At 43.6% G+C, this 72,089-nt stretch overlaps 2 long non-coding RNA genes across 3 annotated transcripts; one reads left to right on the top strand and one right to left on the bottom strand.

Moving 5' to 3' along the window:
- Positions 1 to 25,023: 25,023 nt before the first annotated feature.
- On the bottom strand, positions 25,024 to 47,031 carry LOC129147120 (uncharacterized). 2 transcript variants are annotated; one of them, XR_008554450.1, is made up of 3 exons: positions 46,954 to 47,031; positions 26,381 to 26,674; positions 25,024 to 25,320 (listed from the first exon to the last, which is right to left on the bottom strand). It is a non-coding gene; the product is annotated as an uncharacterized LOC129147120 (long non-coding RNA). The 2 variants fall into 2 exon arrangements; XR_008554449.1 differs by lacking the exon at positions 46,954 to 47,031 and adding an exon at positions 35,466 to 35,583.
- A 92-nt stretch (positions 47,032 to 47,123) lies between these two features.
- On the top strand, positions 47,124 to 70,236 carry LOC114233320 (uncharacterized). Its single transcript, XR_003619473.2, has 3 exons — positions 47,124 to 47,455; positions 47,833 to 47,939; positions 70,094 to 70,236. It is a non-coding gene; the product is annotated as an uncharacterized LOC114233320 (long non-coding RNA).
- The last annotated feature ends 1,853 nt before the right edge of the window (positions 70,237 to 72,089 follow it).

Here is a 72,089-nt window from a genome sequence, read left to right as displayed (position 1 = left end):
TGCTCTGATATAGTTCAATTTCTTCCTTACTCCTATGTATTATTGTTGTATTACAAATTACATCTTTATACATAAGCTTATAAACATAGTTTTATAGTTATTACTTTATTCAGTTGGCTTTTAAATTGACAGAAGAAGAGTGTTACAAAAAAAATCATCATGCCATCTTTTACATTTACTACGTAGTTACCTTTTCTGGTTCGATGTCTTCAGTGCTTTCATGCTTTTGTCTGGCATCCTTTTATTTCAGCCTGCAGCCTTCCCTTTAGTACTTATTGTGGGTCAGGCCTGCTAGCAAGGAATTTTGACATTAAAAAAATCTGGCCCTGGCCAGGTAGCTCAGTTGATATGCCAAGGATGCGGGTTTGATCCCTGGTCAAGGCACATGCAAGAAACAACCAATGAATACATAAATAAGTGGAACAACAAAATCAATGTTTCTCTCTCAAATCAATAAATATTTTTAAAAGAAAAAATATGAAAATGTTTTAAATTCTTCTTTGTTTTTGACAGATAATTTTATTAGATATTTAATTATTGGTTCATAGTCTTTTTCTTTCAGTCGTTGAGTATGTCATCTGCTGTCTTCTGGCCTCCATGGTTTCTTATTTAAAAAATCAGCTATTAATTTTATTGAGGATCCACTGTACATGATGAATCACTTTTCTCTTATTACTTTCATGATTCTTTCTTTGTCCCTGGCATTTGACAGTTTGATTATGATGTTCCAAGTGTGTATCTCTTTGAGTTTATCTTTCTGAGAATTTATTGAGCTTTTAGAATGTATAGATTAATATTCTTTATCAAACTTGGGAAGTTTTCAACCATTATTTTTCAAATATTCTTCCTGCCCTTTTCTTTATCTTCTCTCTTTCAGGGATTCCCGTTATGCATATATTGATACATGTGGCAGTGTTCTACAGGTCTCTGAGACTACTAAATTTTTTCTACATTCTTTTTTACTTCTTTTCCTTGACTGGATAATCTCAATGATCAATTTTTAAAATTGCTAATTCTTTTTTTAATTTTATTTGTTAATTTTTTTTTGAGAGAGAGAGAGATAAAAGGAGGGAGAGAGAGAGAGAGCAAGGCATTGATGTATTGTTCCACTTATTTATCTACTAGAGGCCTGGTGCACAAAATTCATGCACGGGGGTGTGTGTCCCTCAGCCCAGCCTGCACCCTCTCCAATCTGGGACATCCCTCTCACAATCCAGGACTGCTGGCTCCCAACTGCTCACCTGCCTGCCTTCCTGATTGCCCCTAACCGCTTCTGCCTTCCAGCTTGATCACCCCCTAACCACTCCGCTGCCAGCCTGATTGATGCCTAACTGCTCCCCTGCCAGCTTGTTTGACCCTAACTGCCCTCCCCTACTGGCCTGATCACCCACAACTGTCCTCTCTTGCAGGCCTGGTCCCTCCCAACTGCCCTCCCCTTCTGGCCATCTTGTGGCAGCCATCTTGTGTCCACATGGGGGCAGCCATCTTTGACCACATAGGGGCAGCCATCTTGTGTGTTGGAGTGATGGTCAATTTGCATATTACTCTTTTATTAGATAGGATAGAGGCCTGGTGCATGGATGGGGGCTGGCTGGTTTGCCCTGAAGGGTGTCTCGAATCAGGGTGGGGGTTCCCTTGGGGCATGGGGCAGCCTGGGCGAGGGGCCTGTGGTGGTTTGCAGGCTGGCCACACCCCCCGGCGACCCAAGCAGAGGCCCTAGTATCTGGGATTTATTTATCTTCTATAATTGAAACTTTGTAGACTTGAACGGAGCCAAGCCTCCTGCTTGCTCTGTGGCTGTAGCCATTTTTGTTGGGATTTATTTATCTTCTATAATTGAAACTTTGTAGCCTTAAGCAGAGGCCAAGGCAGGCCAGGGCTGTGGAAACTTGGCTTCCTCCATTGCCGGGGGTAACTCAAACCTCCTGCTCTCTCCAGCTCCGTGGTTGCAGCCATTCTTGTTGGGATTTATTTATCTTCTGTAATTGAAACTTTGTAGCCTTAAGTGAAGGCCAAGGCAGGCCAGGGAAGGTGGAAAGCTTGGCTTCCTCCATTGCTGGGGAAACCCAAGCCTCCTGCTTTCTCCGTGGCCACAGCCATCTTGTTTGAGTTAATTTGCATACCCACTCCTGATTGGCTGGTGGGCGTGGCTTGTGACAGAGGTATGGTCAATTTGCATATTACTCTTTTATTAAATAGGATGCATTGCTAATTCTTGCATATGCCCTGAATGGTGATCAAACCTGCAACCTTGGTGTATTGTGATGATACTCCAACCAATTGAGCTACCTAGCCAGAGCAAGTTTGCTAATTCTTTATTCTACTAACTCATATATGCTGTTGAACCCCTCTAGTAGACAGTATTTTATTTTAGTATAGTTATGCAACTGTCCCAATTTTATAGTCTCAAGCCCAACAAAAGAAGTGACTCATGAAGACCCAGGCTCTTGTTAGAGAGAATAGGACCACTTATTGTTGTATTGGAAAAAGGACTCAGCTGTGAGTAGAAAGATTGGTGACATTTAGTGATTTTACAGGAGGGGAAGGTGCTAAATGCTTCCTACTGTCCCACCTGCCTGCCCTGATGAGTGAATGTATTAATCAGCAAATCTAACTCCACGTGGCAAAATTTTCAACACCTAAATGTTCAAATATTGGCACATGATGAGTTTCTGTGCCTGGGGTTCTAATGAGCAAATCTTTAATCATCAAGAATCTAGGAGAAAAGGTATATCTAGTAACTCTTAGGAAATTTGTCATCCTTTTATATATATAATCCTCTGAGGAACTATTAATTTGAATTCTTTTATGGATATGTCTAAAGAAAATAAAGTAAAAATGTGAATACTGAGATCCTATTTATGGATTAACTTTAAAGTTCATCCAATAATTAACATTTGGGAGACTTAGGTTTTCTCTAAGGGAAAAATACATTTCATGCATTCATAAGCAACCACAAGTTTCTCAAAGAATAGTCAGCATTTTTTTCTTTTTTAAGTGGGGCAGAAAGTAAATGACCTGAATGACTTTGAAGGGACAGAAGGAGTAAGAAACAAAGTGGTAGCATTCACAACACAAGAAAAGTAAAACAGATCTATTGAAATGTGTGACAAATAATTGAATAGCCAAAAAAGGGTTATAAATCACTGTAGACAGGTCACTGAAGAATTCCATTGATTGTAGAAATATGAATATATCTGAAATAACAACCTAAATATGTTCCCAAATTGGGAGACTTTGTACCAGCTTCCAAGAGAGGAAAGCATTAAAAAAAAAATAGAGCACCATCTATGCCTTTTTTAAAAATAGAAAGTAGCAAGGAAGGAATAGATTTGATTCAGCCAATGGTGGGACATTAACAGGGAATGAAGAGGTGCCCTCAGTGGTGTGGAATGCCCAAAGCATGAGGAACTAAGTGGCTATGACACCTAGTTCTCCTTTTCTGACTTCTGTTTATGGCTCTATAATGATGCTCTAATTATAGAACTCATTGCTAATGGTTAAAGAAATACAGCTGTTTGAGTTATTTGGAATAAGAGTATCAGTATTTAAGTTCAATGCCATTTACTAAAAGGTGTATTGTGTTTCCTAATACATTGAAACTAAAGCAGGGCTGTTGAGAAAGAGGGATACATTTTTAAAAGCCCAGGTGGCTTTTCCCTCTCCTTCCACCCACAAATCTCTTCAGATTGCTTGGAACTTGCTCTCTTATCTTTAACTGAGCTACTTTACACATATTCTTTTTTATTATTATTATTGATTTCAGAGAGGAAGGGAGAGGGAGAGAGAAATAGAAACATCAAACGATGAGAAAGAATCATGGATTGGCTGCCTCCGGCACACCCCCACTGGGGATCGAGCCCACAACCCGGGCATGTGCCCTTGATCGAAATCAAACCTGGTACCCTTCAGTCCTCAGACTGACGCTCTATCCACTGCACCAAACCAGCTAGGGATACACATATTCTTATTGTTTATTTGTGTAATTCCTTTTTATTTCTACTTGTTTTATCACTTTATCCATTTTAGTTAGATTTGATTTACTATCACTATTATAGATTTATCAAAAGTCTTTATTATGCTAATTATTCCTTTTTTTCTGTTGTTTTTGTTTATTTGCTGAGTTTTGCTCATGGTGGGTCAGTTTCTCCTATGTTTTTTTTTTTTTTTAATTGATTTAGAGAGAGGGAGAGAGAGAGGAAAAAAATGTTGATCGGCTGCCTCCCATCCTGGGATCAAACCCACAACCTGGGTATATGCCCTGTCCAGGAATCGAACTGGTGACCTTTCGGTGCACAGGACAACGTTCAACCCAGCCACACTGGCCAGGGCTCTCCTGTTTTGTTATGGGTGGTTGTGTATTACTCTTCAATAGGGCGTGTTTTTGTGTATGTTTATATAAATCCCATGTGGTCTGGGCAAGTGAAGTGCCCCTTGAGAGTGGGCTTTATGGTGCCTTCTCAGATAATCCAGGGGTACCCCTGGGCCATACAAGTTTCTACTACTTTCTCAGTGGGGGTAGTACCTGTTGCACTTGAGTAGCAAACAGTTTCACTCTAAACCCACAAGGGGTGTAAATTCAGAATTGTGGGGTTTTTTCCCAGTTTTTTTGAGATAGAATAAAACACTGTAAGTTTGACATGTGTATATATTGACATGTGTACTATATTGTCATTGCTGTTATGGTGAAAGCTCTACTCTCAGAACAACTTTCAAGCATATGCTACAGTTTTGAAAACTAGAATCACCATGCTGTCCATTAGATACTGGACAAGTGCAGAGTTTTATTTTCCCAGGAAATTTTACTTTTTTTTCACTCAAAGGCAGGACCCAGAAATCATCTCCCTATTAATTGTCCTCTTAGCACTGGAGTCTCACTCTTTCAGGGCCTGCCTCGTGCAGGGATTTGGCGCTCTCTCCCCAGCTTATGGGGCCTTATCAAGTTTAGGACTTGTTTTCTGTTCTCATGGCATTAAGAGCCAAACTGAGAGCTACTACCAGGTCAGAAATCTCTGTTAGTGCAGAGTCAACTCACGTGCCTGGGGCTTTAGTTCTCAAAACTCTGTGTTGTTGTTTATTCTGTACTCAGGGATCTGCCTTTCTTTTTTACCATCTCAACCATATACAAACAAATACTCAGCGTCAGCTGGGGATGTGGTAACAAAACACAATAGGCTGGATGGTGTAAGTAATAGACACTTATTTATCACTAGAGGCCCAGTGCACAAAATTCATGCACGGAGGAGGGGGGTGTCCCTCAGCCCAGCCTGTACCCTCTCCAATCTGGGACCCCTCGAGGGATGTCCGACTGCCCGTTTGTCCGACATCACTCTCACAATCCAGGACTGCTGGCTCCCAACTGCTTGCCTGCCTGCCTTCCTGATTGTCCCTAACCACTCCACTGCCAGCCTGATTGATGCCTACCTGCTCCCCTGCCAGCCTGTTTGCCCCCAACTTCCCTCCTCTGCTGGCCTGGCCACCCCTAACTGCCCTCCCCTGCAGGGTTGATCGCCACCAACTGCCCTCCCTTGCAGGCCTGGTCCCTCTCAACTGCCCTCCCTTGCAGGCCACGTGCCTCCCAACTGCCCTCCCCTGCTGGCCATCTTGTGGTGGCCATCTTGTGTCCAAATGGGGCCTGGATCTTTGACCACATGGGGGCAGCCATATTGTGTGTTGGAGTGATGGTCAATCTGCATATTACTCTTTTATTAGATAGGGTAGAGGCCTGGTGCAGGGGTGGGGGCCAGCTGGTTTGCCCTGAAGGGTGTCCCAGATCAGGATGGGGGTTCCCTTGGGGTGTGGGGCGGCCTGAGCAAGGGGCCTGTGGTGGTTTGCAGGCCAGCCATGCCCCCTGGTGACCCAAGCGGAGGCCCTGGTATCTGGAATTTATTTACCTTCTACAATTGAAACTTTGTAGCCTGGAGCAGAGCCAAGCTTCCTGCTGGTTCTGTGGCTGGCAGCCATTTTTGTTGGGGTTAATTCACCTTCTATAATTGAAACTTTGTAGCCTTGAGCGGAGGCCTGGGCCGGCCAGGGTGTGCAGAAAGCTTTGCTTCCTCTGTTGCTGGGGGCAACCCTGGCCTGCTCTCTCCAGCTCCGTGACTGCCGCCATTTCTGTTTGGATTTGTTTACCTTCTATAATTGAAACTTTGAAGCTTGAGTGGAGGCTTAGGCCTGCAAGGGCAGGGGGAAAGCTTGGCTTCCTCCGTTGCCTGGGAAACCTTGCTCTCTGTGGCTGTAGCCATCTTGGTTGGGTTTATTTGCTTATTTGCTCCTGATTGGCTGGTGGGTGTGGCTTGTGGGCATGGCTTGTGGGTGTGGCGGAGTTAGGGTCAATTTGCATACTACTCTTTTATTAGGTAGGATAGTGCTAGAGGCTAGCAAGCCCAAGATCAAGGTGTTGCCAGAGTTGATGTCTGGTAAGCGTCCTCTTCCTGGTTAGCAGACAGCTACTTTCCCACTCTGTCCTTGCATGGTGGAGAGAGAGAAATTTGGTCTCTTCTTATAAGGACATTAACTCCATCATCGGAGCTCTACTCTTATGACCTCATTAAACCTAATTGTCTACTAAAGGTCCATGTGCAAATACTAGTACTACCACATTTGAGATTAGGGTGTCAACATACAGATGGGGGGTAGGGGGGACACAAACATAGCACAAGATTATATCAGATTTTATCTACTTCCTTTAAACACACCAGCTGAGTGCACCATCTTGCCAGGACCTTAAGCTAGATGAATGTCTTCAGGCCTAACTGGAGATTCCCAGAGTATCCGCATCCTTTAGATCAGTGGTTCTCAACCTTTCTAATGCTGCGACCCTTTAATACAGTTCCTCATGTTGTGGTGACCCCCAACCATAAAATTATTTTCGTTGCTAATTCATAACTGTAATTTTGCTACTGTTATGAATAGTAATGTAAATATCTGTGTTTTCCGATGGTCTTAGGCTCTACAGCAGCGGTTCTGTAGGCTCAATCCCTGACCCTGGTCGGAGCATGTGCAGGGAGGGGAGGCTAGAAGGGTTCACCACAATGTGAGGAACTGTATTAAAGGGTCGAGAAGGGGTCACCACAACATGAGGAACTGTATTAAAGGGTTGAGAACCGCTTGGGGGCACCACAACATGAGGAACTGTATTAAAGGGTCGAGGCATTAGGAAGGTTGAGAACCACTGCTTTAGATGGTTCATTCAAGATTACAGAATACAAAGTCAAATTATCTATATTTTTATTTATTACCAATGAGCAATCCAAAAATGAAATTATGAAAACAATTCCATTTACAATACCATAAAAAATAATGAAATGCCTAGGAATATGTTTAACCAAAAGGAGTATAAAACTTAAACACTGGAAGGTATAAAACATCAAAGAAATTAAAGATCTAAAGAAATTCCAGGTTCACAGACCAAAATACTTAGTATTGTTAAAATGGTAATACTTCCCCAAACTGTGTCCTGACTCAAAATATAGCTGCCATTTTTTGCAAAGCCACATTCTAAAATTTATCTAAAATGCAAGAACTCTAAGTAGCCAAAGCAATCTTTAAAAAAATCAAAGCTAGACAATTTACATTTTCCAATTTCAGGACTTACTATAAAGCTGCAATATTCAAGACTATTTCATAAGGATTGAAATAAGGATGAATAAAATAGAATCAAAAGTTCAGAAATAGCCCTTGTCAGTTTGGCTCAGTGGATAGAGTGTCGGCCTGTGGTGGACTGAAGGGTTCCGGGTTGGATTCCAGTCAAGGGCATATACCTCAGTTGCAGGCTCAATCCCTAACCCTGGTTGGGGCATGTGCGGGAGGGGAGGCAATCAATCGATATGTCTTTCACACATCGATGTTTCTCTCTGTATCTCCCTCTCCCTTCCACTCGCTCTAAAAATCAATGGAAAAATATCCTTAGGTGAGGATTAACAATAACAAAAAAAATCCAGAAATATGCTCTTTTACTTATGGTCAGTTGATTTTTTACAAGGGTGCCAAGAAAATTCAATGGGCAAAGGCTAATCTTTTTAAAAAATTGTCCTGGGAAAATTAGATATTCACTTACAAAAGAATGAACTCCTTCCTCATACCATACACAAAATTAAATAAAAATATATGATATACCTACATTTAAGAGCTCAAATTATAAAAATTAGAAAAAAAAACATAACAGAAAATCTTCATGATCTTGAATCAGGCAATGGTTACTTATTTATTACATCAAAAACACAAGTAACAAAAGAAAAAGTAAATTGAACTTTATCAACATTAAAAATATTTGGGCCCTGGCTGGTTTGACTCAGTGGTTAGAGCATCAATCCTCAGACCAAAGGGTCTCAGGTTTGATCCCCAGGGGTGTGTTCAGGAGGCAACCAATCAATATGTCTCTCGTACATCAAAGTTTCTCTCTCTCTGTCTCTCTCTCTCTCTCTCTTCCCCCCTCCTCCCTTTCTTTCACTCTCTAAAAATCAATGGGAAAAATGTCCTTGGGTGAGGATTAAAAAATACATATATTTGGGCTTCAAAGGACACCATCCATATAACCAATCAAATGGAAAAATATTTGCAAATCATATATCTGATAAGGGACTTGTATCAACAATATATGAAGATCTCTTACAACTCAATAATAAAATTATAAATAAACCAAAGGGTAAAGGATTTGAATAAACATTTATCCAAAGAAGACATACAAATGAACTATAAGCACATGAAAAAATGCTCAGCATTATTGATCATTAGGGAAATGCAAACCAACACCACGAGATAACACTTCACACACAGACAGATGTCTAAAAAACACAAACAAACAATAAGAGTTGGTAAGGATGTGGAGAAACCGGAATACCTCACACACAGGTGTGTAAACTGCTGCCACCACTTTGGAAAAGAATTTGGTAGATCATCAAAAGTGAAGCGTAAAGTTTGGTTGAGATGGTGGAGGAGGTGAACACTGTGCTCGCCTCTCCCATGACCACATCTCAATTGCAACTACGTCAAAGAACAATCAACCTGGAGAGCCATCTGAAGACTGAGCAGAAGTCCCATGACTCAGGAGGTAAAGGAGAAACCGCGTCAAGACTGGTCGTAGAGGTGGAGACACAAAACGGGTAGGCCCCAAAGCCATGTGTGACAGTAAAGAAATAGAATTGCTGGGTCATGGAAACTATTATTGACTTTTTTCAAAAATTAAAAAAAATTTTCAGTTACAGTTAAATTCAATTACATTTTATATGAGATTCAAGTGTATATGATAGTGTTTAGACATTTATATAATTTACAAAGTGACCCTCCAATAGGTCTAGTACCCACCTGTCACCCTACACTTAGGTAATCAATGTTTTTATTGATTTTAGAGAGAGAGGAAGGGAGAGGGATAGAGAGATAGAAACATCAATGAAAGAGAAATATCAATTGGCTACCTCCTGCACTCCCCCTATGGGGGATCGAGCCTGCAATCTGGGCAGATGATCTTGGTTCATAGATCTATGCTCAACACCAGCCGGACCCAGTTTAAACTTCTTAATCTCTTCACCTTTTTCACCCATTCCCCCCAACTCCCCTTCCCTCTGGCAACCAATAGTATGTTTCCTCTATCTGTGAATCTGTTTATGTTTTGTTTGTTTATATTTTTCTTTATATTCTACCTAAAAGTGAAGTATTACATGTGGATATCCTGCCTGTAGGAGTGCTACAAAGTGATCCGTGGTTGGTAGCTACCTCTGCTGGGCTCGAAACATGTCAGGGAGGCCATACTGCAAACCAGTGCCGGGCCTGGGGTGCCTCAGCTAAAGGGCACCCTGAGGCTAGCTGCCACCGTCCAGCTTCCTGAGAGGCTCAGCCTGGAAGAGCATCCTAATTGCTCTTCCTGGCTGAGATAACTATCATGGATGAAAACCACTCATTTCCACAATGCGATAGACCAGCTTTTACTTAACAGTTCCTCTATTTGCAATTTGATGTGTTTCTGTTTCTTTGCTGTTATAAAAATGCAGCAATAAATATATGTATGTATATAGTTTTTCTCAGTATATTGATTATTTCCTTAAAGTCGTTTTTTTAAAAGCAAAGTGTAACTGCTGTGTCAAAGGCTGTGAACTTCCTGATGCTGGTAAATATCACCAAATTTCCTTCCAAAGGAGTGTCTCTGGCACCCCGTTAAGTATTGTGCAGCCAAGTAGCTGTTTGTTGCCACTGACGTGATGCCCAGAGGATTTGCACTGCCCCCATGTGCAGCGTTCCCCCAGGCCCTCAGAAGTTGGCCAGGTGCCACTAAGAGGGGAGAGCAAGCCTGGAATCGGTTACGAGCAGATGCATCGCACAACAGATGATCCAAACCTCGTCTCTTCTGTCAGGAGTCACAGGCTCTTTGCAGAGCCATGTTGCAGAGAGCCCACCACCTGCAGAGCCAGGAAGGCACGGGGTGCCGGGATTGAGGAAGGACGGAGGTTAAGGATGGCGGAGGTGGAGAAAACAGGTCAGAATGTCATTCCAGAGCCAGTCTCTTCCTGTGTGCCTGGGACTTCACATCGTGGGGACTCCTGAACTGCTTCCTGTCTAAATGTTAAGCCATCCAGTGCAAGCCTGTCCCTTTAAGGGGCTCTGTAGTACCTGTGGGATCCAGGTTGCTTTGCGCCAGGTCCCTGTGGACTTTGGAGTCACCTTTGGAAAACACCCAGCCAGCCCTGGCCAAGAGTTTTCCACAAGCTACTTCCATAGAGTTGGACTATGGACCTAAGTTTTCCTGGCATAGCACCTGGTGGCCCACAGGCTTCTTCAAGGCTAATAAATAAGCCATTTTCCTACCTCTCTCAGTGTAGAACTGAGACCCAGTCCTAGGTGGTCCACCGAAAACAAATGGCTGTGTCAAACTGAACAACTGGCATCTTCAGCAACATGAGCTTTCAGGGAGAGAAGCTTAAGGAAATCACCAACTGGCATGGCATTCTAATTTCTGACAGATGTGTTAATCACCATTTTCCACTTCCACATACCCACACCCTCACTTCACTCTTGCATACATAATTTATGTGCTCAGTTTATGGTTAACACTGGTTAAATCTCTAGGGTGGATTCAGTTAGAGTTTTGATTGACTGATATCCAAACTACTTATATTCTCATGCATCTTTAAGACTCAGTCTAAGAGAAGTTTATGCTTCTACCATAAGTGAGGTGTTTTGCCTGTTCCTGCTTCCTTTTACTTACAGTCTGAGAGGACTGTAGTTCGTATTTTCTTACCATCACAGCTCTTTGGGAAGGTATTATAATTCATCCATTAATTCCCTTTGTTTATAATGTACTTGTCTGGCATTCTTCGTGTTTTTCGAATCCACATTGAATCCATATCTCATTCACTTCAAACATTTTCATATTTACCTGCTAACAAAAATAACTTTCAAACTCTAACATAATAATAGTAATAACCATAGTAATGTTATTTTTATTCATTTATTCAACAATATTTTGATTAGCTGCCTACTGTGTTCCCTGCGCTTTGCTGAGCACGGGGAACCAGTGGTAAACAAAACAAAATCGTCTGCTACTTTCATGGAACTTAGAGTCTAGTAGAGGCGCCAGAGGAGTAAATAAGAATAAGATCTTTAAAAATTGTGACTGCCACCAATACCATGAAGAGGCGTTTATGGTGCAAGGAGGTATATGAGAGGAGGATATGACCTGATTAGGGAGTCAGGGAAGTGACTTTCTTTTTTTTTTTTTTTTTTTTTTTTTTTTGAGGAAAAATAGGGGTTATGCATGTGAATGGGGGAAGAATTAGAAGGTTCCAGGCAGAAGGAACAGTAGGTGCAAACTTTATCATAGGAGCAGAAAGTGTTCAAGACTCTGAACAAAGGCCAGTGTGGCCAAGTCCATTGCGGCGAAGGAAGGTGCTGGGGCATGAGGTTATGCCATATTAATATTGGTCTTCATCCTAGGAGCAGTGATATTAATTTTAATTACCACTGTCTTAGAGTGGCAATATTAATAATAAATAACTGTTAGAATCGTTATCTCAGCTATTGATTTTGCAATATCCAACAGCAAGTATGAATTAAAAAACTCATATGGCTTAAAGTAGTTGCTGGTGTCATTCTTGCTGTTTGCATATGATGTTTCTTGCATTTGATGTTGAAAGTATTATTTTAAAATATTCTGTTATCTCCACCTAATCTTCTGTGCTACTGGTGCCTCTCACAGTGCTTCACGCTTAGCTGATGTTCAATAAATGTTTGCAGAACAGTGAGTGAGAAAAAGAGTGAGTCTGAGGTTGCCAGTGACATGATCAAGTCCACATTTTAGAGGAAACATGAAAAAGAGGGGTCTGGACCCAGATGGGAGTGAGCGCACCAACCAAGCAAGAGGAGGTGAGGGCAGGGCTAGCCTAGGAATATCAATGTTGCTGCCCATCCTTTTTTTTTTTTTTTTTTTAAATATATTTTATTGATTTTTTACAGAGCAGAAGGGAGAGGGATAGAGAGCTAGAAACATCGCTGAGAGAGAAACATCGATGAGCTGCCTCCTGCACACCCCCTACTGGGGATGTGCCCGAAACCAAGGTACATGCCCTTGACTGGAATCGAACCTGGGACCCTTCAGTCTGCAGGCTGACGCTCTATCCATTGAGCCAAACCGGTTAGGGCTGCCCATTTTTTTTACTGCCCAGGGCAAGCATAAAAAGGAAGGTTTTATTGTTTTTGTTTTTCTAAACTGATTGTCATAATATACACAAATAAAATGTAGCATGTGTTAGATTCCACGGGGATTTGTAGTTAAATTGGAGCGAGTTCATTCTCTAAGGAAACCAGGATCAAATCATGAACACTGACAGGCTTTTACTTCCTGTCTGCGAAATGGGGGTAATGACAGTTTCTTTCTCATAGGGCTGCTCTGATGGCTAAATGACATCATGTCTGCCAAGCATTTGCCACTGCACTGGCCCACAGCAGACATATATGGTGTTAGTTATCTTTATTGGTTCAATAGATAGTTAATAAGCATCTAGTCTGAAACATCAAACGCTAAGCCAGACAATAAAGTAATGAAGAGAACAGAGACCTGCTCTCCTTCGCCTCATAGTCCTTTGGCCGAAAGCAATGTAGACAGAAATGGTATAAGAATGGGACCAGTGGAAATAGACGGTTCGAGGAGAGTGCTGGAGGTTATAGGGAAAGGGATCAGGGCAAGAATTTTCAGGGAAAGGGCCATTTGCACCTAATCTCAAAGTAAGTGAAGGGCATTCCAAGCAGGTCCTAGAGCCAGTCCTGCTGGGTTCTCTGAGCCAGCAGGGAGCGTGTCAGCAATGTAGACTTGGGGCTGACACTAGAACTACAGAATCTGTGTTTTGGGAAAGTCCCCACATGACTTGTACTCAGGGAAAACTTGAGGACCAGTACAAAGATGCAGTCGTGAAAATGTACGTGATAATTACAGAATGTGTTTATTTGCTGAATCCAAATGACAAATTTCTAAAAATCAAAATAAAACAGGTGATAAATTGGTATTTTTCCCTTCCATAATTAATGTAATGAACCAAATTACACTTCAAAATGAACCTATATGTATAATTAACTAATGGATCAAAGAAGTTGCAAATGAAATTTAAAAATACTTTGAGATGATTAAAAATGAAACATACATATCAAAGTTATAAGCTACAGCTAAAGGAGTTCTCAGAGGAAATTTTATAGCTGTAAATGCCTCTATAAAAAGAGAAGAAAGGTCTCAAGTAAATAACCTAACTTTCCATATTAAGACACTGTGAAAAGCAGAACTAATAAATCTAAAGCAAACAAAAAGAAGAAAATAAATATCAAAGCAGAAATTAATAAAATTTTAAAAACACCCCAAATTAATAAAACTAAAAGTTGTTTCTTTGAAAAGATCAGTAAAATTGACAAGCATTTAGCAAGAATGATGAGGGGAAAAAATAGAAGACAAATTACTAAAACTAGAATGCTCAGAAAAGTGCAGGGAACATAGTAGCCACAAAAATTATTGACTAAATCAATAAAAACTAATTTGAGTTATCATAAAAATATTATTTTAATGATTACTATTATATTAAAGTTTGTAAATGATTCTATGTTAGCAGATGAATATGAACATTTTGAAGTAAATGAAAGAAAAATACTGTGAAACAGGATTGTTGGAGAAGAATGTCAAATAAATATATTCAGTAATTCAGATCCTTATTTATGGGCAGAAGACATAATATTGTTAGTCTATATGGTAGTACTCCCCAAATTGATCTTCAGATTCAATAGTATTTCTGTCAAAGTTTTGACTGTTTTTTTGTTTTTTTTGTTTTTGTTTTTACAGAAATTGGCTGACTCATTCTAAAATTCCTATGGAAATGAAAGGGACTCAGAATAGTCACAACAATCTTGAAAAAGAACAAAGCTGTAGAAGTCCTACTTTCCAATTTCAAAGCTCACTACAAAGCTACAGTAGGACGATGTTGGCCGAAGGATAGACATAGATTAATACAATAGAACTGAGAGTCTAGAAAAAAAACCTTTATATATATGGCATATTGATTTTTGACAAAGGTGCCAAGATAATTAATTCAACAGGAAAAATACAGTCTTTTCAAGAAAGGATTCTGAGACAATCGGATATGCACATGCAAAAGAATAAGGTCGGATCCCTTCCTGACACCAGACATAAAAATAAACTCAAAGTGGATCCTGGGCAAAATGTAAGAGCTATATCTATAAAATTGATGTAAGAAAATATCAGAGTAAGTCTTCATAACCTTTGGATCAGACAATAATTTATTTGATATGACATCAAAATCACAATTGACAAAATAAAAGAAAATCTAAACTTCATTAAAATTAAAATATGCTTCAAATGGCACCATAAAAATGTAAAAAAAAAAATCTAGAGAATGAGAGAATCTATTTACAAATAATATATGTAGCCCTAGCTGGTTTGGCTCAGTGGATAGAGCGTCAGACTGCAGACCAAAGGGTCCGGGTTTGATTCCAGTCAAGGAAACGTACCTGGGTTGCAGGCTCCTCTTTGGCCCGGGCCCTGGTCCGGGCACGTGCAGGAGGCAACCAATGTGTTTCTCTCACATCAATATTTCTCTCTGTCTTTCCCTCTCTCTTCCACTCTCTCTAAAAATCAATGGAAAAATATACTCGGGTGAGGAATAATAATAATAATAATAATAATAATAATAATAATAATAATAATAGATGTATATGATCAGAGGCTTGTCCAGAATATATAAAGAACTCTTTCAACTCAATAGTAAAAATTCAGCCCAAATTAAAAATAAACAAAGGATTAGAAGCGTATTTTTCCAATGAAAATATACAGATGGCCAATGAGCACATGAAAAGATACTCAACCGCATTAACTACCTAGGACATACAAACCAAAACTATAATAAGATACTATTTTACCCCCACTAGGATGGCTAAAATAAAAAAGGTAGATAATGAAAAGTGTTGGCAAGGATGTGGAGAAATTGAAGCCTTCATACTTTACTTATGGGAAAATAAAACAGGATAGCCACTAAGAAAAACAGTTCAACAGTTTCTCAAAATGTGATATGTAAATGGAGTTACCATGTAACCCAGCACTTCTACTCCGAGGTACATACCCATGAGAATGAAAATATGCATGAACACAAATACTTGCACATGAATGTTCATGCAGCACTATCTTTTAAGAGCCAAGAAGTGCAAACAATTAAAATGTTGATCGGTTGATGAATGGATAAGCAAAATGTAGTCCATCCATACAATGGAAAGTTATTCAACAATATGAAGGAATCAAGTACTGATACATCATGATCACTAATACATCTCGATCAGTTTCAATGATACTGCATCCTGAATGAAGCTTAAAAACCATTCTAGAGAATGATGTAAAGAACCAGTCACAAAGGAACACAAACTGTATGATTCAATGTCCAGAACAAACAAATCTGTGGAGGAAAAAAAAAAGTAAATTAGTGCTTACCCAGCATTAGGGGAGATGGAGACTGGGGGAAATGAGGAATGGCTGCTTCAGAGTTTTGGGTTTCTTGAGGGATGACAAAATGTTCTAATATGAGTTGTAGTGACGGTTGCATAACCGTGAGTATACTAAATACCATTGAATTAAATACTTTACATGAACTAATTATATTGTATATAAATTATATCTCAATAAAGCTGCTTTTATAAAACAAATCTCTATGAAACGGGTTCTTAAATTGATGTCTGTGAACCTTTAGACTAGAGCTAATTACCGTGAGCCACATGTGACTCTTTAAATTAAATAAATTAAATTAAAAATTCAGTTCCTCATTGCACCTGTCATACTGCAGCTGCTGGATGGCCATCTGTGGGCCGCAGCTACCGCATTGACAGTGCAGATACAGAACTTGTCCATCACAGAAAGTCCTCCTGGGCAGCACGCCCGAGCAGCCCCTGTAAAGCTTTCGCTGGATCCATGGAAACCTGAAAGGGTTTGCAAAACTTGGAGCATGGTTGCATCTTTTGTGCGTGGCTTTCATAAGAGTCTCAAAGAGGTTAAGCATTTTCTCAAACCACAAAGCTGAATTATTAAGTATCAGAGTCATGTTCTGCTAGTCCCGAACTGAACTGAACTGAATCTTCGTTGGATTTGACGGCTTGATTTTACCACCTATCAAAAAATATGTAGCACTGATTTCTGTTGGCTCTGCACTGCTCTCACCTAAGAAACAAAAGCTTCTGTAGAAATCTCTTTGAATTATTATTCCTCTCTTAGTTAGAACATAGAAATGATGCTGACCCAAAGCAGTCGTCATTCTGCCACAGCCGGCACTTGGGAGGCTCAGGACATTGACCCCAACGGACAGGGAAAGCAAATGTCACATGGACTCTGCATTGACCCAAAGGTGGGCAGGGTGCTGAAGGAGGCTGCTGAGAACAGGCACAGTGGCAAAGAGCCTCCCACAGGAAAAGCTGGGGTCACCAGCAGCATGCCGGGGTGCCGTCACTTTCTGGCGCTCCTGCCTCAGAACGAAGGCGAATCCCATGGGGAATCCCTCAGAGAAAGGTCGTCACAAACGGTGGAGATGAAAGACTTCTCATGTGAACCTGATTTCATCCGCCTGCTCTGCTGTTGCCAGAGTGGCTGAAAAACTGAAACCTGTCACCACAGCCGTCGCTTCCGCTGTTTCTAACATATCCACACCTGGCGTCCCACAGCTGCTGTCACAACGAGGAATTATTACTTTGACTGAGAGGTAAAGTGTGGCAACAGCAAGCACGTGTGACTGTGGCTGACAAATGGCTGTGCCAAATTCTCTGGAGATAAACAAGTGCCCTCCCCCCTCCCCCCCAGGGGACAGCACAGGTGGGTCCCCTGGAAAAATGCCGTCTCCAGTCAAAGCCACAGTCACAACACCTCCAGCTTCTCCCTCTCAATGACAAGGAGCCAACATTATGGATGCAACCTCCCTTCCCTCTAAACCAGGAAGATTCCAGACTATTGGGTCAACTGCAAAACCAGGAGGTATGCCGGGGCTCTTGGCAAGACATCAGGTGTCATATCCTAGTATACATACACAGTAGCATCGGTAATTGCTAACAATGCCATTTAAAAAGGGAAAATGCCTTTTCCCCCTTTTGTTAGAATATTCAGTTAATTTTTCACGAATCCAAAATCTGCTTCTTTTTAGATTCTCCTTGAATGTGTTAACATGGCAGACTAACTGAAACAATGAACCGGAATAGGCTTAGATGTGAACGCTAGCGCTACCACTCCCTCGCTGTGTGACCTTGGGCATGTTCTCTTCTACTCTGAAGCTCACTTTCCTTATCAGGAAAGGCAATAGTATAGCATTTGATTTAAAGGGCAGTAAGATTGCCTGGCCGGCGTGGCTCAGTGGTCAAGAGTAGACCTAGAAACCAGGAAGTCACAATTCTATTCCCAGTCAGGGAACACACCCAGGTTGCAAGCTTGATCCCCACTGGGAGGGTGTGCAGGAGGCTGATTCTCTCTCATCAATGATTCTCTCTCATCATTGATGTTCTCTCTCTCTCTCTCTCTCCATCTCCCTTCCTCTCTGGAATCAATAAAAATATATTTTTAAAAAATAAGGGCAGTAAGATCAAATGATGGGATTTCAGTACAATTCATGACAGTGCCTGGTTCAATGTCAGAGCTCAAGATTTGACAGCTATTGTAAAGCCTCAAAGTTGTGCTAATGGATTTCCACATATCATATTTAATCTTAATCTTGATGCCAACAGATGAAATCAGAAAAAAAGAACAACAGGGAAAGTGTGTCTTCTGAAATTATTTTTGAAAGAAAAACTATATTGGTATAAGAATATATGTCAGTAGTTTTTATGTTTTATAAGTTTGTGTGTGTAAGTTTTCATGATACTTGGAAGAAGTAAACTTTCCCATCAATTAGGTTCTGTCATCTGTCTGGTGTATTTAGGTCTAGTTGGAATTGATCTAAAGTCTTTGATATTTGGCCTTTCACCATATGAACTGACCATTTTGCTCAGCTCAAGGCCACTGACCACAGGGCTGGGGAATGATGTCATTAAATTACAAAAGGAGAGAACTCTAAAACAAACAGAAATGGGTCAAGAGTAGCTTTAAGAAATATGTGGTTTGGGTAGCTTTTGGAGGTCAGAGGTGTGAGTATAGGATAAAGAAATATGATGAAAAGATAAATATAATTTCAGGACTCAACCTGTTTATTTCAAATGAGAGATGTAATTTTTGTTCCTCTAATAATATGCTTGAACCTTGAGACTATAAAATTTGAATAGCTGCCAACAAAATAATCCAATAAGCTGCATGATAAATTTTGCTTCAACAATGTTCCTTAGAAGATGTAAGTGAATGTAAAACTCATTTATTAATAGCTAAGAATTAAATTACATTTTTTGCTGACCTCCTTGGGGTTGGTCTATAACTAGATTTCAGTTAAATAGCAGAAGAGCTATTTAATAATCCTGACTGTTGGAGTGCTTCTACTGAATAGTGACATCCTTACAGGCACAGAAAGGTCCTGGCTGCTCTATAGCATGCATGCCACAGATTTCCACTTCAGGAGTCATGTTGGAACTCAACTCCATCTTACCGATTCATTTGAGAAAAATGTCTGTTTTCAGACAATAAAGAGGTCTTAAGGCGCATCTATTCAATTCCTCAGTAATTTCTGAAACATATCTTTCTCATTTAGAACCTTAGAAACTCTGACATGAATAAAATACTCAAGGACCCTCCCTGCCTTGATTTTATAGATATGACATAAGGTCAGAAAGAGAAAGAAATTGCCCAAGGACACATGGTTGTTTTGTGGTTGAGCTGGATCTAGCTGCAAGGCCTCTTGGTTCTTAATTCAGTGCTCAGTTCAGTTAATTAAATGACTAAATAGAGAGTTTGAGGGACTTGTATGTTATGTGTCTTTTAAGAATATGGCCACATTGATTTTCATCAGCAAGTTTATTTGCATCCTACCCCTTTGTGACCCACAAAGTGATGTGAGATATGCGGAGGTCAACATTGACTTGTGGGCAGGATAACTGAACATGTAATTTTGGTGCACCAGTTATGGTTATATGGTTACAAGCAGAAGAAACTGGGCAACTTAGGCCCAAAGTGAATTTGTGAGGCACAGGGGTGTTCACACAGAATCTAAGCAGCAGTGAAGATCAAGACCCAGAAGGGGACATGCCAGGTTAGCTCTAGGATCTGAAAGTCCGCTAACAATCAAATCAACACCTTCTCCAAGTGATATACAATTTGTGTAGATGTTAATATTTTGGGGATTTTGTTCTTTTCTTTTTTTTTTTTTTTTGTCCTTGTATTACTCTGCTCAGATTTGAATTCCCAAGAGGATGACTCCAAGTGACATAGTTCCAGTCACTTGTCTGCCCCATGGCATCAAAACAAAAAGGTGCATCTTGGGAGAAAGGGAGATCAGGAGCTTCAAAAGAAATTTGAGGTGCTGTTAACAGCAGAAGGGCTAAAGGGCTCTGGTCCCCTCGGCTTTCCTTCCTGGTGGCCAGACATCCCCTAGTGAGTCCTCTCAAGGTTCAAGCATCCTTAAAGTTCAAACACATCTTTTAGAAGATATGGCATGAAGGCAGAAGGTATGGCATGGGTGTCTTTTATGTCCTTTCCCATTGCCCTCTGTCCTCTCTGGTGCCACAACAAGGACTTACTAGACACTCATTATTTGATTGACTTGGACTGAACAACTTCAACTAAACTCATCTGCCTGTTGAAGCAATGGTTAGCTCAGACTCTTATGAAATAGTAGAGCCCAAAGAGCTACTTCGTAGATGGTTGGCATCTTCATTATCAATGCTAAGAGGAATTAAAAGCACATGCCCATTGAAGCATTATCCACAACAGCCAAGATATGGAGGCAACACAAGAGTCAGTCAATGGATGAAGGGGTAAAGAAGATATGATATATATGTTTGCACACACACACACACACAATGGAATATTATGCAGTCGTGAGAAAAAAGAAAATCCTGCATTTGCAACAACATGGATGGACCTAAAGTGTATTATTCTAGACAGAGAAAGACAAATACTGTATGATCTCACTTATACGTGGACTCTTAAAAAGCCAAACTGGTATAAGCAGAGAGTGAATGATGATTTCCAGGAGCTTATGAGTAGGGAGAATGGGGAGATGTTGGTTAAAAAGAACAAACTCCCACGTAGAAATGAAAAAGCTCTAGAGATGCTGTGCACAGTGTGGTGATTATAGTTGACGCTGTATTCTATGCTTGAAAGTTACTGAGAGTAGATTTCACCACAAAAAAATGACATGTTATTATGTGATGTGATGGAGGCGTTAGCTAATACCATGGTGGTGACTGGATTGCAAAATATAAATGTATCAAGTCAATACATTTTACAGCTTAAATGTACACACTGTTTGATGTCAATTATATCTCAGTGAAGCTGGGGGAGGGGGGGTAGAACCAGATGTCCTCGAGCCACATTCCCCAAGTTTGGGTAAATTGCTTCACTAACCAGCTGTGTAACTTTAGGCAAGTTATCTAAACCCAGATTCCTCATCTGCAAAAATGAGGTTAAATAATCACCCATTTTACTTTGTCATGAGGAGTGAACAATTTAATATATGAAGGACACAGGAAAAAAGAGGGTACTTGGCTGTTATCATCACCATTGCCACCGTCACAGGAACTTGCAGACAGACAGACCACACTGACGCTGTGAAGACCGGCTGCTTCTTTCCAGCTGCTGTGGCCCTGGTGGGGGCGCTGGCCACCGGTGGACTGGGACAGTGGAGACCACGTGCAGTAAGGCGACCGCATTCCGAACTCGTGCTAAAGGCTTGCTTTTCCCCTGCTGTCTCTTAAGCGCTTCTTCAAATACTGTCTTTGCAATTTTTACTTTCTTTCAAAGTCTGAAACTTACAGGCAGACTCAGCCAAACTCAAGAAGGGCCTGCCTTTCTTTCTTTCGAAGGGTTTGGGTCTGCCTGGACAATGGCTACACACTTCATCGGGGAATTGTCTTGGGATTATTCACTGCCCATTCATCAGTTTGCCCCTTAAAAAGTGACACGTGGTGTTTCCTTTTAAGTTTCAAAGAGGCCAGCTTCATCTGGGCCTTCTGTTGCTGTGTTGGGGAAGCCAACGCCCCGAATTGTTCCCCGGCCGCCCCTTGTTGCTCCGAGGTCATGGGAAAGTAGCTGTGGGGGCTCCGGGGTGATCCATCACTGCCGGGTGAATGGCGTGACATCCAGGCACAGCACTCCCACTGACGGCACTCGAATTCTCTGTCTGTGACAGGATCTGCTCGCAAGTAAATGCAGCGGTGACGGGGCAGGAAAGGTAATGCGCGGTCGTACCTGGGGTCACAGCTGTCTCCAGCTGGTGTGATCAAGTGACAGAAGTTTGTGGGCTTTGCAATCCTATTTTGTACCTGTTTGTGAGGCACCTTCCTTCTTCCTCCATCTCGCCTTCTCCTGCTTTAGTGGTGAAGGCCACGGTGACTCCCGAGGTAACCCTGTACCCGTGCCGAGAGCAGCCTGCTCCAAAACGAGGTGTGCAGAGGGCTTTGGGCGGGTCTGTCCTGTAGACTTTTATGCCGACAGCAGAGTCTGCCTGATGAATTTCATCACACAGTAAATGTTCTTATTCTCTCAGAACTGGTGTTTGACAAGTTCAAGTGTCTTTATTAGTGGTCGGCGTGTAGCTTCCATCCCCTCCCCTTTTTCTGGCTCAGGAGAGAGAGCCTTCCAGGAGCCCCAGGGAGGAAGGACTTTTTCATCTTTCGAGGCAGACAAGTGTCTGAGAAAGTTCCCTGAGAAAGTTCCCTGGGAAAACACCTTCACACCTTCAGATTAAAGGCCCTTGCTCTCCTAGTGTGCGCCTTCCTCCCTTTCTCTCTCTTCTCCTCCCTCCCTCCCTCTCTTTCTTCCCCCTCCCTCCCTTTCTTCCTTTTTTCCTTTCATTCACTTAAGAACCATTTACTTTCAACTTCTGTGTTCTCTCTGTACAAAGCCCCTGCCCCTGCCCCTGCCCCTGCCCCTGCCCCTGCCCCTGCCTTCCGTTTGTCCAGAGACAGGAGGTACATAATAATCACATCCCCGAGTGATTTCCGAGACATCAAAATGCTGTTTGAGGCACGTGCGATGTGCCGTGTGAAGCTAGGCCTCCGAGGGGCATGTGGGCAGAGGAAGGCAGAGCCTCGGACTCTGCGAGCCCCTGGCCTGGCTGTCACGCTCCCACAGCGACCCTGCTGGCCCGGACGCCCAGCGTGCAGTTACGTTGTGCTAAGAGCGTGGGAAAAGTCAGCACCGTTATGCAGACTGCAGGGCACAGCTGTAGGGAAGGTGGATTGTGCCACCGCAGGCTCAGCACCGTGGCCCTGGGACAAAGAACAAGCATCTGCTCTTCTACAGAGGGGAGGGGAAACTGAGCCAGGGGTCTTGGGCCTCTGGGACCAGGCGCCGCAAGCTGGAGCCAATCGTACCTGTTTCTCTGATTCGTTTTCTGGGTTAGCCCTGCACTTCTAACTTTGAGAACTGGCTGAAAACCGGGTACCAGGTCCCAAACCCTCACACAAGGGAGACACACGAACCTGCACATCACGTAGACTCGCAGCTCCCCGCAAGCCCAATTCATGGCCTACACTCCCCAGATCCAGGATCTCTGACTCACAGGAATGCTAGATAAAATTATATCCCGTTTCTATACATGGTGAAAGGTTTTATCCTATGGTAGACCTTATGCTGAGCAGTTTACCTACATCCTATTGCTTACTCATTGCAGCAGCAATGTCTGGTAGCTCTTTATCATCACCATTTTAAAGTCAAGGAAGCTGAAATACAGAGAGGTTATTCAATTGTTCAAGGTCACACACTGGTAGCGGAAATCAAATGCCAACCTGTCTGACTTCAGCACCCAGGCCTTAACCACTGTAATGCCCAGTGTTCAGAATCCCCAAAAACCCCCCAGGAAGGAGCCAAGACCCGCTGTAACTGCAAGAGAACCTTTATTCGTGCTAGCACGAGCTCTCATCTCCAGCGCTCACCGGGGAAAAAGAGACCCTCTCTCGCCACAACAAAGGCTTTAAAGGGCGTCTCAAGCAGTGGGCAGGGAGAGTGTTTATGATTGGTCAGGGGTAGGGTGAGGGGTCCAGTTACACAAAGGCACACTGGGCAGCTTGCCTAAAGTGGACTGAGTCCACCTCTCTACATTCCTATTGGCAGGTTCATGCAATTGTTACATTCTCGCGGTTTTCTAAGAAAAAGGAGTCATATACATAGTTACACAGGGTGGAGGGTACAGTACATTTTGTGCTGTCCTGCTCTGCCCTTTAACCACAACGCATGCTGTCTCCCCAGAATGAAATACTAACCTTGAAAGTAAGGCCAGAGAGCCCTGGCTGGGGTGGCTCAGCTGCTTGGGGGTCGTCCTGTGCACCGAGAGGTTGCCGGTTTGATTCCCGGTCAGGGCACATGCCCAAGGTTTCTCTCTCTCTCCCTCCCCCTTTCTCTCTCTCTAAAAATTAATCAAAAATATTTAAAACAATAAAGCAACAGATGTATTTAATGTCACTAAATTGTATGGTTAAAATGTTATGTATATTTTACCAAAGTAAAATAAAACAACCAAGAATGTTTACCTCACCCAAAACAAGATATTTGGAAATGTTCAGTGTTTCCAAGTCCCTCTAGACTCTGATTCATCATCCCTTTATCTAAAAAAGTAATAAAATAATCAAACCAAATGCAGGCAATTCTGCCCCTTGTTCGCCACTCTTGGAGACCCTAGCTGCGTGCTGCTCACACCCAGACTTATCCATGTCCCTGAGTACGGTTGTCAAGACAGACCCCAGCTGGTGGTGACACTCCAGTATGTCCCACTCAACAGATTCATGCCCTTGCTAGTCCTATAATCCAGGGCAAGTTTTGCCTTTGTCATGGCTTTGTTTCCCCATGTCTGTAAAATGGGAATGATAGTAAAATAAACCTTTTGTGGTGGAAGCATTAAACAAGATAATACAAGAAAACTTTTTTGTAGAATTCCTGCTCTATGCAGAGTAAACACTTAAATGATGATGTTAGGAAGAAGGTCATGATGATATTCAGACGTTATTCAGAACCTGAAGGTTCTCCTGAATCATTTTGGCATGACGTCTTATGATGCCATGGCACCCCATGACCGTGACCTCTGTAGTATCTTCATTACTGAAGGGAGAAGTCCCTTTTCAGTGTTTAGAGGTATAACTGAAGTACACTAAAATGTATATATTTAAGGTGAATAATTTGATGAGTTTTGAAATATGTATATACCCATGAAACTCTCACCACAGTCAAGATAATAAGCATATCCACCACCCCTAAAAGTTCCCTTGTGGCCCTTGGTCACCCCCTACCCTCTCTCCACCAATGATTCTCCTCAGGTAACCACTGACTGGCTTCCTCAGAGAATCATCTGAAGGCATAATGAAGCATACTGAGTTTTCCTGCATTTGATATATCTATAATATGATCACTTCTCCCCCTCAATGTGGCACCTTCTTTAATTTTATTTTTCTAACCATAACAACATCCCATGGAACATAGGCCAAAGTCCTTGAAACTTAGAAGTGGATATTCAGATAGTTTTGTGGTTCAGATAATGTATTAAGTGTATGTGTGGTCATGCTCTGTTGGCCAGAGCACCTCATCTACTTCTTATAGAAATAAATATCTTTCTGTATCAGGCAGTCAGGTTCCTGAGCATTGTATACACATGAAGATGATGTTAATCTTTATCTTGGCTCCATCTCTACAATTTGTAAGTTGTGTGACCTTGATCAAGTGGTTGTCAGTTTCCTCATCTGCAAAAGAAAGAACATTTTATGGTTTTTAGCACTTAGTATAATATTATTAAGTGTTAGCTGTGCATGTGTATACATACATACATGTGTACATACATACATACAGTGTCCCCAAAAAATGTATACACACTTTAACAGCTGATAGCTCAATTTTGAAAATGCAATGTATTTTACTAAACACTACCTTTATAATTATTCAAAGTATGTGCATACTTCTGGGGGGACACCCTATACAGATAGCATTTATGTAGCTTGATTACACTGATGAACTTGGCATAGAGAGGCTACCGGGATTATGTGATGATCTGAGTTCAGCCTCTGCCTCATGCTGGGCTCTTGGCTGTCGATTCACTGGAAGAGATGTGATGTTATATCGTGGTGTGAGATATGATGTGATATGATGATGTATTATTACCAAAAAGAAAATAAATCGTTTCGTCCCTTTGGAAGTGATTTAATTTAACCTGCATTGGGGACCAAAAGAAAGGGATTTGTGGGCTCTTTGATATCTCCCCTCTCACTGGTGCAGGGCCAAAGCAGTGGGTGAAGACGTTCTGTGTGTTTGGTTTGGGCCATGGAGCCCAAAGTAATTCTGAGAAGCTGGAGAAGACATCGGTCTTGGAAGTTTAAGAGACCAATTGGGCCTCCCTAGCAGCTAGAGACCGCTGTTGACGTTGCTACAGAACATAGAATACCTAGAGTTACCCTATGTGCTTTCCCACGTCGTAGTTAATATTTTCATAAAATATTTAAGTACTAAGTTAAATAACTAATTTTCTGGCAGTCTGTAGTATTAATTAGTATACATTTCACATGGCTTCTTTTAAAAGGAAGCAAAGGGAACAAAGAAAGACCAAGATCCTTTAGTTCTTGTAACCTTAAAAACTTGGGAAAATAGAGGCCATTCTGCCAAACACTCAAAAAATAGCTAACTTCTATTATAAAATAATTCCTTATATTAACTTATGTGGTTATAAAGGCTGAATGTCTACTAAATAATAATATTACATTTTTATTATAGCTTATTATTTCACAAATGATCATTAATATCATGTCTTACACTTTTATTATACTTTTCAAAGTAGCTTCTTAAGTTAGCTCCTCCTTATAACCTTGGAAAGCGGGCAGGACAGGTGTTATCAGGATGGCAACTGGCACAGGAGTCTGGTTTCCCCTCGATTCATAGAGAGAACTCAGCGGCTGAGCGGGTCCCGGACACGGTCTCCTTCAGTGCAGGTGAAATTAAGCACAGTGTTTTGTCTCCTGAAGAATCCTTGTCATCTACATTATTTGTTACTCTTTATAAAGTCGATGGACTAGCACTCACTTTTCCTTATGCAAATGGTGATAAATGCTATGTAAAAAATACAAACACAAGAATAAAATGATCTTTCTATTATCCAAGGTATTTGTTAGTTTTTTATGTTTTTTTCTGTGCATAAATAGAGACATATAAAATTTATTATAGTAAATTGGAATATTGCATAACACTACCTTTTCCCTACTTACTGTATCAAGAAATCTTTTCCATGTCATTAAAAGTTGTAAAACATGACGCCTAATGGCCCTTTAATGTCCCATCATGAAAATGGGCTAAAATTAATGTATTTAATCTCTATTATATTTTTATTTGCCATATTTTATTCTATTATTGGTAATGCAGTATTGAACACCTCAATGCACATCTCTGATAATTTCCTTAGGATAATTTTATCAAAGTCAGTTTACCATACAAGAGTTGTCTATACAATTTTACATGCTATCTTATACAGCTTTATTAATAGACACAGGTTTGAAGAGTTTACTAGCTACAAAATCCAGGCCTTTCTGAGCTTTTATAAAATACATTGACTAGAATGCGATCTTTCCAGTTCCATGACTCACATGGCAGGGGTCTTACATGACATAGCCCCAAAGTATCATCTATGCATTACAAATGCACATTAAAGTGATTACATTGAACTTAAATGTGTTTTGAAATTTTCTTAATATCCTTTGAGAAAATTGGTGACAAACATGTATCAAAGTCAAGTTTGAGAATAATTGGCATAGGACCCAAATACTCCTAGAGGATTTAGGCTTGTGACTTTGCTAAAAGATTTCTAAAACGGTTTCACTTACATTGCTAATTTCCAACAAGATCACCATTCCACAAACTATCTGCCCAGCAGAGGTGGCCACTGGACCCTCTCTGCTCAGTTCTATATATCGAGTGCCGGTTCTCATAGCTCAGGCACTTCTGTTGTAATTTCGGTAGTTTAACATAATAAGAGTGCCAAAGCTTAAGCGCCTGGGTGATTCACAGGATAGATGGTGACCATTAAGACATTACGTTGTTTATTTCACTTGAGATAAAAAATGAGTGATTATCTGAGAGCTGAGAGTAGATATGACATTGAAACGACCCACTTCATCCTCAACAACAAGAGCAGGTTCTGTTTTCTGCATGCCAATGGTGTGTTATTTGGGACTTTCAGTTGAGTATAGCAGAAATGCACTGGAGGTAGTTTAAGCAAGAGCTAGAGATGCAGCTGGCTTAAAACGTGACCTACAGTCAGAGCCTCCAACACCAGAAGAAATCCTGGGAGTCCTCTCCAGCTCTCATTTCTGTGTCTGCCTTGTGGTTGGGGATTATGTTGTGGCTTTTTGTATTTCTCCACAAAGCAAAAAATGGCCACTAACATTAGCTAGATTTACATGTCTGCCATTCAAGAGACTTGATAAACTGAGGCCGAGATTGCTTAATCCTTAGTTGAAGTTTCCAAGATGCAATTTACAATAGCATCAACAAGAATAAAATACTTAGAGGTAAATTTTAAAAAAAGATGTACAAAATTGTCCTCTGAATACTATCAAACATTATGAAAGTAATTTACAAAGATCAAAATAAATGTAAAAACATCTCATCTTTCTCTAGGTCTTCATAGATTTGAGCCAATATTTGTCAAGATGGTAGTCCCCAAGTGAATCTACAGATTCATCACAATCCCTGTCAAAAACCTAGATTCTATCTTTGCAGAAATTGACAAGCTCATCCTAAAACTCATAAGAAAATTCAGTTGACCTATTATAGTACAAATCTTGAAATGAGAGAACAAAGGTAGAGTACTACCTTTTCTGATTTCAAATCTTACTACAGAGCTACAATAATCAGTACAGCGTGGTGCTAGCATTAGGCAGATATGTAGGCCAATGGAATAGAATTGAGAATTCAGAAATAAACTCTTTCATTTACAGATAGTTAGCTTTCTACAAAGGTGCCAAAATAATTTGATGGGGAAAGAATTGTCTTTTCAACAAATGGTACTGAAGCTCCCACATACAAAAGATTGATGTTAGACCCCTACATCACACAAACACAAAAATTAACTCAAAATGAATCAAAGACTTAAATGTAAGGGCTAAAACTATAAAACTCTTAGAAGAAAATACATGAGTATATCTTTGTGACATTGAGTTAGGCAATGATTTCTTTATGAGATACAAAAAGCACAAATGACAAAAGAAGAGCATAGATAAATTGGCCTAAATCAAAACAAACATTTATGCTGAAAGAAAGTGCAAAGGCAACCTAATTAATGAGAGAAAATATCTGCACATTATATACCTGATAAGAGACTGGTATCAAGAATATATATAAATAACTCTTACAATTCAATAATAAAAAGACCCAATCAAAAAATGGGCAAATTGTTTAAATAATCATTTATCCAAAGAAGGTATAAAAGTGGCCAATGAGCACATGGAAAGGTGATCAACATCCTTAGTTGTTAGGGCAACACAAATTAACACCACAATAAGAAGCCACTTCACATCCCCTGGGATAGCTAAAATAGAAAAGATGGACAATAACAAGTGATGATGAGGAACTCTCCTTCATTGCTGATGGGAATGTACAATGCTGCTGCTACTTTGGAAAACAGTTTAGCAACTACTCAAAACATATGACCCACCAATCTACTCCTTAGGTATGTACCCAGACAAATAAAAACACACATCCACACAAAAATGCATACATGAGTGTTTATAGCAAGTAGCATTACTCATAAAGCTCAAAAGTGGAAACAACCCAAATGTCCATAAATAAGATATGGTATATCCATTTAGTGGAATATTATTCAGCCATAAAAGCAAAAAATGCTCATATATGCTACATTGTGGATGAACTTCAAAATCATTATGATAAATGAAAGAAAGCGGTCACAAAAGATCACCTACAGCACGGTTACACTGTAATGAAATGTCAAGACTAGAAAAATCTGTAGAAACAGAAGGTAGCATAGCAATTGCCTAGGCCTGGAGGGGGGACCGGGGGGTGCGGAGGGGGAGTAGGGAGAAAGGAGGAGGGTATGGGATTTTTTTGAGTGATAAAAATGTTCTAAAATTGATTATAGTGATGGTTGTACACTCTGTGAATATATTGGAAAGCATTGAATGGGGGGGGGGGGGAAATCTCCAGGGAAGAATTCCCAATACCTTAGTTTGGGCTATGTGTCTACCCCCAAACCCATCAGCCACTGGCCAGAAGAGAGAAGTGGTTTTCTGTGAATATGTCTGCTTCCATAAGTACGTGGATGGAAGGATGGGGAAGGAGAAGGGGCAGCTTTCTAAAAGAGCTGTTCATCTGGGCGGAGAAAACAACAGATGACTCATGAGTAAACACTCCCTCACTCATAGCACACTAGCCAATAAGTATGATGGATATGGATACTTTTTTATTTTTCAACTATAGTTGACACTCAATATTAGTCTGTATTAGTTTTAGATGCACGGCATAGTGGTTAAACAATCGTGTACTTTACAAAGTGGTCCCCCTGATATTTCCAGTACCCACCTGGCACCATAGATAGTCATTACAATATTATTGACTATATTGCCTATGCTTGTACTTTACATCCCTGTGACTATTCAGGAGCTACCAATGTGTACATCTTAATCGCTTCACCTTTTTTACCCATCCCTCATTCCCTCTGTTATGAATTCCTTTTATTTTTTTGTTTAATTAATTATTTTGATCCTCACCTGAAGATATGTTTTTATTCATTTTTTAGAGAAAGGGTAAGGGTGGGGGCGGGAGAGAGAAACATCAATGTAAGAGAGAAAAATTGATCGGTTGCCTCCCATATGATCCCCAAACAGGGATGGAACCCACAACCTAGGCATGTTCCCTGACTGGGAATTGAACCCTGAACCTTTTGATGCATGGGACCACGCTCCAACCAACTGAGCCACCTGGCCAGGGCTGAGTTCCTTTTATTAAACTCTCTTCGATTCGGTCCATTTGGAAGATAGTTAGAACTTGATTCTTAAAACTTTATCAGATACAATAAGCAATACCTTGACTTATGGACAAATTTGACTCGATATTTCTTTTCCTTTTGTCTCTGAAGAGACATTTTAACCAAAAGTTATTAGTAAAGGGTCAACTGACATTTGCTTTATTTGCCTGTCCTCTCAAACATAAATATTTCTATATGAAATGCCACCTGGAGGCAGTGGCCATAGCCCACAAATTTAATTACTAACCTTTAGTTCATAGCTGGAAAAATCCGTTTTTGAAGCATCTAAGCTAATTAGGCTTCTCTGACAATGCCAATCAATTGTTCGGAGTCTACCTATGCCTTAATTACTCTTACATCACATTACACTTTCCAAATGTCGAGAATCCTCTCTGCAAAGGCAATAAATCATTGCTGCCTGGTGCTAGTAGAGCAGCTGCTATGTCCTCACAGCTGACCTTGGCTGCCATTAGGTTGAAATTGATCATTCACTGCGGTGCGCAACATTATGAAGAAAGATTCAACGAGAATCATAGCACATAAAAAAATAGGGAGGCTTTTCAGCACGTTCTTTCTTCACCTGAAATGAACCAGGTGCTGTCAGATGTTGTTTTTAAGGGCTTGCTTGTCCACCATAGCACTTTCTGAAACAGATGAGCTCTGAGGTTTCTACACTCTGAATTTCTGTGATCTGAGCAGCATAAAACCACCATCTTTTCAGAAATCCGATTCAAATCCCTTAAATGAGTGCTCTTTTCCTGATCTTTTTCTCCAATTAAAAAATATCATCCACAAATACCTCTGAGAAAATCAGAAGTAAAAGGAAAGGAGAAAGCACAATGCTGAGATTCAGTATCAGGTTGAGAGTTGGGCTGGAAAGCTGACTGTACCTCTCACTAGTCCCAAGAGGCATGAGAAATGTAACCTTCATATGCCTCAGGCTCCTTACCTGTGCTCGGGACATGGTAATGGGTTGATGCACTAGAGCAGTGGTTCTCAACCACGAGCGGTTTTGACCGCCAAGGGATATTTTGCAATCTCTGGAGACAGCTTTGATTGTCACAACAAGGGGAATGGTACATAAAATAGTAAAAGCCAGGGATGATCCTCAAATTTCACACTGCACAGTACAGCCCTCACTACAAGGAATGACCCAGCCCAGAGTGCCAACTGCAGGGGTTGAGAAACTGTGTCTGGAGCAATTAGCACAGCTTTACACATAGGAAATGCCCACGGAGTCATTACTATGATCATTTTGGTTTGTTTGATTTAAGTAAAACCACTCTCATCACAAATACAGATTTCCTCTTCTCTCTCCTTAGCAAATTGCTACACAATCATTAAGTGCAATGGATATTCTACCTATAACTAATATTGGGATGATATTCTTAATAAATATAACGGGTCTTTTCTTTCCACTGTTATGCAGTTTCTTTGAATGATCTCTTCTCAAACAGTGACTGCCTCTCAGGTGTAAAACTGTCCACTGTGGAAAAACATGAATCGGCTTTCAAAGTCTCATTCAGTCTTTCAAGGGTACATTTTTCTTCAATTTATAGAAATGTGGAGGTAAATCATAGAATGATAAAAATCCTAGATGTCATCTGTCTAATCTAACACATGAAACAGAACTTGGTTGGCTTTAAAATAATTATTCTGTTATAACAAATCAGTAGCTGCATTTGTTGACTCTTTAACTTAGTTGGTCTCTGGCAGTTGGAAACCAGAGTGTCTCTGGGCTCCCCGGTTCAATGGGCTTTCCCTCGTCACTGTCAGTAACTCAGCTGGTGTGGGTGCAGGTTTGCATTCACCATGCCTGCAGGGCTCACTCTGCTCACTGCGTTCTCCAGGCTTCCTTCCAACTGGCCTCTGCCCACATCAGCCCACTCGACGGCCCACTGGCGAGGTCAGCAGCATTGCATCTCCTGCGAGCTTGTTGAAAGACAACTCAGGACCCGTCTCAGACCTTCCATATCAGAATCTGCAATCAATCAAGACCCTGGGTGTTTGCACATTCAAGGTTGACAAGCTGTGTTTTAAAGAAGTTGAGTGCATGTATGTGTGTATGAATGAGTTTTCATTATCACAACCAACTCAATAAGCATTTCTATCAGAAAGTTGGAATTCCTATTGTTCCACTAATATAGTATTTGGTAAACCACACCTGCAGTGTCCCTTTTTGAAAAATGGGTGAGGAGGCAACAAGTATCGTGTCTTAAAAACTACACACAGGAAAACAAGAAGCAGATGACTAGCTGTAATAGCTCATGGATTACTTTGCAGAGTTTTCTAGAAAGTCTCCAGGTGCTCCCTGGACCACATGACTAGGACATGTCAGGTGTCAGCAAAGCACATGCTTCCCAGGGCCAGGCATAAGTCTAGCTTTGGAGCAGCTGTCGTGAGTTTTTTCACAAATACTTGTATCCATCTTATTGGAGATACAACTCCCCCTGACATGGAGCCAACTAAATGCTGCAAAATGCCCTGGGAAGGAAGATCCAGTTTAGAGTGGTGATCTGCAGATTTTACAGACAAAGCAGGTAGCTGATGTTAATGTTTGTGAGGGCTGCCTTGGGGATTTAGAGTGACTGTGCTAAGAAAGATGAATACATAAGCCATCAGTATTTCTTGCCAGGCCTTCATACTTCAGGAAGAATTTGGTGAAAAGAGTGCTGTCTTATTCTTAGCTTTTAATCACCCAAAATGGCTCCATACCTTTTATAATAATATAGTGGCCTGGTGCACAAAATTCGTGCATGGGTAGGGTCCCTAGGCCTGGCTGGCGATCAGGTCCAATTGGGGCCTTCCAGCTGTTGGCCAGGGCCTCCCTCCCCTGGCTGCCGGCTGCCTGCAGGGCCCTTCCTTCATTCCGCACCACCCCCTTGTCGTCAACGCACATCATAACAAGCGATTGGCCTCCCGGTCAAACTCCGTGGGGACAATCTGCATATTAGGCTTATATACACTGAGTGGCAGATTATTATGATGTCTGAATGCATAATAATCTGGCCACTCAGTGTATATATACTAGAGGCCCGTTGCACGAAGATTCGTGCAATAGGCCTTCCTTCCCCTGGCTGCCAGCACTGATTTTCCTCCGGCACCCAGGACCCAGGCCTTGGCTCTGCCCAACGCCTTCCATCTTCGCTCCGGCCGGAGCCTTCAGTATTCTCTGCTCCTGTCGCTCCCTCTGTCCTCCGCTCTCCCCCTCATAGCAGGCGTCCTGACCCACCCGGCCACTTCGGGTGCCTGCGTATGCAAATTAACCCACCATCTTTGTTGGGTTAATTTGCATACTCACTCCTGATTGGCTGATGGGCATCGTGGAGGTACAGTCAATTTGCATATTTCTCTTTTATTAGTGTAGATATTAGAGGCCCAGTGCATGAATTTGTGCATGGGTGGGGTCCGGCCAGCCTGGCCAGGGGGAGGGAACATGGGCGGTTGGCCGGCCTGCCTGCTGGTCAAACTACTGGTCGAGGGGACAATTTGCATATTAGCCTTTTATTATATAAGATATACACTGAATGGCCAGATTATTATGTGTTCAGAGATCATAATAATCTGGCCACTCAGTGTATATATATAGATATAGAGAGAGAGAGAGAGAGGGAGAGAGAGAGAGAGGGAGAGAGAGAGAGAGAGAGAGAGAGAGAGAGAGAGAGAGAGAGAGAGGGAGAGAGAGAGAGAGGGAGAGAGAGAGAGAGAGAGAGAGAGAGAGAGAGAGAGAGAGATTTCTCTACTGTGTGCTTTTGAAAACCAGGTATGCATATGTGGAAGAGGTAGTAAGTGCTCACCCATGTCTATTTCTCATCTCCTTCTTAGGCACATGGTTTAGATGGGGCCACATGACTAATTCTAGCCAATGAAATGTGAGTGGAAGTAACAGATAAAACTTCCAGGCAGAAGTGTTTAAGAATTGGTGTAATAATCCACATTTTTCACTGATGTGGTGACTGTTAGCCACCTGTTGATATGGCAGTCATACAAGTTGAAGAGTCTGCTTCTCCAGTTCACTGGGCAGGTGCCCTCTCACCTGTACTTGACTTCACATGAATTTTGTTTGCTGAACCACTGAGTTTTTGGAGTTGGTCTTTGTAGAATGTTATAGTTACTTACCCTGAATAATACAACATAAGCAATCAATATCATGGAAGTTTGGGAGCTAAAATATTAAGATAGTCTAAGACCAGTTAATTTGTAGTCAGAAGACCCAGATTCAAGTCTTGGCTCCAATACTTACTAGGTGTGAGCCATTAGGAAATCATGAACTATCTCCAGTCTTAGGTAAAATTAAATTGAGCTACGTGATCTCTACATTTTTTTTTTTTTGCAACTCCAGCATTCCATAATTCTTTGAAGCCCATCACATGTTTTCTCTTGTGAGTATATAGCTCTACCCCTCCCTATATCCCACCTAATTATTGTAAATGATAAGCTCATGTAAATCCAAGTACATGCATTCACTATGCAAGTCCTACAAGGATCTTCTCTATCAAGAGTCATGGAATCAATTCATGCGGATACAGACACAGTATTTTGCATGGAGAAGATTCTGTCTGTTGGTACATAGGCTCTATTTGCAGGGCCATGCCTTTAGTCATCGCCTGACTCACAACTGAGTCTTCATCATTGTCACATGGAGGGGTCTACCTCCCCCCCCCCAAAATCAGTCCTATGAAACTGAGCTGTTTCTGCTACCATTAAATAGGTAAGTTTCCATATCGGTTTGACCTCAGTCTAACACCATTTGGAATACTGGAGAGCAAAGTAGATTGCAGCTGAGAATGTATTTTCTCTGGAATTTCAGGAGTTATATTGACCCTTTTGGGCTACAGGTTGCCTCTCAGTAAGTTGCTTGTGTACCTTTACTTGGGGGCATCGAGTTTCTCCAGATCCTCCTTTATTGCTGTCTCTTCACTCTGCACATGTGCTCACTGCCTTTTCTTTCTTCTCTTGCCTTTGACGTGTCATATTTTAAGCTACAAAGCTTGGGCTGCAGTGGACAGTAGTAATTTGCACCTTCCTTTGAAAAAGAAGACATAAACTCTCAACATTAGGAGTAAAACCTGGGTCACTATAGTTTTTTCTAACAGTGAGCTCTGATTATTGATCTGAGGGAAAATATCAGGGGACTGGCGTAGGGCAGGGAGAAAATTGGGGTGAGAAACAGCACACAAGGAGAAGTACATTGATTATTTCAGGTGGTGCATTGCTGTGTGTGAAATGAATATATATTATTACTCCCACCTTGGGCCATCTTTTCATAGTTCTTCTGGACACAGGATGCATTTTCTTTCTCACTGCTTGTCTGCTTATGCTGTGCCCTCCCTGGGGCTGTGCCAGCCGCTGGCCTTCCGCCCTGCTGCTCCGAGAGTAATTGTGTTGGGCCTGCTGTTCCTGTTAGGCACCTTTTCTGAGAAAGAGTCCTTTTGTCACAGCCTTCTGAGGCTTCACTGCTCACATGCATATTCAGCAGCACCAGAGAACAAACGCCTTCCATCTACAAGGAAATGCAGTGGCAACTGCAGGGCAGACAGAAAATAGATTTTTCTCCTTTTTTTCACGGTGGGTGAAAGGCTGTGAGGAAAGTAGGAGGCCGCATAAAATACTGGTGGGAAATAGAAACACCCTAATGGAGGCCAGAGGGGAGAGAGGTTGAAACGCTGAAGGATTGACAAGTACAGATTGGTAGTTACAGAACAGTCACAGGGACATACAGCCCAGCATAGGGAATGTAGTCAATAATGTTGCAGTAGCTAGGCATGGGGCTGGTGGGTACCTGCAATATCAAGAGGACCCCTTTGTAAAGTACTGTAGATGATTGTCTAACCACTATGCTGTACACCCGAAACTAATACAGAATAACATTGAATGTAAACTAATTAAAGAACAAAAATAATTACTGGTGGAATGTTTGGGGGGTGTTGTTGGCATTTAGTCCTTTAGTTTTTGTATTTCAACATTGGATCAGAAACGTAGGTGCTTCTATATTGACCCTTCTCAAGTGTAGAAAGAATAATAATAACCACTAAAGTAAAAGTGAACATTTGGATCCATGAAAAGGCAAGGACAAATGCAAAGCAGGAAGTTAGTTGTATGTTTTGCAGTAATTTGTTTTCCTATACTCTTTGAGTTCCTTCGAAATAATTTTAACGTCTATTGAAATTATTAGAACTAAAGTTTAATCTTATTTTTCTTCTTTGGCTTCAAGCATATATTTTTCCTGATTTCTTCTTTTCCCATATTCAACTGACTTTGAAATTATTTTTTATCTCTGCTGCTTCTTACCGCTCTTTGTCTCCTCACCTGAGCTTGCTGCCTCCCACTTCCTGTTCTTTCTAGGAACATCTTGGTTTCTCTCTTTTTTGAAATAAACTGTTTCATTCTGCCTCCTTTTCTTTATAACCCTATTTCCCAATTCTTTATTTTTCTTTATCTTTTCCTTCCTAAGTTCTATCAGAATCCAAATCAAGTCTACTTGCTTTTACCCCACTGGCAGTTGTCAAGAATTATAAGAGTATAGAACAAAATATGTGGTCTGTTTACTACGTAAAATGTATATTTCTTGTGAGAGTGACATTTTCCCTGTGCCTTGATAGCATTGGGGAAGATAAATGTCATTCCATGAAACTACCCACCATGATCTTATTCTTGGTAAAAAAGTGCAAATTTCACTTATGGTAGATTAACAATAGCCAACAGTGTTGGCTAATTCTCCCACCCGGAGAGCAGAAGCTCCTCTCTCTGGAGCCTGGGTGGGCTCTGTGACTGCTTTTACCAATAGACTTCGGTGAAAGGTTGACGGTGCCTGGTTGAGGGCGCAGGCTGAGTAGACTGGCAGCTGTATGTGCTCTCTCAGAACACTCACTTTTGGAGCCCTGTGTCGCATGAACAAGCCGGACTACCCTTAACCTTGCTGGAGAAGCCATAGGCAGGTGTTTCTTACAATAGTCTCATACAAGCTCAGCCTTCCAGCCAAGTTCCAGGCACACAAAATGAAGGCAGCATGGACCTCCAGACCAGCCTGTCTGTCAGCCAATACTAGGAAGTGACCTCAGTCAATGCCATGAAGAGCAGAAGAGCCATCCTGTCAAGCCATGCCCAAATTCCAGACCCATGAAATTCTGGAATATAATAGAATGACTGTTGCTTTGAGACTTGGTTTGGAGTGATTTGTCACACAGCAGTTAATAACGGGAATGCTCTTAGTTCTGCCCAACTTTACCAGGGCCTGGTGGGCCTGGAGGGGCCATCAGACAAAACATAGTTCCTCCCTTGGGCCAACTTGGAGCCAGAGAAGCAGCTGGCCATATTTCCTCCTGGTCACTTGGGCCAAAGGATAGTATCTGCTTAGCCTGAAGCTATTCCATGTAATTTGAACCTCAATCCATAAATTCAATGTGTGAAACATTTAAATTTCCTTGGTTTTCCCAAGCAACTTCTGCTCTAAGATTTTAGTCCGCACATGTGTCATCAGAGACTCCTTCCCTTTCCCTGGGATCAGTGCCCTGTGGCCTGGGGGCTGCCTGTTTTTGCAAGTCCTGCAAGCTTAGAATTTTTTTTTACATCTTTAAAAGGCTGTTTTGAAAAGCAACAACGAAGAATATGCAAGAGAGACAAATGTGGCCTGTGAAGTCTTAACTATTTGGCATCTGGACCTTTACAGAAAGAGTTTGCCAACCTTTGGTAGAGGCAAGGGTTAAGGTAGCATAAAATCTTCAGTTGTCATCTATTTTAAAAGTATATTTTTATTGATTTCAGAGAGGAAGGGAGAGGGAGAGAGAGATAGAAACATCCATAATGAGAGAGAATCATTGACTGGCTGCCTCCTGCACATCCCCTACTAGGGATGGAGCCCACAACCCCGGCATGTGCCCTGACCAGGAATCAAACCTTGACCTTCCAGTTCATAGGTCAACACTCAACCATTGAGCCACACTGGCCGGGCAGTTGTCATCTTTTTATGTTTACAGCCTCTGAGCTATTTACCCTCCTGCTTAGATAACAGGCACCGGCAGACATGCAATATACCCCTTTCCTATCCAGAAGTTCCCTTGGGGCTGGTAGTTCTCCCTGCTGTTGCTGCCCACAAGGGCAATCAGCTAACTCCGCCTGCTCCCCACACGGGAACCTCTGGATCCAGCCCTCTGCTGCTTCAGTCCTTCTCAGCCCCACAGATATTACCCCCAGAAACACCATGCAGCTCCATCACACACTCCCCACCTACACATTGTCTTTCTTTGCTGCCAATATCATGTCGTAGCTGGGAAAGGGCTGGGGTCCCCTCTACCCATACATCCCCATCCTATCTGCCAGTCCTGTTTCCCCTGGACTCCCCCCTGGACAAGAAAGGGAAGAGGTTCAGGATGCATTCATTATTTATTGTGCTAGGCACTTCAGTGAACAAAACAAAGATCCCTTCCATAATTCTAAACAGAGGCAGATAATAAACAATAGAAAATAATGAATCACTAAAGTATCTGTATGCTAAAAGCACATAATAAAGGTATATACTAAAAGTGCAATAGAAAAGAACATATATACTAAAAGTGCAATAGAAAAGAACAGAGTGAGAGCAAAAGGTTGGGGATAGAGAGTCTCGGGTCAGGCCTTGTTGAAATGTGAATAAAAACCCGAAGGAGGAGAGTGAATGAGCCATGTGGGTATCCAGGAGAAGACTATGCAATGCACTGAAGACCGTGGTCTGCTGACATGCTCAGGCAACAGGGAACCTAGTGGAAATGAAAAGGCGAGTGATCAGATTGAGGGCAGAAGTGTAAGGACTTCTTGGCTTCAGCAAGGAGTACCGTGGGGAACTTTGCAGGGTTTTGAGCAGAGGCTGGCCGGATCTAGCATAGGTTACAACAGGAATCACTTTGACCTGCTGCAAGCAGACTGGAGTGCTCAGGGGTGGGGAAGGGCAGGAGTGGAAGCAGGTACACCTGCTAAGAAGCTATCACAAGAATCTACGCAAGATATTTGGACTCAAGGTGACAGCAGTGGAGATGATAAGAAAGTGCCGAGTCTCAACATTTCCAAGATTCTGTCATTTCCCCTACAAAGTTTTTCCCTCTTCTCAGCTCAAAGATTATTTTATAGATTGAATGTTTCAAAGCCTTGCTCTTAAATGGTCATGTAGTCTCCCCAATCTGTGAACAAGGCCCTGAATTGCTGTCCTTCCCCTCAAGACTCAGGCTTTTCATCTCAAAACCTGGGAAGAATCACCTTTTTCCCTGCCTTCCAGGGACCGTATCCCTTCAGTTAACGTAAGAAACATTCAAACCTGTAAAGAATTTTTGTGGGTATATTTGAGCCAAACTATCGACAATTGCCAGGAAGCAGACTATCAATGTATTGAGATAATGCTCCTAGAATGGCAGTTCTTCTTCTATTTTTATAAATTAACATCAAAGGAGGAGACATAAGTGGGTTACATGAAATCCATTGGTGATAGATTAGGGAGGTGGTAGAAAGCAAATGAGGTGGAGGTAGTTAACAGTCAACAATTAACTCGATAACAATAACAATAAGGGAATTTGTGGTCTCTACCCTGAGCATTGATTGTGCCCAGAGGGGTCTAGAAAAAGGGAAGTTATAAGTTACCCTGACATTCCACCAGTATGTTATCATAGATGCAAAAAGACATAGGCTCAGTTACGATCAAAGTTGATCTTTGTCCACCAGCCTAGGACATGACTACCCACTATAAACTGCTTTTTAATTTAAAAAAATTTAATTTCAGACCATCCTTTGTGGATTACTTTAGGTCTCTGAGTTTGCAAGGCCACCATGCAGCCCTCCCCTGAGTTAGTCAGCCCTTTTCGTCCACATTTCCCTGCAGCAATGAGCCCAGACCACCCCTCTCCAACTGGATCCATGAAAGAAGGCAAGAACAAAGGCAAAGCAGGAAGACTAGGGGAAAACTACCTCTTAATATTTCAGAAATATTGTTATCCCACTCTTTTTTGGTTACTTTACAAATAAACATGTCTCAAGTTATGCTTGCTGTGAGGGAATATACATGTGAGATAATCGTACTTTGATGATACTGCTGGCCTAAGGAGACCTCAGGATAACTAATGTCTACTAATATTTAGACAGGAGAGAACCCCCTAGCATTGGTGAATAAGGGTATGTTGGATCAGGCTTTGGATCCAGAGTTAGCAGTAAGTATGGGTTAACCAATCTCTCTCTGATTTCTACCTTTTTTTTTTTAATCCCATATTTCCATTCTCTCTTCACCATTCTTCTAATGGTTGGTCCTTAACTTAAGTATAAGCACTCTATGAGCCCCAAATCTGCTGAGTACTTAGAATCATCTGCCAACGTCACATGGATATTAAAGTACCAGAGGCAAGCTTCAGGACAAGGCATTAGGAAGACCTCCCAGTATAATTAGCCATTTGACTATAATGTGCCCAGGTGTGGTTGTCTTGTCTTTCTTGGAACAAACTGACTTCATAAATCTGTATCTTACGTCTTTCACCAAATTTAGAAAATATTGGGCCATTATTTGTTCAGATGGTTTTCTGCTTCGTTCTTTCACTCCTCTCTTCCTGGGACTTCTATTATACAAATGTTACCTCTTTGGCTATTGACCCACCGAACCTGTTAGAAATAAAATCAATAGTGGTCCATTTTCAAGGCAAGACATTTAACCCTGAATGGAAAATCACTGGTAGTTTGCTTGCATGATGGTCTGAAGACATGACAAAGCTCATGTACCTAGGAGGCCCCTGGGCAAACAGGATGTTAGAAAGAGCTAACCAACAGGGGGAGGTTGGATCACGATGAAAGGAGGAAGTAGGTAAAGACTGTACATGTGTCAGAAAGCACACACCCCAGGAAGGCCTTCCCGCCACAAAGAGACAGGGAGGTAGAGACAACTAAAAAGCCCACAGCCCACTTTTTAAATAGCCCAATAGGAATCTTAGGCGACATCCGGGAAGAGTGCACACCCCATAGTGCTCAGCCAATGAGGAACCAGGGGAGGGACTGGAGCACTAGGGATTAATTGCTTGTTGTACTCGTTCGTTCCAGGTGTGCCTGCCCACCAGACACCTGATCTTGCAAGACGGCCATTAAAGCTTTTGCTTTCACTGTACTTCGTGTCTCTGAGTCCATTATTTGAGTTTGCACAGGTGAGCATGTTTCTCACAAACCTGTGAATTTTTTTAAACCTCAGATTGAATTCTTTCTATTGGTCTAGCTCCACATTGTCTGACTTTTCTGTCATCTCCAATCTGCTCTTATGACCACCCAATGAATTTTCTATTTTAATGACTATATTTTTCAGTTCTAGAATTTCCATTGGGTTTTTTAAATAGTTTTTATTTTGCTGCTGATATTTCCTATCTTTTTATTATAAAAAGCATGTTTTCCTTTGTGTCCTTGAATATAAGAGATGCTTTAAAATCCTTGTCTGCTATTTTTAGTACCTGGTTCATCTCAAGTTTGATCTTAGTTGATATTCTTTTTCTCTTGAATATGGGTCACACTTTCCTGTTTCTTCTTATTATAGGAAAATTTGGATTTGTGGACAAAAAAAAAAAAAAGGGTTCAACAGAAAATAACCTCATAAGGTGATCTGATCATAAATTCCTAAATGGGCAGGTCATGGTGGGTAGTCACACCCCAGGCATATAACTTCTTTAGTAAAAGGCTTATCTTTGCCTCAAGCAAGCCCTGTCCCTTTTTTTGTGTGTGTATCTAGGTTAACATACCTTTGACGTAAGCATACATGTTACAGGATAGTTAGAGGCTAGAAAAATTTCAAGGCAGGAGGACTAGGGAAACAGACAAGAAAATTAAACAAGGCCAAACAGCTTGGCAGCCTGCAGCCAGCTTGCAAGTAGTGAGCCCTTATCGTCCCCCAACCAAGGACGCTTAAGAGCAAATGCTTAATGTCTCTCCAAAGACAGCAGAGAGGAGGGAGGAAGAGGAAGGGAGATGCAGTCTTATCTCATCCCTCTCTCTAAACGGAAAGCCAGCTGTCTCAGGGCTTGACAAGATAAAATTGCCAGGTGCTTCTCACAAATCCTGGGAAAGCCGCAACGAAGTAAAAGGAGGACCTTGAAAATTAATCTGTACCAAGATATTCAGCAGAATAATTTTAAAACCTATAGACAGAAATGTATATAAGGCAGAACCCCCCACCCCACTCACTCCTCAGGTTAGTGGAGACCATCTGCGCTTTATGCCAGATGATAGATTTGCTTGCCTCGCTTCTTTAATAAATTTTCATGTTTTACTTTCTTAATAAGTTACTTTCTCAATAAACTTGCTTCAACACAACACAAATTTGCTTCTGGGGTCATTCGTTCGAATTCATTCATATGAGAAGACAAGAACCATGGGGGGACAGCACGCTCCCTCGGACTCAGGGGGCTGTCGGATAAGGCCTCTGGTGTCTGTGAGAGGTGCCTGTACCATAACCATCCTCAAGAGAGCACAGAATGGTGTTACGTCTCTTGTAATCCAGTCCCCACATTGCTTTTTCCCACCTTCATGTAATCTTAAGTTCCCTCCTTAATTTCAAATGCATAAAAATTAACCCTAAACTGTTATTCTCTGGAGAATTTGCGATCTTGCTTCCCAGCAATTGTCATTAGTTTGGCTCAAATAATTTTTATAAAAATTTTGTATAGGTTTGGACATTTCTTATGTTGACAGATTGTATCCTGGATTTTGAAAATAATACATTAAAGAGGCCTGGGATTCTGTTATTTTCCTTGGAAAACTATTAATTATTTCTGTAAGCGAAAAGTTAGCTTTGCTGACCTCAAACGGCAACTGTTTTCTTCCCTGCAGGAGCAGCCGCTGAAATCAGCCTTAGCGGGATTGCTTGGAGTCTTCCCATTGCATCACTTGGGGTCAGCCACAAATTGTGAAAACATTTTTACTCAGAATTGGGGGACTCCCTCTCTGTATCTCTCTCCTTTCTGTGACATTGCCCCTCATGTTCCAGCTGCTTTACGTATCCTGAACTCTGGCATCTGATGGTTAAGCCCATGCACCGCAGGGCTTTCTCTCTGTGTTGAGTTGACACACAGTGGACTAGGGATTGCCCTCAGGCTAAAAGTTATAAAAAATGGGAAACTCTCTGAGTCCCAGTCCCTTTTTTTATCTGCTCTCTTCTGGTTCTCTCAGGCCTTTAGACAGTAGTCTTCTTTGGTTTGATCAGGGTTTATAGTTATTTCCAGGAATGTTCATCAAATAAGAATTACTTTACCAAATAAACATCACCAAAAGTGTAACTCTACCACTCTCTTTATAAGTCCTCAGTTTCCTCCCCCCTCTTCCATTTGGTCAAGAGCCCATTGCAAGGCTCTAATCCTGATGCCAAAAGCTTTGCTGCTCAGTGTGTGATTCCTGGATTACCAACATTGGCCTCACCTAGGTTAGAAATGCAAATTCTCAGGCTCCATCCATGATCTACTGAACTAGCATCTGTACTATAGCAATATCCCAGGTGGTTCATATGCACATTAAATGTGAGAAGCACTGGCATAGAGCACACTGTGGGCCACCCCATGGGTACTTGGCAAGTGGTACTTGAAAGAGTAAGTAAATAAATGGTTCAGCTCAGCATTTACTGTTAAGTGAGTATATTTGCATTAAGAAATCTTTTTCTTCTCTAATTTTAATATAAAAATCTGTCTTTTGTATATTTTCCTCCTAAGAAAACTCTTCTTAAACTGGTGAGAGATTTGGTTGGCAAATATGCATCTGAACAGTAAAGCAGAGATATTTTAAAGCTCCATAAAAAACGGAAACTATTATCAATATCAGTCAATGCATTTATAGAAGAACTAGAGGCCCGGTGCATGAAATTTGTGCACTGGGGGGGGTGTCCCTCAGCCCAGCCTGAACCCTCTCCAATTTGGGACCCCTTGGGGGATGTCCCACAGGGATTGGGCCTAAACCGGCAGTTGGACATCCCTCTCACAAGCCAGGACTGCTGGCTCCCAATCACTCTCCTGCCTGCCAGCCTGATCACCCCTTAACCACTCCCCTGCCAGCCTGATAGATGCCTAACTGCTCCCCTGCCAGCCCGATTGCCCCCAACTGCCCTCCCCTGCAGGCCTGGTGGCCCCCAACTGCCCTCCCCTGCAGGCATGGTCCCCCCAACTGCCTTCCCCTGCAGGCCTGGTCCCCCCAACTGCCCTCCCCTGCTGGCCTGATTGCCCACAACTACCCTCCCCTGCCGGCCATCTTTGACCACATGGGGGCAGCCATCTTGTGTGAGGGTGTGAGGGTCAATTTGCATATTGCCTCTTTGTTGTATAGGACTAGCATCATGAGCTGTGTAACTGAAATGAGAAATTTTGTCAATCAAATATTGTCTACTTTTTAAATTTCCCCCAGCCTCTAGGCAGTAAATGAAAATCTCCCTCAAAAAGGAACCTCACACCCCCATCCATGCATACATTCCTCTAGATGAAAGCATTCTTCTTCACCGGCAAGCAGAACTGATAATAATTATGTGCCCTGGCAAAGCAAATCCTGTCATAAAAATATTTCTGATAAATGTTTATAATTTGGAAAGCTACAAAATAATTTTCAAATATAGAACATAAAAACGTTTGACACAAACCAAATTATGTATTTCCTTTACATTTAAAAATAATTCTACCTGATTAAAATTGTTTTCACTCTTCTTCAGCTAATGACAACTCTTGATGTAATCTTACATATGACATTCTTTAAAGAAAAATAATAATTTTGAAACATGCAAATGGAAAAAATGCTAGTAAACAAAAGTACTATCAAATAGCAAAAAGCTGCAAATAAAGCAGGAAAAATATCATCAAGAATAATTTTAAACATATACACAGAAAAGCAACAAAAACATGTTTGTGCACCTGGACTATAAAAATTACTTTGTCCACGGACATGAAAATATATCAAATTCTTACCCATAATGAAATTAATTAGTCTAACATTTTCCCTCTTTCCAAGAGATCAGTAATTTCTACTACCACATATTAGGCAAAAGCTAAAAAAATTTCTTTTCACCTATTCTGGCCACATAATGTTATTAAGTAAGTGCTGATTTGTGAATGTGACAATTCTACATAAGAATGAAACAACACATTTAATAATAAGCCCTTTCAAAAAAAGTAAAATGTCAGCCCTAGCCTGTTTGGCTCAGTAGATAGAGAGTCGGCCTGTGGACTGAAGGGTCCTGGGTTCGATTTCGGTCAAGGGCACATGCCCAGGTTGTGGGCTTGATCCCCTGTAGAGGGCGTGCAAGAGGCAGCTGATCAATGATTCCCTCTCATCCTTGATGTTTTTAATCCCTCTCTCCCTCTCCCTCTCTGAAATCAATAAAAAAATATATTTTAAAACACTTAAAAAAGAAAAACGTCATTTTTACTTGAATATCAAAATAAACTCCCTTATTGATAAATAGATGGAGTAGCTATCAATATTTAAATCAGCTAATAATTGGCAACTATGAATTCTCAAGTCAAGGGGGGGAAGCAGAAATGGAATGACTACAGAAATGGAGAAATAAATGTCAACATTAACAGGATATTTTCCAGTGTTTAATTGAAGTGGGCATCAAGATTGGCCAAAAATATAAGTTATATAATTACCCTGATTTGATGCACGCTTCAGCCGGATTCCAGTGGAACAAGTGTTGCTGGTAGAAATCATGTTCTTTCATGGAGTCAGGAGAAAAGTGTTTTGGGAGACTCATGTGTCGGGGGATGAGGTTTAGTGGAAAGAATCATGGGATGGCTGCCCCTGGGACCCCAATGTCTCATCTCCTTCCATCCACCGTGGAAAAAGCCCAGTCTTGTCTTCATCAAGCCCAAAACAAAGGCCAGTGTCCAAAGATTCTGTGCCATTGGTCCGGCACCAGCAGTCTCAATCCCGGTCCAGGAAGCGTAAGGCTGTCCCCTGAGCCCGATGCTGTGCGGCTGCAGCCAGCCTCCTGCTTGGAGTCCCTGTTGCTGTCACCTGCTAGGACCACCTGGTTGCTATGGAGAGAGAACGTGAAGGAAGGGGCCAGTACACATGTCCAGAGAGAGCGCCTCCTTGTTAAACTGGGACGGCATTATCTCAGGCTTGGGAGGGACCAGGCAATGCTGCAATCCTTGGAGTGTGTGAAGCTATAGCTCCCTGGCTAAGTAGGCTTATGCTCCCTAATTGATTACACTTAGTAACGTCTGATTCCCTTGCTTCCTTCCTTTGTCAATATTTACCTACCTGTGCTAACACCAGGGTACCACACCCCTTCCCCTGGCATCTCAGTGGAAGCATTGCTGATGGAGATACGGATCCATTCTATGGACTCTGCATTGAATGGTCATTCAAAGCATGAATTCTAGGCCAAACACACCTTGGTTTAAATCCTGGCTCCGCCGTATATTAGTGATGTGAACTTTGGCAATTTAATTAACTCGTAAGCCTCTGTTTCTTCATCTTTAGAACCAGGAAGTGTTAGAATCTCCCTGATGTCATAGGACTGTTGAAAGAATCCAAGGAGACAATTCATGGAATGACCTTATTATAGTGCTCGACAGAGAGTAATGCTCTACAAATGGCTCCTGCTTCTTCCCCTTCTCTACCCTCTCCCCCTTCTGCTCTTGCCATCATAGGATTTCAGGGTGTGAAATCTGCTGGGCCTAAAGGCTGAATCCTTGGGATCTCAGGGCAGGTGTGCGTGTGCTGGCGCGTTGAAAAGAGACTGTACAAATACTGACTTTTATGACTCAAGGTGGCCACTTGGACCATTTTGCCCAGTTCGTTTCCCAGGCGAGTCCTGTGCCCCTCAGGCCTGTGGAGCACGGACAGCTGGCTGCCCTGGACATGCCAGGCAGTGAGTAGAGATGGTGAGGAAGGTAAGCCGGGGTTCTAGGACCAGAGTCCAGACAACTTGGTGTAACATCAGAGGAGAAAAAAACGACTCATCTATGTACACACATGTGCACAGCCACACAGAGTCACGCATGCACGCACACACACACAAACATACATATAGTGTGGCTGTCATAGGCCCTGCCCAGAGCCCCTGCCTTTAGCATCACACAAGTATCTCCTCCACCCCCGCATCACCTCCGTATGCACAGACTCACACACCGTGCCAGCACCCATCCTCACGCCCCTCCTGCCTCCTGCTGGCGATGTGTCTGCTGAGGGGTGTGCTGCACGCTCTGAAGGAGGCCCACGCGGACCATTGCGTAACTGACAATAGGCCTTGTGTCCGCATTCTATTTAGATCCGTGTCTGAAGCAGGTGACAGGTGTTCAGAGAACATTCCCCCATTGCCTGTTGCCGAGAGCATCCTGAGACCAGCTGGGGCGAGGAGCAGAGGAAATCCCCATGGTAATTTAATAGTTCACAGGGCTTTGGGTCTGTGAGGGTGATGATGGAGAATTAAAGCGACAGTGACCACCCACTTCAGAAGGGCCTTGTGCTTTTCCGGGATATTTCTGCACGTACTACTTTGTTCCCAAGGAAATGGCCATGGGGTGACCAAGAGGAAAACCTTTTTTGTAACAGGTGCCTGTCACCACTTACCAGGAGAAACACAGAAAGCATCTAGAAGGGAGAGGCCTGTACACACACACACACACACACACACACACACACACACACACACACCGGGAGGCTGTGCCAGTTTAGGGTGGTTTCATCCCAGAGCCAGATGTTTAAGGAACATCTTAGAATGCAACTTTCAGCATGGGACAGCCTGGCAGACCCTGTGACTGACTTCTCGGGATTCGTGCTGTAGCTTCTCGGCGCAGTTTTGCAGGGTAATGGAGCCACTCCCGTGCTCTGATTCTAGACATCGTTTGCAATTGGCCTCATGTTTGAGCATTTCTCCTCCCTTTCTCAGGCAGTTTGGTTATTCTGAGCCAGTTTGGGTCAGAATGTACTCATTGGCTCACTCAACATGCATGTATTATGTGCCTACTACATGCAGTACACTGAGTGAGACAGGACTCATTCCATACCAATCCCAGGAGGCTCCGGAGCACCCACAGAGTCCACGTGCCCAGCAAGGCCTTGAGGACATGTCCTTCACCAGAGCCCACGTTCCCGGGGCACAGGCCAGCGGGCCACACCTGCTGTGGAGAAAGTACAGTAGATACGGGGAGGGGGTGGGGGTTGAGAGGAGCTGCATTAGGGGAGTGAAAGAAAATATTTGAGCAAAAACTTGCAAGCAGTGAGTGAGCTGAGCCAGTGGGGATTTGGGGAGGAATGCTCCTGGCAGGAAACAGGCTGTGTGAAACCCAGCAGAGGGACAGGGGACAGGGTTTGAACAGAGGCGTGACCTGGTCCCAGGCAGGTTCTCACGGGCTCTCCCTGACCGCGGCCTGCAAAATAGTGAGCATGGACCACAGACACAGGGAGGCTTCGCGGAAGTCCATCCTTCATCTTCCCATCACCCACAGGGGAAGGCAGGCCAGGGAGGAGACACACTTCTGGCCTGTGCAGCGCAGCTGCCGGGGAAAGCAGACTTCAACACTGCATCCTATCTAATAAAAGAGTAATATGCAAATTGACCATACCTCTGCTACACCCACAAGCTATGCCCACCAGCTAATCAGGAGTGAGTATGCAAATTAACCCAACCAAGATGGCTTCGGCCACGGAGAGAGCAGGAGACTTGGGTTTCCCCGGTAATGGAGGAAGCCAAGCTTTCTGCACACCCTGGCCAGCCTAGGCCTCCACTCAAGGCTACAAAGTTTCAATTATAGAAGATAAATAAATCCCAACAAAAATTGCTGTGGCCACAGAGCAAGCAGGAGGCTTGGCTCCGCTCAAGGCTACAGAGTTTCAATTATAAAAGATAAATAAATCCCAGATACCAGGGCCTCAGCTTGGGTCTCTGGGGGGCGTGGCCACCCTGCAAACCACCACAGGCCCCTCACCCAGGCAGCCCCAAGCCCCAAGGGAACCCCCACCTTGATCCAGGACACCCTTCAGGGCAAACCAGCCAGCCCCCACCCATGCACCAGGCCTCTATCCTATCTAATAAAAGACAAATATGCAAATTGACCGCACCTTCGCTACACCTAAGCCACGCCCACCAGCCAAACCACGCCCACCAACCAATCAGGACGAGTATGCAAATTGCCCCAACAAAGATGGCGGCTAATTTGCATATCAAGACAGTGTCGAAAGAAGCCAAGAGCTGCAAAGGGGAGTAAAGCTTTGAAGAAGCAAGCAAGCCAGGGGGGCGGGGGGAGGAGAAGGGAGGAGCGAAGTCAGGGCCGTGGGCGAAGGGAAACGAAGGCGGGCTGGAGGAGAAGGCAAGGCGGGCGGCAAGGGTGAGGTGGAGGCGGGGCCGGGGGTGAAGGGAAATGAAGGCAGGCTGGAGGAGAAGGCGGGGCGGGGGACAAGGGCGGGGTGGAGGCGGGGCCGGGGGCGAAGGGAAACGCGGGCGAGCTGGAGGAGAAGGCGAGGTGGGCGGCAAGGGCGGGGCGGAGGCGGGGCCGGGGGCGAAGGGAAAAGCGGGCGGGGTGGAGGAGAAGGCGAGGCGGGCGGCAAGGGCGGGGCGGAGGCGGGGCCGGGGGCGAAGGGAAAAGCAGGCGGGCTGGAGGAGAAGGTGATGCGGGCGGCAAGGGCGGGGAGGAGGCGGGCGACAATGGCGGAGCAAAGGGAAAAGTGGGCGGGCTGGAGGAGAAGGTGAGGCGGGTGATAAAGGCGGAGCAGAGGCGGGGCCAGGGACGAAGGGAAACGCAGGCGGGCCGGAGGAGAAGGCGAGGCGGGCGGCAAGGGAGGAACGGAGGCGGGGTAGAGTGCAGCAGGAAATCCCATTGCAGGAATTTTCCTGCAACGGGAAAGCTAGTCCTATCTAATAAAAGAGTAATATGCAAATTGACCATCACTCCAACACACAAGATGGCTGCCCCATGTGGACACAAGATATGGTACCACAAGATAGCCAGCAGGAGAGGGCAGTTAGGAGGGACCAGGCCTGCAAGGGAGGGCCGTTGGGGGTGATCAAGCCTGCAGTGGAGGGCAGTTAGGGGCAAACAGGCTGGAAAGGGAGCAGTTAGGCATCAATCAGGCTGGCAAGGGAGTGGTTAGGGGGTGATCAGGCTGGCAGGCCGAAGCGGTTAGGGGCAATCAGGAAGGCAGGCAGGCGAGCAATTGGGAGCCAGCAGTCCTGGATTGTGAGAGGGATATCCGACTGCCCGTTTAGGCCTGATCCTACTGGGATAGGGCCTAAACGGGCAGTCGGACACCCCTCGAGGGGTCCGGGGACACCCCTCCCCCCATGAACGAATTTCGTGCACTTGGCCTCTAGTCTAAAACAAAGCAGAATGCAGGAATCAAAAGCAAGCCGAGAAAAAGTGCTTACTAGTAATTCTATTAGAGAAGGCTATTTGAAGGAGGCGGCTGTAAAAAAAAGACATCTTCTGTACCATTCTTTCAGTCCTCCTTCATCCCCTCCTCTTTCTCTTCTTCCCTCTCTCAATCGCTCCATATGTCTCTCTCTCTCTCTTTCTGTCCGTCTGTCTTTTGATGGCATCCTTTTTTTGCCTTAGTGATAGTGAGCAGTCCGCTGAACTCTAACGTCTCTCTCAGCTTCACAGCACCTTGCTTTTACTGGCCTCGAATCTGCTATTTTCCCCCTCAGTCAAATAGAGCTCAGGACATTGGATGATGTTTTAGGAAGGTTTTAAGCACTGAAGGATGGATTTTGATGTTTAAAATATGACAATTCGTTTCACGGATTAAAATATCACTGAAATGAGGGGTTTGGAGTGAAGGCAGGAGGAGCCGGTGGAATTAGATCAGCGGAATCGCAATGATGGCAGGAGCGGGGCTGTGGGCACCCGGAGGCTGAGGTGCATTCTCTCCTCCTCTGTGAGGTTCACACTCTTCTCTAATGAAAGTTTTAAAGCCCTGAGCCCATTCTCATGCAAAGCTGCCAGCCAGGCTCCTGAATGTCTGGTATACTTTAGAAATTGTATCTTTGAGACTCTTTTTAAAAAATATATATTTTATTGATTTTTTACAGAGAGAAAGGGAGAGGGATAGAGAGTTAGAAACATCGATGAAAGAAAAACACTGATCAACGGGCTCCTGCACACCCCCTACTGGGGATGTGCCCGAAACCAAGGTACACGCCCTTGACCAGAATCTAACCTGGGACCCTTGAGTCTGCAGGCGGACGCTCTATCCACTGAGCCAAACCGGTGAGGGCTCTTTGAGACTCTTTGTTGGGAGCTGACCTCTGAGTAGAATGGTTGGTAAAAGTGAACATGTCGGAGGTGACCCATGAACAGGATGCACAGCCTCCTGCACATCTCCACCCGACGTGTGACAAACAGCTCTGCTCTGCTCTCTCAGTCCCAGGCTGTCTCTCAGTTTGACCACGAGCAGCTCGCCGAGGCTGCTGGCAATGACCGGCACTGTTGGAAGCAGTTCTAGAATCAGACAGGTCATCGGGGTCAGCACGTGGTGAGTGGGTAACAAATGTTTGTGGACTTGATCTCTGAAGCAATGTGTATCCAAATCTCTGCTCACAGCCAGACTCAGTCTACTAGATCTTACAGGAACAGCCACTGGAGGTCAGTCTTCACTCTGAGAACGAATGGAAAGGCACAGTTGTGACTGGACAGACTGACACTGAAATAGCCTTTTAAAGAGTGAGGAAGTCGTGTCCTAATAACCTTCCCATGTATTAGCTAATGTCTACTATGAATGCAGCTCACAAGTGTAAGAATCGTCTAGATATGCAGTATATACGTACATTTCCATAAAGGGTATGATAAGGATTAGATCACAAATTTGACTTCATTTTTAGTTAAAGGATGTAAGATATCCTAGATTAGAAGACAGGAAATTAAAATCCACACCTGACTAAGTTAATTAAACTCTCTGAAAACACCCCCCAAATCCAGAGCATTGTCCATGCCCAGCAAGGCCTGGCCTCCCCTCCTGCTCCCTCGGCCCCGCTGTCCTCTCCGAGCAGTGGCTGCGGTGCATGAGGTCCTGGCCGCCTCGGACTCTGGGTGACCAGCCCTCTAGCAGTTGCTTGCCCCTGTCTGATTTTCCCTCCCTGAACACTCCTTTTGGACTCTATTATTCGGTGATGCGTGGTCTTCCCCTTATACAGCGACACCTCCCAGCATCCCCAAGTCTCAGACGCTGGCCTGTTTTCTCTGCTGAAATCACGTCCACTTTCTTTTCCTGTATTAAAAGAATCTTCATGGTTAGTTCTGCTAAAGCCAAGGCCACAGGCTGAATTCCCCCATAGAAATTTCTTCTCTTCTAAAACTATTTCCTCAGTAATCTCCCTTGAAGAAAAAAAAAATTCTCTCTATTCTATAATACAGGTCAGAAGGAGAAATAAAGAGTACTGTAAACAATGATGTGAATCAGGACGAGAAAAGATTAGCGTAATAGTTACTTTAATTCCTCAAAAAGATGCCTGTGACATACAAGGCAAACCTTGCTCGGCCACAGCTCCTGTAAAGCAGGAAGAAGGACGAGCTCAGACTGGGAGAACCTAGCAAAGGACGGACATCTGGAATGTACCGATCTCTCAAAACTCGATGGGAGAAACATAAACAATTCAACTGCAAGACGGGTCAAGATGTGAACGCACAGTTCACCGAAGAGGGTCTTCTGATAGCATACAGAAAGATGTTTGCCATCATTAGCCACTAAAGAAATGCAAAGTAAAATCACAATTAGCTTTCACCACAGTCAGCACGGCTGAAGTAAACAATAGTGACAACACCAAATGCCGCACGAGTGTGAGAAGGAACGGATCCCTCACTCTTTGCTGGCGGAAAGGGACCACTCCCTCTGGTGAACAGCTTGGCAGTGTCAGATGTAACGAGACATGCAGTTACCATGTGGCCTGCACAGCGAACCCAGGCATTCATCCCAGAGACGTGACAACTTACTATGATGGACTAAATGTTCGTGGCCCCCACACTTCATCTGCTGAAACCCCGCTCTGCAGTGGTCTGAGGGGGCAGGTCTTTGGAAGGGAAGTAGGATGAGCTGAGGCTAGTGCTGGTCCCTCATGCTGGCCATGTGATAGTGGGGAGAAGGTGGCCCTCATCCACCCACACTGACCCCTGACCTATGACTTACAGACTCCAAAACTGCGAGAAAGAAGTACTTGCTGATGTAAACTACTCAGTCGACAATACTTGGTTAGAGCAGCCTGGACAAACTAAGATACTTACATGTCCATGGCCATCTTCCCTGCACTAGCTGCTCTCAGACTTGCCCCAGGCTGCGTGGATGAGACAGGAAATGCAGTCCCTGGTCACCACATCCATTCATTTTATGGGGGGAGCACGGCCATTAATGGTTTTTTCCTCTTCTCTTCTAATTTCTTACCTGCACCTGCTACCACTTTTCTTCTCACGTTACTGTCAGGTGCAGGGAAAAGCAGAGATGTAGAATGACTGGGTAAAAAGAAGCTGCTTCTATAGATAATGTTTCTTAAAATGAAAGGAGCCTGCGATGCACTCCGGTGGTGAGTGATCGCAGAGTTCACGTGGCATCTTCCTTTTGGTCGCTGGAGTGATGCCTTCATACGAGGCAGCAAGGACCATGCTTGTTCTGGGAGAAAGGGACTGCTTTCCACTGTCCTGATGCACAAGCGTCACGGTACCAGCAACTCACCCACTTTCTCCCAGCCGCCGCAGTTAGGGCTCATCCCAGAACTTCCTACTGGGGGCGCTTCAGAAAGCTCCCTCCCGCGCTCTCTGGCTGCCTTTCATCAAAGGCGAAGACCAGACCTATCTAATCGGTCAGGAGGGCCAATCTAATCTGCCCCGTTAACTGTGTTTATGGAGGAAAATGTTTTGCAACCTTAGATATCATAAAACTCAACGCATGAGGCAGATGTAAAATGTTCCTGAAATTGCAAATATTGACCAATCTCTTTTCCTTCCCAAGCAGATCCACTTGGGACACAAGACACACAGCAGCTGTCATCGGGGAAAATAACAGAGAGACACATGGTCCGACTGTTCCCCGACGCCAGTGATGGTGAACCTATGACACACGTGTCAGCACTGACACGCGTAGCCATTTCTGATGACACGCGGCCGCCTGCCGAGGATGAAACATTTGCGACTAGAGTCTTGGAGTTAGTTTTTTCCTCAAAGTGACACACTACCCGAGTTATGCTCAGTTTTTTGGCGAAGTTTGACACACCAAGCTCAAAAGGTTGCCCATCACTGCCCTACGCCCACTTACTCTGTGATGCCCATCACAAAACCTGGGCTGCCGGAAACATTTTATAATAAGGCATACATATTTTAATGTGTTTTCAGAATTACATTGTCTACTTTAAGTTCTCAAGTAGTTGAGTGTCATATCTAAAGCCTTATCAGACACTTCCCATACCCCATATTGCTTCTTCTTTTTTTAAAATTTCTTTATTGCTTAAGGTATTACATATGTGTCCTTATTCCCCCATTTCCTCCCACCCCCCATTCATGCCCACACCCCCCTGTTATCTGTGTCCATTGATTAGGCTTATATACATGCATATAAGTTCTTTGGTTGATCTCTCCTCCTTACCCCCACCTCCCCTACCTTCCCTGAGGTTTGATGTTCTAATTGATGTTTCTCTGTCTCTGGATCTGTTTTTGTATATCAGTTTATGTTGTTCATTATATTCCACAAATGAGTGAGATCATGTGATATTTATCTTTCTCTGCCTGGCTTATTTCACTTAGCATAGTGCTCTCCAGTTCCATCCATGTTGTTGCAAATGGTAAGAACTCCTTCTTTTTTACCGAAGCATAGTATTCCATTGTGTAGATGTACCACTGTTTTTTAATCCACTCATCTGCTGATGGGCACTTAGGCTGTTTCAAAATCTTAGCTATTGTAAATTGTGCTGCTATGAACATAGGGGTGCATATATCCTTTCTGATTGGTGTTTCTAGTTTCTTTGGATATATTCCTAGAAGTGGGATCACTGGTCAAATGGGAGTTCCATTTTTAGTTTTTTGAGGAAACTCCATACTGTTCTCCACAGTGGCTGCACCAGTCTGCATTCCCACCAGCAGTGCACAAGGGTTCCTTTTTCTCCGCATCCTCGCCAGCACTTGTCATTTGTTGATTTGTTGATGATAGCCATTCTGACAGGTGTGAGATGGTACCTCATTATTGTTTTAATTTGCATCTCTCTGATGATTAGTGACTTTGAGCAGGTTTTCATATGTCTCTTGGCCTTCCTTCTGTCTTCTTTCGAAAAGTATCTATTTAGGTCCATTGCCCATTTTTTTATTGGGTTGTTTATCTTCTTTTTGTTAAGTTGTATGAGTTCCCTGTAAATGTTGGAGATTAAACCCTTATCGTTGATATCATTGGCAAATATGTTCTCCCATACAGTGGGCTTTCTTGTTGTTTTATTGATGGTTTCCTTTGCTGTGCAAAAGCTTTTTATTTTGATGTAGTCCCATTTGTTTATTTTCTCTTTAGTTTCAATTGCCCTAGGAGCAGTATCAGTGAAGAAATTGCTTTGGCATATGTCTGAGATTTCTCTGCCTGTGGATTCCTCTAGTATTTTTATGGTTTCCCATAGTATGTTTAAGTCCTTGATCCATTTTGAGTTTATTTTTGTGTATGGTGTAAGTTGGTGGTCTAGTTTCATTTTTTTGCATGTATCTGTCCAATTTTCCCAACACCATTTATTGAAGAGACTGTCTTGACTCCATTGTATGTTCATGCCTCCTTTGTCAAATATTAATTGAGCATAGTGATTTGGGTCGATTTCTGGGTTCTCTGTTCTGTTCCACTGATCTATATGTCTGTTCTTGTGCCAGTACCAGGCAGTTTTAAGAACAGTGGCTTTGTAATACAGCTTGATATCTGGTATTGAGATCTCCCCTACTTTGTTCTTCTTTCTCAGGATTGCTATAGCTATCCGGGGTCTTTTTTTATTTCAGATGAATTTTTGGAAAGTTCATTCTAGGTCTCTGAAATATGCCGTTGGTATTTTAATGGGAAGTGCATTGAATTTATAGATTGCTTTGGATAGTATGGACATTTTGATGATGTTGATTCTACCAATCCATGAACATGGTATGTTCTTCCATCTGTTTATGTCTTCCTCTATCTCTTTTTTCAGTGTCGTGTAGTTTTCCGCGTATCTGGCCAACCTAATTCTCTAGAGCAGCACCCTTGCATCGGAAGGGCCTGAAAGCTTGTTAATGGTGCAGGTTCCCAGACCTTGCCCAGACCCACTGAACTGGAACCTCTGGGGCTGGGGCCCAGGAAAAGGTATCGTTGCCCAGTCCTCCAGGTGGCTTTTGAACTGCTGCAGCCCTACCGAATCTTTAATAATGTAATCATAATTATGGTTTAAACACCATAAACATATCTACCTTCTTAATAGACCAATTTGTACTGCATATGTCCTTCTTTCTAAAGTTTTTAAAACTATTTAAAATCTTTACATTGTATTTTTCGTTAACTTTTTAGCATTCCATACATTACCAATGGACTCTACAAACATGATTGATTGATTGATTGATTGATTGAGACAGAGATAAATAGCTATAAATACAGATGGATATAGAGATCTTTATGTCTAGCTTACTTTAAAAAATCTTCACAATGCAAATAATAAGTATTTTTACAAATAAAAACAACTACACTCTCCAAAATTAAGGATTTTTTGTGACCCTTATTAAGCCTACTAAGCACATGTATTTTTTAAATGCAAGGGACTAATGGGCTCATTGTTGTTAATTTTACCTTTCTTTTCATTTCTGTCTTGCTTTACTTAAGATATTTTCTCTAATGGGCAGCATGGCCATTTCAAAAATGTTAAAATACTAAAGAAAAGAAGTTGCTTCAAATTAAAATACAAGTCTCAGTAAAAGGAGAAAATGGCAAACATCACCGTTAACTTTGCTCTAAATGGTAGCTCAAGCCTGATGACCATTAGTCCCAAGCCAGTGTTTTCCAAAACCTTTTCTAGGGAAAGATCCCATTTTTCCAAATATGTTTGCCAATTGCCCCGGGCTCTCTCCCTGGTCCCCACCCCAGCGCTTCAGAAACTACCTGCTCACCTAGAGCCTGGGTCCTGGGAAAAGATGCTGATTGGTGCTGAGCAGCAAAGCAGTTTGCAAGCCGATTGCCCCCAGGCCCTCCCCAGCCCGGCTGTAGCCACTGCCTCTTCCCGAGAGGCTTGCAGAGCAGGCGAACTGCAAGTTTGCAATAAGCAATCCGGAATGCTCAGGAGTTAAGTTTCAATTCTGTGCCTGTTGGTTAGATAAGTTTACCCTTCACCCTCATCTGTTCAAGTCCTTTCCCGCTGTCAGAACACAGGCTCAGAGCCCATGCCCGCCGGCCAGCACGCAGCCTGGCATGAGCAGAACAAGCGTCAGTGTGATGGCTCCAGACCGGTATCTCCTCTTGTCCAGGTTCCCATCAAAGGGGATTCCCAGTCTTACTTCGTGGAAGATGCTATCTCATCTCCCACCAGGCAGAGATTTCTGTCCAATGCACTCCCGGGCACAAGTGGCCGCCCAGGGCGATGCTTTCCCAGGCCCCATACCCGCAGTCGGGGATGGCTGAGTGTGAAACACTGCACATCATTTCGGTGTAAAGTAATATTCCTTCCTAAATGATTGAGCTGCTCTGAGGTCCAAGGGCAGGACTTCCCCACTCACATCCCATTGGGTTTCCAGTTTTTGTCGGCACATCTCACCCACGGCCGTCCTGGTGCCTAGATGAGTAGCGCAGCCCATAACGGCACCTGGTGGGCCCTTGTAAGGTTGATGCTGGGGAGTGAACTAGGCAGAAAGCTAGACCATGACCATACTCATAGGCTCCTTAATGCAGAGCATCTCTGTGGTCGACCCTGGAAACCAGGCCTATTCCTTCCCTTACCCTTTCTCCTAGGACCAGCAAGCCTCCAGGCGAGGCGCTTGTGGTCATATCCAAACCCCTGCTGCTCTGGGCAGGGCAGTGGCAAGACCTTCCCCAGGACCCATAGCAAACCGTGTGCGGGCAAACACAACGGTTCTTGGTCCACCGGTCACTAAAGAAAACCACTGTGCAGAGTAAGGAATGTCTGAGAAGAACAGAACAAAGAAGAATGTAGGGGAGAGACATGACCACAGAGCTGCCAAGATTTCCAAAGGCTCTGCAGCAGGCCCAGGCCCAGGCCCAGGCCCATGCCATGCCCATGCCCAGGCCCATGCCCAGGCCCATGCCCATGCCCATGGTGTGGGTCCCAACATGGTGAGGCCTGTCTGGCAAACTCAGGAAGGACCCCCACATTTTCTTTGAAACCTGGGCTTTTTAGCTACACCCAAGAGAACTAATGTCAGAGTAAAAAGGAAAGTGGCATAACAAACCGAGTAACAAGCCAAGCCAACAGCGGGACAAAGGTTCCAGGAGGGCACGCGGCCACTGCTCCGGTGGCATCTGGAGGAGCCTCCGAGTGCATGTCCAGGCCTTCAGGGGGCTGAGGGTCAGTACCGAATGCAGGATTCCACTGAAGTGTGGGTCAGATGAGCAGCTGAGGACCCCTGCTCGGGCCTCCCTGTCCTAACAGAGCACACACGAGCAAAGGCCTCTCTTCTTACCCCAGGCTCTTGCACAGCTCTTGTGCGTGGAGGGCTCCGCGTGGCTCTAGGCGGGGAACCCTGGCTATGGCAGAGCAGGGTGAGAGCTGGTTTCCTGAGGAGCAGGCCAGACCCCTCACGGGGCCTGGAGCTAAGGCAGCCCTGCCTCCCAAGAGCTCCTGCTTAGGAGAGAAAAGACTAGTTCACAGCTACTCACATGCCATGGAGGTGCAAGTACCCTCTCAGGCACTTGAGGCCGCCTTTGGGGAGCTGGAGGTTCTGTGGGTGTAAAGGTGGGGCCCAGAAGTTGAGTTGTTTGTATTGCAACAGAGGACTTTCACTAGAGGGTGGCGAGACCTCTGGCCAGTCAGCCTGGGCTTGCAGGGCCTGCTCCTCTGGAACATCCCACGCGGGGCAACTAGCATCGCAGAGAAAATACTCTGAGAGGGGAGATAAGGACTCTGAATATAAAGTCAAAGAAATTTCAAAGTAAGATGGAATGAAGGTGACTTTTTTAAATCTGCCCTCTCACAGATAAGGAAACTGATGCTAGAAGTGAAGTGTGGCAAGTCGCTTAGGGGATGAACAATTGCGTTTTTTCTAAAGCAATAGTTCAAAGTAACCAACCTATGAGGGAAGTAACCAACCACAGGACTGGTACGCATGCATATCAGCATAACCAACGGACACAGACAGTGGGGGGTGAGGGCATGTGCTGGCAGGTGGGGGCGGCCGGGGAGAGGTCAATGGGGGAAAAGGAGACTTATGTAAAACTTTAAGCAACAAAGTTAAAAAAAAAATAGTACATAGTAACAGTCCTATATCAACGCCTCCTGCCTTAGCCCTAGAACTTCAGGCTGCCCGGGTTCTGAGGACATAGTGGAGTTGGGGCAGCCGATGCTGAGAAGTCCACCACAACGGCAAGAGCCTATCACTCTGGGAACGTCAAAGCCCAGGGCCACTGACCTCCAGAACCAGGTACCTGCCCCAGACACAGCAGGAAGCCACTGTCCAACCCCGAGGCCAGGATTCTGCCAGAGAACTGCTTGGGCTGCGAGGTGGCTCCGAGAAGCACGGTGGAAGCCCGGGCCTCTGCTAAGACTCTAGGTTGCCCACCCTGGAACCGCATGGGCACTGGGTTATGTTAGCACAGAACATCCTCCTCTTCCCGTGTGCGCGGCCCCATGGCAGGCGGTTGGAACATGACGATGGTTGGTAGTCATGGGCAGGGATTAGAAAGATGCTGGCACGAAGGCCCCTCAGGGACTCATGCTGGCGGGCGAGGCAGTCACCTTGGCCTCAGTCTGTGAAGCTCCCCCAAGCTCCTGCAGTCACGTGGGCAGAGGGCAGTGGGAGGCCGTGGAAACTTTCCCGGGACGTGGAGCCGCTAAAGTCGCCACTGAGCTCTGCTATCAGAGGGAGACGTTTGTATAGTCCTCATTCTTTGATAGTCTGTGTCTGAAACATTTTGTTAAGCCTGGAGAAGGGCAAACACTAGGTGTGATTGCATGGCGCCCTGAAAGAACTTCCAATGTTTGATGAATAGAATACAAATATTGATTGGAACTTGTTAAAGTTGTGGTGTGTAGGATAAGAAGCAATGGTTACCAAGGTCCTTAGATTTATCCTACTCAGAGTAGGTGCTTAACAGTGATTTTGGCTTGGTGTAAATACATATTAGCCTTGATAGTGCATGTTCGTTACATAGGACTTGTTACTACTTGAGTTCCAAAAACCTAGTTATAGTCTAAGTTCCCAATGTGTTGACTTAAACTCACGGGATGTGTTCCCCACATAAGTGACTTTCTTCTGATATGAAACAGCATCTGTGGCAAAGGTCAAACAAATGTCAGTCAAGGTAAAGCCATATCATCACATCAAAACATGTTGTAACCAAGGTCATAGACCAAACACATGCTTTATCTTTCATCTACTAAGGTCTTGTGCTGCTTAGAACAACTCATGACTATTGGTAGACATGGCTTAAGGTCAAACAGAATGAGTACTTGGAGGAATTGATCCATAAATGCTATATTTGATAATTGATTCTATTTTCAAAGAAAGCTACTTTTGTGGTTAAATAAACATGAGATAGGTGCCCTCTGCGTAGCTGAAACCCACAGTCTTTTAAACTACATGCAAGACTCATTTAAAATAGGAGGCTAAGAAAAGCTGCATTAAAAGAAACAGAGAATGAAATAAAAAAAAAATTGGCAACGGACCTAAATAGATACTTCTCGAAAGAAGACAGAAGGAAGGCCAAGAGACATATGAAAACATTCTCAAAGTCACTAATTATCCGAGAAATGCAAATCAAAACGACAATGAGGTACCATTTCACACCTGTCAGAATGGCTACCATCAACAAATCAACTAATGACAAGTGCTGGCGAGGATTCGGAGAAAAAGGAACCCTCTTGCACTGCTGGTGGGAATGCAGACTGGTGCAGCCACTGTGGAGAACAGTATGGAGTTTCCTCAAAAAACTAAAAATGGAACTCCCATTTGACCCAGTGATCCCACTTTTAGGAATATAGCCCAAGAAACTAGAAACCCCAATCAAAAAGGACATATGCACCCCTATGTTCATAGCAGCACAATTTACAATAGCTAAGATTTGGAAACAGCCTAAGTGCCCATCAGCAGATGAGTGAGTTAGAAAACTGTGGTACATCCACACAATGGAATACTACGCTGCGGTAAAAAAGAAGTAGTTCTTACCATTTGCAACAACATGGATGGAACTGGAGAGCATTATGCTAAGTGAAATAAGCCAGGCAGAGAAAGATAAATATCACATGATCTCACTCATTTGTGGAATATAATGAACAACATAAACTGATGAACAAAAATAGATCCAGAGACAGAGAAACATCGATCAGACCATTAAAACTCAGAGGGAAGGTAGGGGAGGGTGGGGGTAAGGGGGAGAGATCAACCAAAGGACTTGTATGCATGCATATAAGCCTAACCAATGGACACAGACAACAGGGGGGTGAGGGCATGAGAGGTGGGGTAGGGGGGGGTAATGGGGGAATAAGGACACATATATAACACCGTAATCAATAAAGAAATTAAAAATAAGAGAGAGAGAAATCCAGTGTGGGGGGTTATAGTTTGGTTTTGTGAACACATGTCAAGCTCTTCAACTGGCACGCCCCCTGCTGCAGATGCTACCTCGTAGCCAATGAGGAGTCTGAAGAGATTTCATAGCCTAACAGGAGGTTTTTTTAAAAAAGTCCTAACTCACCTCCCCCAAATCCTCTTCTAAGGGAAAAATTGTCCATATAGAAATGTTAGTGATAATGATCACTTCTATTCCTGAAACTCTTTGAATAAGTTACCTTTGCACTCATCATTGCTTTGAGTTTCACAGCAACCCTGAGAAAGAGGCTCGGGGGCAGTTACTTTTTACAAACGACAAAGTCCAGGTGCCAAGCGTAGGGTCATCAGGTGATGGGCAGGGTCAGCACTCAGACCCAGACCTTCCCATTCGGGATCTCAGCGCCTTTCCATATTCCTGCCACCATTTTTTAAGGAGCAGGAAATGGGCTCACTAAATCCTGAGGCTTCTGGAGAACAACTATACGTGAGGCAAACAGCATCTTCAAAACGCATGTTCATAAAACAGGCTCGTCTCACTTGGCCTGTCAGCGGGAGACAGAAAATGTGGCCGTGTCTTAGAGGAGTAAGTTGCAATCGTGGTGCTTGAGCCTCTTCAATGCCCCCTTGTTCGGAAGAGGACAAGCCAGGCTTTGTGGGGCAGGGCGTTTCCCGTCCACGCAGACCCTGCAAGGCCTCCGCTCGCACAGGGGCCGTCCTTCTCCACAATCAGCGACTCATCTCACACTCCGGGCGGCGCCTGCTCAGTCCCCATTCACGGACTCTTCTGGAAAGGAAGGTCGGCTCACCACCACCCCCTCAAAAAGAAAAAAAAAAAGCTCTGGCTTTGTCCAAAGAGTGATGGAAATGGAACTCGTGAAAAACCCTTCCTAGGCAGTGTGAACCCAGACAATACGGTTTTGTAACCGCTCTGTTTGATGTGTACTGACGGGAATTAATCATTTTGGTGAACAGAATTGCTCTTTGTTATGTAAACTTTGTAAAGTCCGCTTCATATGACCTTTGCATTGAGAAATCTGCTGTTCCAAAACGGCCATCTTTCTGTGGGCACCAGGATTCCTACGGAAACTTCTGGAACCACATTACCACTTGACCTTAAAGTTCAGACTGCCGCTGGGTTGGATGCGAACCAAGTGACGACAAAAATACTGTAACATGTGTACACACACGAGTCCCATTCCCCAAGAATTGATCGAGTGCAGTGACTATTTGTTTTCCCATTTCTCCTTGTCATTTGTTGGCATCTCGGATAGCCAGCCTCTATCAACGACCACACCCTGAAAATACACCATTTCGAGGTTCATACACGCTATTCACATTAGACATCTGGCTCTGGTGTGTGTATAAATGTAGTCCATTGGAGAAATAGTTCAGCCTGGGGCTGCGCTTTTAGATCCGATATTTACGAGGCCGTGGGCTCCCACCGGCACCGCCGCCTCCCAAACCCCCGAAGAAAGGGTGTCCTCCCCCGGTGGCTCCCCAGCACCTCTGACGTGTCCTGAGCTGGCTCTGCCAGCCTGAGCCAACAGCTCGTTCTTTCAGATCCCCCCACACCACCACCACAGAGCCCGGCAGACTCAATTTATTAGAACCCATTTTTTTAGTCTCTTTCTGCCCCTGGGAGTCTTGAATGACATAATCATCATGAAGACCCACCAGGACACCTTCAATTAGAGTTCAAAGAGTTTGTGTCCTAATCTATCAATCTCCTAAAGCTGGCTGTGAAGTCGTCAGCTCCCATGTTTACCACAAGCATGTACTTATTAGCCAAGTGTTCGCTCCAAATCTTCCAAAAGTGACCAGGGCGATCACGGTACCTTAGGGTCACATGGAGAAAGAAAGGCATTCAGAATGAAGGCGATCTGAGGTCAAATCCCACCTCTGCTGCTTACATGCCACCTGGTGGCATTGGGCAGGTGATCAAGTGCCTGGGGCCTCTTTCCTCTCTTGCAGAGCAAGAAAGGGGGAGGGGGAGGGGACGCCCTGGCCCAGGCCCACAGGACTCAGCACGGGCCCTTGCAGGTGCGCAGCAAGCAGCAGGCGCTGCAATGACAGTTGTTACAGGAACTACTATTCCTCCTGCTTGTCATTGCTATAAAGTCCATTTCCCACACAGTTTTCAAGCGAAAGTTAGGAGATCATGCCAGGAAATGGGCCATTATTCTTTGTAAGATAAGTAAATCTATTAAGTCCACTTTGGAATGCCCATTGACATCAATAAGAACACATGCCAGAACTTAATCAGTTGTTTGTTTGTTTTTAAAGAAAAGGATAACAACGTGGAAAGTTACAAAAGCAAAGTCTTGAGCACCTGATACTCCTCTCTTTGGGGTCATAGAAACAGCCCTTACGAGTTTCACACAAACTTTATCTGCCATCTGCGTGCAGCGAGGTTACAGTCCTGCCCTGTGCATTCAGCACAGCTGATAACGCCACGAAGGCAAAGGAAACCGCGGGCAGTGCGATGTTTGTCCAGCACACGGTCCCCTTGTCACCCTGCCTGGTCTTCAGTGTTCTTCACCTTATCAGCAGCCGATAGTGTTCCCGCGGCAGGGATACTGCGGCTGTTCCCAGCAGGAACAGGCCTTTGAAAACTGACCTGTCAGAATGTCTGCAAGCCCATCAGATGTCCACGGGGAGCAGGTGATGGGAACTGGTGGCTTCCAGCAGACAGGGAGGGCTGAGGCTCCCGGGCCACGGGGCGAGGACGTGCTGACGCAGAGTGGTCACTGTGCCTGCTGCTCGCCCAGCGGCTCCCGGTGAAGTAGCTGCAGGAGCCTGAGCAGGAGGGCAGCGCCCGCCCCGCCCGCCAGCCAGGGAGGCCAGGCTCCCTCAGAGGGCAGCGCCTGCTGGTGTGAAGGAAACTTTCAGAGCAGCTGGTCGTATTTCCTGGTCCCAGGGACTACAATGATGTGCAAGATGAATTTGAAGCACCCATCTAGAAAAAAGAATCAAAATTGAGTTTGATAACATTTATTAGTTTAACACAGGAAACAAAAAGAAAACAAATGGTCTACAATCTTAATACCGAAGAATTTCTCCAGGCATCATTTTTGAAACTTTTATTCCAGCTGAGCACACATGCAAGAAAGGGTACGGATCAGAACTACACAGCTTGATGAGTTTTCACACAGTGAACACACCACGGTTACTGGTACCGGCTCCGAGACCATAAAACACATCGCCAACCTCCCAGAGTCCTCCTCGGCCCCTTCTCGGCGTGACCCATGCCCAAGGGCAATATTGATCTGGAATTCTCGCAGCATGGATTAGCTTTGACTTGGCATTTTTTTCTTTAATTAACAAAAATAATATAGACACATGAATAGAAAAATGTTAAGTACAAAAACATAAAATGAAAAACGAAGTCCTTTCTCCCTACCTTCTCCCTAAACATAGCTTCCATTAGTAAATCTTTGCTTTGGTTGCTTTTTATTCATTATTATTTCTTTCAGGAATTTGCCAGAATCATTTCCCCTCCAACCCTTCCTTATTTTTTTAATTTACACACACATGTCATATATGCTTAGTGTCCTATTTGTTGCTTATCTTCTTTGTAGCATTTCCCCTCTGAAGCATGTGTGTACAGATTCCATGCCAGTGTTAAGAGCACTTCAGTGGTAGAGGAGAGCGGGGACAAGGGTGAGAAGGGACGTTTTATAATTTGTAACCAAATAACTTGTGTTGATTAGTAGGAGGGAAGGGGAAAAAAGAGCATTTTTTCCTTTCCGTAAAAAGATAGGTAAGGTCCCTGTGGTGATTCCTGCCTCTTTTCCAGACTTCTGGGTCCTTCTATCCCAGCTCAGAAAACAAAGCCCCTCGCCCACGAGAAGAGCTCTGTACGCTCCCACCAGGAGGCCCAGCCCCCACTGGGGTGGCCTCACGACCACTTGTAGAAAAGCCTAATCCCGAATTATGGTATTTGTTGGTCTCGTATTTCATTATTATTTAATATTCTTTGCCACCAAGTTGAAAAATGAAGGCCGTTTTTCCCAAAACAAAACACCTACAGCTCACCTAACTTTCTTTCAGTGAGCTGGCTTAACTTTGTTTTTCTTTGGCAGGAAAATTGCCATCTAGGGAGACATTTTCCAATAATGCAGACTTTAAGTCTGTAACTTTATTTTTATTAAAATCTATTTCTCCAATAGGTGGCACTGGTGTGTTTAGCTAGAGCTAATACATCCCCAGTGAAGGGAAACTAAGGCGGCTGTGCCTCCCAGACACCCGCAAGCTTCTCTCCCACTCTTAGAGGCCTCGACTTCTCAGCACCTCACACCAGGTTGCAAGGCACCCCAGCCAGCATTTCAGAAACTGGCCACTGCCTCCTGATAAGAAAAAAAGATTACACAAGAGAGAATAGATTACCAAGGAAGAGCCTTTCCTTTGTCCTTGGTTTAATATCAGAAATGTAAAAGCTAGGATTCCTGTTGGGGCTCAGCCCCTCTGGTTTTCCAGAGGGCCTAATAAATTTATAATTCTTTACCACCTTTGGCCTCATGCATACCTCCTTTGACGACCCTAACATTTGGTGCCAAAACCCAGGAGGGTTCCCCAGGGAAGGGGAGCCATCTTCCTGGCTTTGGTCACCCCGAGTTTGCTACTTGGAGAGCAGTAGACAGCGGCAGCTCGACCTGAATTTACCTCCGAATCCTACTCGGGTGACACAATCACCACCTCCACTAGGCCTCCCTCCCTTACGGGTCCTCCCGCACCAGCCATGGAGGACCCCGGATCAGGGACCTCTCCTTCCCATTGCTGACCCTGCCTCAACACCAGCTCATTTCATCTCTGGCAAGTAACAATTGGATGACCCCTCCGGATTTCTGATTTGCCATTTTCCATCTCAGACAAAGACTTAGCGCTAGGCCAGAAATCCTCTCCCATCCGGCCTTGGCCCCAGACCAGGTCCCACAGTCTTCCTCGACTAGATGGTGGGAATGCCCTCCCCCCAGCCTAGCGTCCCAGGTCTCCCTTTGGGGCTTACCTCCTCTTCCTAATTTACACCATGGGAAATTCTTTTCTGGTCCCCCTCTCCCATCCACCCCCCCACCCAAAAAAAACAAACAAAAAAACATTCCTCTGGGCACATTGGCCCAAGAACGGAACTTTCGATTTTAGCATTCTCCGGGACTTAGACAATGTCTGTCACCCTAGTGGGAAATGGTCAGAGATCCTTTACATAAAAGCCTCCTTTATACTCCTTAATCAACCTTCTCTCTGTCAACTTGCTCTACCTATCAAATCCTACTTCTCCACTCCAAGCCCCCTCCTAGCAAACCTGCACCTTTCCACCCTGAGGCTTCTGATCAGTCCTTCCCAATCCATCAGGTCCCTCAGACCTTCCCTTCGATCCTTCCCATCACTCAATTCTCCAATCCCCTGAACCTACTTCTTCATGTCCCTCCTCTGACTGCCCCCTGTCTTTGGACTCCACCTCTTTGTCCACTCACCTCAACCTCCTTACTGAGCCCCCATCTCACTCCTTCCCTGTACAGCCCAGCCCCACCCCCTGGTCAAACTCCTGGTTAAACTTTGGGTCGAACTCCCAGTAGAGGGGACAATTGCAAATTAGCCTTTTATTATATAGGATGTGGTAAATTATATATTTTCCTTCCTACCTGATCCCTCCAGAATTTGGCAATTCTTAATGAGTGAATAATGCAATACATTTCTTTGCATGAATTCAATAAGACCAGTTTCCAATTGTGGTTTTATTAATCAACTGGAATGTCATGTCTGAAAAAGATGTGCCTGGAGTCTGGGCAGCACCAGAAAACATTCTCAGAACTGGTCAAAGCCACTTGCTAGAAAAAAAACCTGGTACCTTGCTTGATCACGTGGTTCATGGTAGTCTTTTCAGGTAAGGAACGAAGGCTGCTTTCCTGAGAGATGGTAAAGAAAGGGCCTCAAGACATCACTGGGGACCTCAAGAACTTGAGGAATTCACCCCAGTCTACAGGTATTGCAGGCAAACTTGATGGCAACTAGCTGGATTAGCTTCTTTGCCCTGAGGGTCTAATTAAAGCTCAATCATGAGAGGCCAGCAAAGCAGGTTTTTAAAGCCTATATAATCAATTGCTATTCTTATTTTGTTCATGTAAACAATCTGGCCAAATTGTAACTAGACTTAATGCAGTGAATAAATTGGTCTTGATTTGGCTCTTTAATAAAAATAAGGGTGATGGGGCGAGGGGTGGGGGGTTGTTTCAGTAGATTCCATATACGCAGCTGTGGATGTTTGACTCTAGTTCAGTTCATTATCTTCAAAAGTTTTATTTTTAATGTTGTTTTTATGTCAATCAGTCTGGCCTAGTCAGGGATGCTGCCCAAAAATTAACAGAAAGGGTCACAGAGATTAGAGAGCGTCAATCAAATCCATGGGAATACTGGCTAAAGAATATAAATTGGTATACCTGGCCACTTCCCTTCATAGGACCATTAACATTCCTAGTCCCCATCCTCGATTTTAGCCCATGTATTCTGCGCCAATTTTCATCTTTCCTTCGGGACCGCTTTCGAGCCTTCACCAACCAGTCTCTCGGGAAATCATGCTGCTGCAACCTCTCGCTCCAACCGCTCACTCCAACCAGGAGGAATCTATACAGTGTTCCAGCCGACTGCAATCAAAGTCCATCCTACTGTTTTTCATAATGTCTGTACTAATTTACATTCCCACCTACAGCGTCCAAGCATTCCGTCTTCTTCATATCCTTGCTAACACTTGTTATCTCCTGTTTCTTGAGGCTAGCCATCATAACAGGTGTGAGGCAATATTTCATTGTGGTTTTGATTTATATTTCCCTGGTGATTAATGATGTGCATCTTTTCACGTACCTCATGGCCATTTTGATGTCTTTGGGAAAATGCCTATTTAGTTCCCTGCCCATTTTTTAAATTGCATTTTTGGGGGGTTTAGTAGTTACTGAGTTGTATGAGTTATGTATATGGTTGGATATTAACCCTTTATCTAATATGTGGTTTGCAAGTATTAGCTTTTTTAAAGAAAAAGCACATTTCATTGGGACAATGAGGTACATGTCTATATGTTTAATAATCAAAGTATGTCTGTACTTAAACATATAACTTCAGGTGCTCATAGCTGCCACTCTGGGCAAAACTTGGAAATCTCAGTGACCCAACAATCCAGATTTCTTTCTACCTCGCCTGCTGTACAATGTAGATGAGGAGCCACCTCCTCTTACCTGGAAGACGTGACTCCCAAAGTCACCATGGCTGGAGGAAACAGAGATGGCCCACAACGATTGTCAACCTTGACCCAAAAGTGATGCAACAGCTGTCATGCATAGCCTGGTGGCCAGAAATAGTCACATGGCCCTACCCTAACTGCAAGGGACCTGGGAAATACAAGGGAGCACACAGAATATCGGCGAGCAGTGGCTATTTTGGCCAGAGGTGCCATTATAAGGCAAATGTGGTCCTCCTCACTGTATAGTACCCATCTGGCTGCTGTGGAGAGGTGGATTTGCAACTCCAGCATGTGCTGCAGAGTCACCCTCAGGAGACCTCTGTTCTGGTCTGCTCTTCCTCGGGCAGAGAAAGGTACCCAGACGATTGTCTTTCCTTGGGCGATTCATCTCCTCCTGCTGTCAGAGAAGCGAGGGGATTGTTTTCTCTTCCTATCAGGAGCAGGAAGTTGTTCTAAGCTGAGTGGCTTATATTGTTGATTTGGAAACTGAAACACAATGTGAAGTCAAACAGAAGAGAAAGCGACGGTGAAAACTCAAATTATTCAGATTAGGGACCCTCGGGTATGAGAAATAGTAAGGCCTTTACATTTGTGGTGTGTAAACCAGATCTCACTTTTCATTTTAGATTTGGAGCGACCCTGATTTGAAGAATAATTCTCATAGGATAGACAACTGTCTGCAAAGGTCCAATCCGTGGAATGAATCCAAGTGTTTGCTCAGAATGGAATTTCACCAAAAGCAATTCAGGCCACAGCTTTGTGTTCAAAAGAACATCACGCCAATTAACATAGCCAGGCATCGGGGCTCATTGGTCTCAGGGCCGGCTCCTGGCTGCCAAGGTTAATGTAGCTGTGCTGTTATAACCTCATCTTCAATGGAATCATGCACAGGGAGAGGGGAAGAGAGAAGCGGGCTTGTGATGAGTGAGGAGGCTTTGTCAGTTACACCCAACATGTACAGCTCATAAATCAGAGAATATTTCCTGATCTGAAAATCTGGGTTTGCAGCTTGGTAATTATTTTTAGATAAGTTCTGAGAGGTTACAAGTAGGGACTTGAAAACCCAATCAAACCCCAGAGCAGATAAGCCACCTGTGTGTGCTCAAACACTGAGAAGGGAGTTTACTCTTTCTACTCTTTGAAAAAGGAGAATGGTGCTGTTGGCAGGCCCACGAACCCTGTGTGATGGCCAGGGTGGCAGAGACCCACAGCCAGGAAGAGAATCACTCACCTTGTGTCACATTCTGCCTGGGGCAGCTCCCAGTGTTTCCTGAGCCAATGCCAGTTCCATGTGCTGATGCCCTAGGGCCGTAATAATCTCTACAAAGAAAAAATCTTTTTCAAAAAGATCACAGATTTGCTCTCTGGCTTATCAAATCCAGGGAACTCTGACAGCTCCATGACAATAATAAAACAGCCCAGATATTCTCTTAACACCCTCAGGTAAAAACTAACCATACCCTTACAATTCCTTTTCATTCTCTATCATACCCCACAGGTAAGAAACTTTAAAAAAAAAACAGAAAGAATATATGCACCCCTATGTTCACAGCAGCACAATTTACAGTAGCTAAGATTTGGAAACATTCCAAGTACCCATCAGCAGATGAGTGGATAAAAAAGCTGGGGCACATTTACACAGTGGAAAACTATGCAGCTATAAAAAAGAAAGAACTCTTGCCATTTGCAACAGCACGGATTGACCTGGAGAGTATCATGCTAAGCGAAATAAGCCAGTCAGAGAGAGATAAGTGTCATATGATCTCACTCACAGGTGGAATCTAATGAACAAAATAAACTGATGAACAAAATAGATTCAAAGACACAGAAGCATGAACAGATTTTCTAACCTCAGAGGGGAGGCGGGGGAGGTGGGTGGGTGGGAAGAGATCAACCAATGAACTTGTATGTATATAGGCATAACCCGTGGACACAGACAATAGGGTGGTGAAGGCCTGGGGTGTGGGGCTGGAACGGGCTAAAAGAGATCAATGGGGGTGGCGGCGAGGGGACATATGTCATACTTTCAACAATAAATATAGATATATATATATATATATAACCATGAATGACTGCTGACCCAGGCTGTCATGACAACAAGTAGCCAGTCTGCTCCACCTGACTGGGAAAGGGGCCGCATCAGAACGCACTAATCATAGCCATGAATGAAATAAAAGTTACCCGTCAAAGGTGAGGAAGAGACAAAAAAACAAAACGAAAAAATAACCCATCATATTCAGGGAGGTTAAACACTGTGTACTAATAAACTAAGTGTTTAATAAACTAAGACTTTCCTTATATTTTCAGCTTATTTAATTCTTTCAAAATTGGATATTGTTATAGCTGGTTAAAGGATGATTCTATGATGAGTATCTTGCTTTCAGATAGTCTCACTTAGGCTATGCCCACTTTCTAATGCTCGTTATCAGTCTTTCCAGGACCCTGTGATGTTACCAACATCCTTACAGTAATGTCCTTTACTGCCTACATCAGTTTCTGTTGCTTGCCACCAGATTTCTGCTTGGTACATATCTACTCTGCCTGGTAGTGGAGTTGTTTGGGTCTATGTGTGCCTCCCCAGCGAGACTGTAAAACCTTTCAGGATGGGTTAGTGTAATGTAT

The sequence above is a fragment of the Eptesicus fuscus genome, chromosome 18 (genome assembly GCF_027574615.1).
Source record: "Eptesicus fuscus isolate TK198812 chromosome 18, DD_ASM_mEF_20220401, whole genome shotgun sequence".
In the NCBI taxonomy this organism is placed as follows: domain Eukaryota; kingdom Metazoa; phylum Chordata; class Mammalia; order Chiroptera; family Vespertilionidae; genus Eptesicus; species Eptesicus fuscus.
Note: the sequence above shows the minus strand (reverse complement) of the source record. Positions and strands in the feature narration are given on the sequence as shown.